We start from the raw sequence: 60,948 nt of genomic DNA, 5'->3' as shown, positions 1-60,948 counted from the left end.
GAGGTTTTATCCTAGAACAGTCCTAGGTGTTAGGACACAGTGATCATAGCCTGGACACACACAATTTTATATATATATATATACACACGCAATAATACAGAGATTATGTACTACTGCATTGAACGTTCCTTCTATAGCCTTTCAAATTGAATACATGTCATTATGATGGTACAGAAAGATGGTATCAAATCTGTCGGGCATGTCCCTGGCTTGGGTAGAACATTATGCTTTAGTTACATAACCAACGTATTTAAATTCTGTGCATTTTCTAAGTCCATATGTTTTGAAGCTTTTATGTGGGATGACCTGGTCTCAGGATACGACGACATGTTGTGCGCATCAGTCACATGTTTAATGTCGGAGCCTTAGATTACCAGCTTTCTAGAGGTCACGTTACAAAGACTACAGCCCTGAGGGGCTCTCTCAGCTGCCTGCTGTCTAGTTTAGTTATTTTTGTGTGTTTGCGTTTGTGTGTAATTGCACACATTCATTTGTGCATATAGTACATACTGTATGAATGTGTGTATGCTTGCATGTGCTGGAATACACACACCTCACCTAAAGGGTGACCTCAGAAGCACTTTGACATCTTTTGTTAAGTCTACCAGCTGGTCACATGTACCAGTTACTAGCTCTGGTCACCTGGTTCAGAACTCAAGTAGAGAGGGAGTCAGGTGGCTGAGCGGTTAGGGAAGCAGGCTAGTAATAAGAAGGTTGCCAGTTTGATTCCCGGCCGTGCAAAAATGACTGTGTCCTTGGGCAAGGCACTTCACCCTACTTGCCTCGGGGAGAATGTCCCTGTACTTACTGTAAGTCGCTCTGGATAAGAGCGTCTGCTAAATGACTAAATGTAAATGTAGAGACCCATCTTCAGAAGAAGCCCTTAGTTGAATGTCTTTAGGAGAGTCTTTGCGATAGTACAAGTCAATGGAAAATGTCTGACCCAATTTAGCGCTTTCCCCAGAGTGCTGGAGGAAAAGACCTGACCCCAAACAGTAGACATGGAAAGGAAGTGGGCTAAAGGGTGAGGAAGAGAAGAAAGAAGATTTTTAAAGATGTTGGGCTGAGGGGCTGTTTGTATGTTGCAAAGTAGCAGTGACAATTTATATCTACGGTTCCACGTCACACCTTCATCTGTGTCATAGATTTAGCAGTACTCATGTAATGTCCCCTACCTAGTATGCACCACTCGTGTACATGTATATGCATTTATGTATTTGCATGTCACTTTATATTGTCTGTCTGTATGGCCTTCAAGTATCAACTTGTCATGCCAGTAAAATGATTTTTGTGCTGAGCTTGTGAATCAGATCATAATTAAGTCACTGATTAAAATTGCATCATCATATCGTGATAAACGGTTAGGGCTTTAGCCTGGTTCTAATTGTGTTTTCTTATTTTTCTTTAGGTTCTCTGCTCAAGATCTGGTCTGGTGGAGTTTGATATCATCTACTGCAGTGTGTTGCTGTGTGGTCCAGGGTTTGTGTTTGGTGGGCTCCCCTCAGAGACACCTTCTGCCCCGCCCATGGCACCTGGCGCCCCCCTATGAACATCAGCCAAGCTGGACGCCCCAGTTCTACAACACCACACCTCGTCCTCTGCCTCCACCCCGCCCCTCAGAAAACGCTCCAACCACCAAGCTCGTCCCCCCAGACCCTCCTGTGGACCCTCCAATGAGGAGCAGTATGTGAGCGAAACCAGCACCCAGGACATCACCCTGGACGCCTTTCTCTATCGGGATGCCGGGACCATCACTGGTACGTTGAAACACCACAAACACCTAAGCAATGCAAACACCTACACAACACAGTCTCTCAGAGACAAGCCAGAGGTGGCAACAATCAAATGTTTTGTTATTTATTAAGAACTAGTCTGTGGTGCAGCCGGCAATTAAGATGTTGGTTACTGTAGTAGATTTGATGTTAACTGAATTGCACTGAGTTTGTGTGCACAGGTAAAACCTTTTTACAGTTCGGTTAGAGATATAACTGCAGAAATATAACTGTGCATCAACATGGATTATCAGTAAAGACATAATTCAGGGTTCTCTATAAAGTATCCACTTCATATCATCTTGCTGTTAGTTAGCTAATCAGAATTTCATCCATAAAGAAAAACCTTTAAAAGAAGCTGATTCAAACTATTGTGCCTCAATCAGCATTGCTCATCCGGCCATATCTGCACTGTTATAGCAATATAAAAGTTAGCTTCGAAGTGACAGTATATATAAATATAGTATATATTGCCAATTTGTCAATCCCAGTATAGGGCTACACCGTAGGCTATTAAACAAATGGTTGTTTGTGTACCTTCCTCCTTATTATACTGATTAAAACAGATCCATCCAAACAACATCACATGCGCCACTGCAAGTCCTTGGGTTCTGAGCAAGACCCTGAACAATTTTCTAATTTGTACAATATCCTCAAGATAATCAAGCCACAGACAGACCCACAGAGATTCCTGAAATGATTTAGGGATATTGGCATTAGGCAGTGTCACCCCTCCTCTGTCTTTTTCTCTCACAGTCCCCGTTTTCCTCTCCTTTACACACACACACACACATTCCATTTTACCATCTCTCTCTGACTCCCTTTCACTCATTCATGTTTTATTTCTCACCCCTGAGACAGACAGACAGATTGATCTGCATTGGAAGTTTCTCGGTCAGTCCGGTACTCTCAGCAGTACATTAGTCAGCCCAATAGACTGTAGCAGTCGGATCTACTGTCTAGTAATGCTTGCAAGGAAACTTCACTAGGTACTGTAAGCTTTAAGCAAGGAGACGGAGCTAGTGGGAAAAACTCACAATTCTGTCAATCTGTTCAAATAAATGAATGAATGTGTGTGTACTGTATGCATGTGCCTGTCTGGGCAGTGAAAATGTGACAGCACAGATCAGCAGGGACAGTTTGCTACCCAGCTGTCTCTTTGTCGAGTTATCAACGAGCCACACACAGCTGTCTGTCTGAAAGCTGCCCAGCCCAGCCTAGCCCAGGGCATTTCTACAGTCCCATTTGATCTGTACCTGTCAGTTCGCTCCTAATGGCCTGTGCTCCGCTGTTCCACTGTGTCCCAGCTCTGAAAGGCCGGTTGGAGGCTAGCTAAAAAAGCAGCAGGCAGCAACAGAGGGAGTGTGTTGTTCAAGGCAGGAGTTTGGAGTAGGCTGCAATGAGGCCACAAGCTGCAGGGGAGTAACGGCATCAGCGTGGATGTGGTGAGAAACTGGCCTCTGGGTAACCTGATGATGTCACATCCTGTCATGAGAACTCCCAGGAGGCCACAGGGCAGCGTAGATGTGGACACTTCCTCAAACCTCCGACTGAGGGGAGAGGCTCTTCTGAACATCCTCGTTTTGGCCAAATTCAGGGTGCTGGAGTGTTGATTGTAATCACTCCGTTTAGGTAGTCGATGGGAAGGATCAACACTTGTCTAGTTGAAGTGTAGTGTGTTGTGTAGGAGTGAGCTGAAGGGCACGGAAGACCTGCCATGTGTGTCCAGTGTGAACAGGCTGCTCTGGGTAGCTGTGGGTCAGTGCTGCCCCCTGCTGGCGACTGCTACCCGTCATAGAACAACCATAGACTGATAGTCTCTGAATGGGGGAGGTCATTTGCTTGATTACATTTAGTCATTTAGCAGACGCTCTTATCCAGAGCGATTATCTTGGGGATATGATTTTCTAGGTCTCTCAGTATTCTGCAGGTAGATTTTCTTCACTCTTCGCTTCCCATTGTCAGGCCTCCTACATAAGCTGGAGCCCTCCCCCCCTCCCTCACAGAGGAGGATTCACCCACAGTGTCACTCTGGGGCCAGGGTATGCCTCGCCCTCAGCCTTTGGAGGTCTCCTCTGATTGGCCGAGCCCAGAGCATGAATGAACACAAAGAACTGAATGGAGTTGCCAATGGGCCATGCACATGCTTTGCCGGTTGCCATGGGAGACTGTAATTCTCCATGGTTCCTGGTGGTGATGTAAACTGATGAGGTAGATGGAGGATGTTTGGTAACGAGAATATAAAGCTGCTTGTGATGTAACTCTAAACTGGCTGGAACTCTTATTTCCCCAAGGAGAAGTGTAGTTACAGTAATGATGTGACTCCATTTTATGGAGGTTTTGCTTTGTACATTTTAATTTGAGGGTAAGTATATATGACAAATTATGTTTAGTCACAGAACTGAGTCATTCAATGAAGACATGCTCATTGGTCAGCAGGGAAGGACAGTTGATACTGAGTAAACAAGATTGTATTTGGATTCCCTGTTGTGTTTAGTTGCTTTAAGGTACTCCACTACATTCCAGAGGGTATATATTTTTTAACACACCCAGAATAGATATCAGATTGGCCGTACATATACAAGGGATCTGGTTTGCACTGTGCTCTCAATGTATTCACACAGAATATACATCTGTTAGGAAAAAACAAAGGCAAGTACACAATAAAGTTAGAAGTTAAGCTAAAATAACAACCTACTAAAGACAAGTTTTTTTTAATCCATGTTCCGTGTGCAAGATTACACCATTATATTGTGAGATTCATAGAGCATATTAAAGTCACAAAGGTTTTGCATGTTTTTTTTTGCTCTCAGATGGGTGTTTTTGTGTATTCAGACCTCCCCTACTGGGACTAAATATTAACTTTTGGCATGTTCAATGAACTCAAAGTTCTTGTGAGGGGCTTCTTGTTGACAATCTGAATGGATAAGAGTTGTCTGGATGTGATTCTGTCTTCTTTAGACTCTCCTGGGTAAGACTTTTAACGGTTGTTTGTTCGAACAAGTTTTCTGAGTGTCGATACTCCTCTGCATGTTTTTGTTTGTGTTTACCTTGGCATGTTTGTGCGTGCGTTTGTGGCAGCCATTTGTTTCAAATGTTGAACAAACCCAGACAAGTCAGAGGGAGATCCAGATAGTGTTTGTGTGCACGACACACTCAGACCACATGATTCTGTCTACTCAGGATGGGCAGTTTTCCTAACCACACACATAAGCAATCCCACATACACGCAATCCCATATTTCCATGGAAACAGTCTGTTGGTGGATCAATACAGAAATAAGGAGTCTTGTTTGCACCTTAGTCCAGTAAGCTAAAGCATTCACTCTAGGACTGAGTGACTCACAGCACTGGCTAGCTGCAAGACTATCTTCCTTCTTAGTTAGGTTAAGAAACATAAAAATATCTGCCACTACCCACTCCTAAAACTAGACACAGCAGCAATGCTGATGTCCTATCAGTGTGAAACCTTCTGTAGTTTACTTTAAATTCTTTACTCTTTGTTTTTCATACAAATGTTTGTGTGTCCTACTGCTTTTGGCTGTCGTGTGTCCTGTAACAAGCAACACTAGATACCTGTCTTTTAAGTTTTCTTCTTTAGACCAGACTATCAGACCAACATACCAGCCCCCAGTTTGTAGGACCCTGTTGCCATGGTGCTGTGGGTGGGGCCAAGTGGGCGGCTGTCTAGGAGAGTGCCTGTATGACTGTGGACATGTGCCAGGCCTGGAACTCTTGCTGAAGACCTACAGCTCACCTTACCTTGTGATTGGCTAGTATACATCTGAATGCCCTCTAATAGGCCAAGTGCATTTGTGGCTCAACTGTACATTTTCCCAGTCTTCCCAGATATGCACAAGTGATTGTAGAGCAGATGCTGAGGGCTAGCACAGTCATTTGGCCTATTTTTCTCTACTAACAGGCTTGTCCTATCAATCTACAGAACCTATTGGTAGTCTCGCGGAAGGGCAAACGATCTGCCTCGCATTTCATCTCAACAGCTGTCGCTCTGTTTCTACATCCTACCATCGGCCGATGAGTCGAGGCGGAACGCAGCCTGAATCAGATTACGCGGCTGCCTGCCCCATCACTGTTGACGTGTGGAATAGCCATGTTTGCATATCTTTCGTGGCCGGTGGCCAACACACCATCCGGCATCTCCTTAGGCGTGATTCACACAGGCGGTTTCACACAAATCGTAACTTTGCTATACTGAGATAGACATGAAATAGATAGTTTAGAGACAAGCTACGCTGTTGCTCTGATGACATGGAACAGGCCTGTTGTGTATGAGGAATGGGTAGTGGATGGTTAAAAATGTTTGTTCCTCCTGTTTCACGTCAGCGCGTCTCTGACATTTGTCCTTTGTGGCAGCCTTAAGTGTCAGTGGTGGAAGCCAGAGTTAGCAGAATGCTACAAAGACGTGTTGGAAAATATCCACACACAAGTCCGGAATCATCTTTACAGGTGACAGCCTGGAGCAGTAGGGGGAAGCTGTGTGTACCATCTACAGCTAACATCCTGGTTGTGTTGTGGAACCTCCCCTCAGTCAATCCTCTCCTCTAGGTCAAAGTACAGTAGTGTACAGTAGTACTGTACCTGCCACAGATGCATTTCAGCAGGTATAGGGTCTGCTGCTTTCTACAGTAAGTGATTCAGTCCCTGAGCCTCCTGCCTGACTGTGTATGCAGGTCAGGAGGGTGCTGAGATGATGAGAAGGACAAAGCTAGGTTAGGTGAGGTTAGGTTAGGCTTGGTTGGTCCAGCAGAAATGTTCTCTCTGTGGGCCAGAAGGCCGCCAGGCTATGTTTAGACTCTGGCGGCAGGATAGAGGAACAGGGAGGGAGGGGCTACAGCCAAGGCTAGCACTGGCTACAGTATGTGTGTGTATGTGAGGGAGGGGGAGGGGGGGGGGGTTCTGGTGGCTTGGGGTGGTGCTTTTGGGACTGGAGAGGGTTGGGATGGGGGGGGGGGGGGGGGGTAGGAGAGATGAGGGAGGGGGGAGGGCAGAAGGGGGAAGGCGGAGGGGGCCCCACATGTGACTACCGTCACTGGCATGCCAACCATGACTGTCCAGAGTGGACAGTGTTGCTTTCACTCCAGTTCCTCTCTCTCTCTCTCTCTCTCTCTCTCTCTCTCTCTCTCTCTCTCTCTCTCTCTCTCTCTCTCTCTCTCTCTCTCTCTCTCTCTCTCTCACTCTCTCTCTCTCTCTCTCTCTCTCTCTCTCTCTCTCTCTCTCTCTCTCTCTCTCTCGTCTCTCTCATCTCTCTCTCTCTCTCTCTCTCTCTCTTCTCTCTCTCTCTCTCTCTCTCTCTCTCTCTCTCTCTCTCTCTCTCTCTCTCTCTCCTCTCTCTCTCTCTCTGTGTCTCTCTCTCCTTCACTTACTTTTCCGTACTTTTTCTCCCTCTCCCTGCTCCTCGAATCTCTCTTGATTCTTTTTCTCTCTCCTCTTTCTGCTCACTTTCCCTCCCACTCCCTCTGGCTCCTCTTGGCCCCTGCCCTTTCCTGGCGAAGTGGAGAATGTAAGCGAGGAGACGAGGGGCTGCAGCACCATGAGTGAGTACAGGACACCGGGACTTTGAGCCGGACACTAGGCCAGGACTTTTTTATCAAATGTTTTCTTCTCTATTTGGTACTGTCCTTGTTTCCAAAGCCTGGAAGGTTTTCACTAGGTTTTGACAGAGCCTGAAAGTTTGTTTCAAGTTTTCATTTCGGTTCCGTAGTTTGAACATCCGATGTTTGGCTCTGTGCCTTGTTTCTGGTTTATTGATATTTCACAATAAAAGTAAATGGGACATTCCGAGTGACACGGTTGTGAGGATGGCTAGTGACAGAATGTCCTTAGAGTTAGCGTGCTAGCGTCGTGTACTTTTTACTGAGGACAATAACAACAGAAGGTTTGAGGTCAACGGATATACATAAGCTTAGCAGATACATACAGCCTTATGCAAATAGCTTTTGTTCAGCAAATTAATTACTGATTCTGTTCTAGCTCATCTGGTGAAATGTCCCTTTAACACACATGGCTGAGCAGGTTAAGAAGCGATGTAGAGCCTGTCCTTGCCAGGCTGTTTGTCCAGGACTGACTAGTATAGTACGCTAGCAGGTCGACCACAGTGAGCTATGGGCTTGTTTGAACCTGCGGTAAAGTAGCCTGTGTTTGATCTGAAGGCCCGTTACCTGCGTGTTTATGTATGTCGTCTTTCTGTAGGCCAGTCCTTGTAAACTTCTACCGTTATACAAAGTGAATGTTTGTGTGTATTAAGTGCTAAGTGCTTTTAAGAAGGCTTTTTCAACTTCTTCAACTTTAGTCCCGGCTAGTAAACTATTCTTTGCACTGATGTCCTTCATTCCACTGTGTGGACGTTGCATTCGCAAACAGATACGTACACAAAACCTGTTACTAGCCAGTGTGTTAGATCGTCTGTCAGCTGGAAGACAAAGGTTCCTGTTTCACATCAAAGGTGGTAAAGCTGTCCCTCTGGTACTGATCTGTGGCCTGGGTAGCCTGATTCCCCCTGTGCTTCAGGAGGAGGGGGGGAATCTGATCCCTGGTCTATGGGTGTTGGTTGTGTGTATGTGTTTTTAGGAAGGGGGGGGGGGGGTGAGGTGGAGTAGAGGGGACAGGAAGGACAGTGGGGTAGGGGCTGTTCGGGGAGGGGGGGGGGGAGCATAGAGGTATTAAAGGGGCAGGAGAAGAGACTGGCTTCGCTAGCTTTATCATCACACAGCTGTCTCTCACAGGACTATAAATACGAAGCAGGAACGATTGTCAGCGCTCTGACCACCTGCAGCTGTACCTTCTCCAGGGGCCTTACTTGGTGTTTAAACAAGCCCCCCCTGTTCTGGTGACACTCTTGCCTTTACCGATTGTAAATGAGGAGATACAAACATTAGAAGTGTTGTTCCTTCCCTCCGCGTCTTGTTGTGGTGTGCGTGTAGTATTTGTTATTTTCGTAGTTACACGTTCTTTCTGATTGCTGAATCCTGGCGTGTGTGTGTGCGCGTGTGCTTGCATGTGTGTGTGCGTGTGGGTTTGTCAGTTTGCCAGTCTCAGCATAGCTAGTCATTCTGTCTGGATTAGGGGCTATCAGGGTCAGCATTGTTAGAAAGAGAGGGGAGGGGTGTCAGAGAGAGAGATAGAAAGAGAGTGAGAGAGAGATGTTGTTATTCCCTCAGACGGACAGACAGAATAAACCGAACGGGCACAAAGCAGCTTCACTGACTTCTTTATTCTCGAGGGCACAGCCCCTCTGGTGAGCTCACAGGAAGTGGAGAGAATCATTCCCATCGGCTGAGACTCATACAAGCTCCAGCCCAGTACACGCTGCAACATAGTGCTCCTACCCTCGCTGTCGGCATCTGGGTAGGAAAGCTGCCTGTGGGACTTGGGAACGTACAGCGCAGGCAGATGTTTTACTCCATGGGAATTTATCATGCAGACGTGTTTTTATATATTTATTTTTTCTTTTGTTTTTTGTTTGTCACTGTCGACATCTGGATTCCGAGTTGAAAGGATTAGTATATCTCATGGCGGAAAGTTGTGGTAAGATGCTTGACTATCCTGCTTACCTCAGGTAGTTAAAATAAATTAGTTTTTTACTGGTATTTTTTACAGTTCCAGGATGGTACTTTGGAAACAAATCATTTTACTCAGTGGGGAAAAAGTGACACACAGTGTAGTTCCTCAAAAATACAGTTGGTGTCCTCATACACTCACTGCCTTTTATGTTGTGACGTGTACAGAGGATTCAGAAACACTGCTTGGTTTACACACTCATTACAGAATATGACCATACAACAAAGGAAACTCTGTGACTGTATTTAAAATCGGTGTCATGTTTGTTTTAGTTGTATTATGAGTTGAAGAAGTTTACAAGGATATACGTTGAAAAAGTTGTGTGTGTGTGTGTGCAAGACTGCCATCCAATATATTCTTAGATGATAACATCTTTACATCTTCTGTCTTTCCCTTCTCCCTCCCTCCCTCCCTCCCTCCCTCCCTCCCTCCCTCCCTCCCTCCCTCCCTCCCTCCCTCCCTCCCTCCCTCCCTCCCTCCCTCCCTCCCTCCCTCCCTCCCTCCCTCCCTCCCTCCCTCCCTCCCTCCCTCCCTCCCTCCCTCCCTCCCTCCCTCCCTCCCTCCCTCCTCTAGATGTGTGTAACAGTGCTGATCTTCCAGAGGTTGAGATCATCAGTCTCCTGGAGGAGCAGCTGCCCCACTACCAGCTGAGAGCAGACTCCATCTATGGCTATGACCACGACGACTGGCTGCACACGCCCCTCCTCTCCCCTGACACCAACCTGGACCTCAGCGTGGAGCAGATCGAGGAGACCCTGAAGTACTTCCGTAAGTGACCAGCACACCTGTTTGGTTGTGTTTGTTTGTTCGCCTATTTGTTTGTTTGTTTTGGATCCCCCCCCCCCCATTGGCTGTTGGTTAAGCGGTAGATACCTTTCTTTGGAATCATGTTAAGATCTTTTTCTCTCTTCCCCCTGGTGGAACCACCGGTCTGACAATGCCAACGTCAGGTTGGTGTTGAGATTTTACACTTATCTGATCGTGTTAGGGATTGGGTGACTTCAAGAGAGGAGATGAAGAAAGGTTGAATTCCTGGAGAATTATAGAAGGGCCAAAAGTCTTCTGATTTGGCTCTTCAGTCTGCACTGAGCTGACGGCTCCTTCACTCCCTCTGGTGGCCTGTATCTGCAACCTGTATCTGGAACAACGTTTCATGAATTAGATTATGTACTTTGTCTGCTTTTCGGTAAAAAAAAAAAAAAAAAGATCAGTAACAGGAGGATTTGCCCTCCTGGAATGCCCAAAATTATTAACTATATGTGAGTATTGTGTGCCATGTAGGCTAATTAAATAGCATTATATTTGAGGTCAATCAGAATTCGAAGCTAAATGAATTCTTCTAATATATGTTATAGACTCCTACTATATTACTGTTCAAGGTCACAAATACAGCAGGTCAGTCGTGCAGTCTCTGAGAAAGTAACAATGAGAGAACCAGGAAGACAAATAGAGAAAGAGAGCGTGGGAGAGAGAGAATGGGAGAGAGACTGGGAGATGGTGGTAATGAGTGAGAGGGAAAGAGTGGGAGAGAAAGAGAGGGAGAGAGAGAGCTCTGTCTGATGGCCCTGAGCCCAAACAGGGTGTTACAGAGACAGCTGGGTCTGGTTGCCACAGCAAACATACCCACTGGGCCCTAGCGCCAGGCGACACTCTGCCAGTCTGCTGGTTGGTATAGAGACGACTGTTTCAACGTCTGTCTCACAATGTGTTTGTGTGTGTGTGCGAGTGTGTGTGTGTGTGTGTCTGTCAGACCAGCAGCTCGCTGGAAAGCCTGTTCTAATCACACACTAAGCTGCCCTTGTCTTTGACCTTAAATCTGTATTTGACTTGCCTTGATTACGTTACAGTCCGTCTGTGAAAAAAGAAACCGGATGTAAATATAAAATTATGATAAAAAATTAATTATAAACTTCCTGTTGGCTATTATATTTCCATTTGATGATCTAATAATAAGTTAGATCTACACTTCAATGAAGCAAATCTCTGCTCCTGAATTGGATAGAAATAGTCTCTTCAACAGACCCAGTAGGGTTGGCATTGGCATTGATCTCTTTTAAGTCTGTTATGTTGTTGTCATATTTGGGCTGAAATAATGTCAATCTGTTTTCCTATTTGGATATACAGACTCTATTTATATGGAATGCATACCTTACTCAAGGATTTTAAATGTAGTTGTATCAGATATTTGAGACTTATTGTGAGGTGTTAATATCATGAATGTATTGGGCTTTAGTCACAGATCTTTTGGTAATGTTACCCTTCTGTGTTTAGCATGATGTCATCAGAACTGGCCTGAACATGGCCAAGGGGTCACGTGATTGGTCAATTGATTCAGTGTTGCCATTTCTGACACTACTTCTCTGAATGATGCAACCTCCAAACACAAGGTCTGATAGGATGACATTTTGCAACCCATGATCGAATAGGATTAATGCGTTGAGTCTTAAGCACTAATCCCTGAGAGCTTGTTGATTAAGGCCAACAATGGCAAGTTGAGTTGATGAGCCTTAAACATCTCTAGTTAAACCATTTAAACCCACTGCTTTTTCATACTCTACTCCTGTAGAAAGACATCCTATAGAAGCTGACTCACTGAACTTTCACCAAACCCATAAATGACATCAGTCAATCCACCATGGAAATCAATAGCAGGGTATCTGAGGTGACAGAGCTCTCTGCTAGACATGAGGTGTGCTTTAGAGAGTCTGATAGTGACGGGGTATTTGGATGAGTCAGCTGTCTTTGGTCTGCGAGCGGATGTGACTGTGAAGCAAAGGTATGTCCTGCCTTATCCAGCAGTAATACATCCACGCAGGGAGATCTCCCCTAATAGGCTGGTTCGATTTATTAGGATATCGAAAGGGTGGAGCCTTCCAGCCTCGCCTGGAAGGACTGTGTATTGAAGGAGTCGAGGTTGTTTCGGCTAGCTGCGTCAAAGCAGTGAGTCACCTTGATGTTCATTTCTGTACATGGTGACTAATTAGCTTTGGTGTTACCAGCTATTAACCTATTTATACATTATATGTAGGTGTCTTAAATACACACAGGGTCTCATGCTGCATTGAACACATTGCCCTGTATGCCATTTTGTTGGCTCATGTTGGATTTGTATTGAGAGACCTTGCTTATTTCTGACCTCTAGCTGCTACCAAAGTCTTTTTAAGCATGATACCAGTGTTTAGATAGTGTCTGTAAATATAAACTCACTGCCCTTCCTGTAGCAACAGCGTTAGCGCTAGCATTAGCATCATCCACCAGCAGCACCAGCCTGTGTTCACATGCCGACAGAGTCAGAGCCAGGAGGCAGTCTCCATGGCAACCGCACAGAAGGACGTTCTGGGAAGGGAGGGCTGAGCTGACGACAGAACCCCACCACTCACATGGCGCAGCTCTGATTGGCTGTCTGCTGCGGATTGCTCCTCCCCCTGGGTGATCCAACCTGCAAGTCACCAGCAACCAGCTTGCTGCAAAACCCGTGACTGGGCTGCGCTCTCCTCCTCCTCTTCCCTCTCTCTCTCTCTCTCTCTCTCTCTCTCTCTCTCTCTCTCTCTCTCCCTTCACGCCGGGTACCAGGGGTAGGATGCTGTGTCCTGTGTTGCGTAGCGTCGGACAGCCAGCGAACTCTGGGATGGTTATGAACGGACGTGAAGCTGGGCTCATGACCTCGACCTCGGGACAGGAGGGGAAGCGCCTCTGGGCTGAAGGAGACTGAGGATGCAGAGACGCAAGCAGAGATTTGTGGAGGCTGACTACTATGAGCTGGACTGGTACTATGAGGAGTGCACTGACGGTGAGACGGTGGGGCTGAGCTCCGTTTGGGAGCCAGAAGCTGCTGCAGTAGCAGGTTCACGGTCATATTCCTGAGTAGGAAAGAGAGAGCTGCCTCTTCATTTATGTGAGAAGTAGTCAGGTATGTGTGCATGATGATGTGTGTGTGTGGGTGTGGGGGGGGAGATGGTTATGAGGCTGTGAGTGACTGTGTAGAAGGCTGTGTATCTCCCATCTTCTGTTCACTGTGTTGCATCAGTCCCATGCTGGGGGGCTAGGCACGGCGGTGATGGCTGGGTGTCATAACAGGTGTCACATACAAAGTTAGTCTCAGCTGAGGAAGGGCTGAGAGGAGACAGCGTCACACTTTCAGGGCAATAGATGGTGTTACTATGGCTACATACCTAGCATGTGTGTTGTTAAGTTGCTCTGGTGTTGATTGTCACCAAAGATGAATTATGGTACAACAAGAACATTGACGGTGCTGAAGGCTCATGCTAACAGTACAAGGACTAGATGATGACCCATGCAAGGACTGACGGGAACTAGTTTGTGTGTGCATGTTTTCAACTGTCTAATTCTCTGGTTTCTTCAGAGAAAACAGCTACCTATTGTTTGAAAGCGGATGTTCGAAACTCTTAAATGTGTCTATTATTGTCAAAAGGGTGAAAGAAAAAGAAAACCCCCTCTGTCATGGTCCCAGCATTCACACTAGCCTGGGTGTCAGTGACACAGGCATTGAGCAGTCATGTGACACTGTTCGGTTATATCACAATCTGGCCCTTTAACATGATTTACCAGCTCAGTCTGACAGTCTGCATCCTTCTGCGGCTCCTATAGAGCTGTTGAGTTAATCTATGACTGAACATCGAACGCGTTTCACCTACGCTCAGCCAGGGGTGATGTAGAATGTGTTCAATCCCTTTGATCGCATTCATAGGTTATATATCTGAAAAGGGATTGGCCTATTTCATCATGTGATCCGTTGTTGTGTAAGATTCGAGGAGGGTTTCCATCACCTGGTCCATCTCTCCTCATAGATTATGTAGCGAACAGGCCAATACAAGTATCTTTCCATTTTCATTCACTTATGTAACACATCATTACTGTGGATGTGCGTACTGGTGCAGTGTAGGAGCCGTGCGTGCGTGGATCAGTTCAATAGTAAGAGAGAAAAGGCTCGCCTTCTGTTCATTCTAAAATTAGACTGGAAGGAGGTTGCGTTATATCGAGGTCATTGATATTTGTCAGGTTGTCGAGGGAGATGGGACACCAGGGACACTTTGTAGACCAGAGTCTGGGAGAGACAGAGAGACAAGAAGAAACAGGAAGAGTCATGGAGAGACAGGAAGAGTCATGGAGAGACAGGAAGAGTCATGGAGAGACAGGAAGAGTCATGGAGAGACAGGAAGAGTCATGGAGAGACAGGAAAAGTCATGGAGAGACTGGGAGAGATGAGGAGAAACAAGGAGAGACGAGGAGGATTGAGGAGAGACAGGGAGAGATGAGGAGAGACAGGGAGAGATGAGGAGAAACAAGGATAGACAGTGAGATGAGGAAAGAGAGGGAGAGATGAGGAGAGACAGAGAGGGATGGAGAGAGACAGGAAGCCATTGGGAGAGACAGGGAGATATGGGGACAGGAGAACCTGGGTGACTGGAGTAGATATATAGAGGACAACTAAAGCCAAAGGACCTTTATCCAAGAACTTCCAACGACGGCAGCTGGCTTCGGGGAATGGCTGGGCATCAGTCCCAGTCCTCTGCTGGTCAGCCGGGCTGAGTGTCCATCAGAATACTGATCACCTTCCCAGAACAGACACCATTCATGAAGCTGGCACTGGACTCCCCCTCTCCCCCTAGAACAAAAGGCAACCTCCGAAAACCTCCACCCATCCCTCCGTTCTTCATAAATCACCACTGTGTGTGTGTGCGCGTGTGTGCGTGTGCGTGTGTGTATGAGGTGTGAGTGTGTAGGAGCAGACTTTTCTTTCAGCACTTGGGAACTTCAGAAGTCCTCACAAAGGAGTGGAAAGCAAAAGTGTGTGTGTGTGGAGGAGGGTAGGGGGTGTTTGGAGCTAAAGCCATTGTGCCTAGCTTGGGGGATGCTGTATTGTGTTTAGTTTAGTTTCCATAGGAATGTGACCTCATTCAGGATGCCCATACAAGCACTTGTATGTCCAGGGTTTACTGGAATGTATAGTACAGTGAATCCAATTACAGCAATCATATGCCCTGGGATGATTAGAGGGAGCAGTTCTGAATTCTAACTTTAAAGAGCCATGTGAAATATCTGAGGTAACATCGATTTGTGAGTTACAGTTGTTTCATTGTTCTTGTTTATCAGAATTGTTGTCACAGTTTTGTAGATGTCATTATATGGTTTTATCTGAGTTTAATTCGAGTAGGCTCTGCATGGTCAAACTTAGTCACCTGTAGGGTTCACTGTACTTACGCCCCACCCTGTAAACGGCACAGGTGGATTGTATTGTTGTGTGCTCCACCTTGTAATGTTTGTGAGAGTGGCTGCTGGAAGGTACCATTTCAGCCTGAGCAGGGGGGTAGGGGAAAGGGCAGCAGATGTATTATAAAACGATTGAGGCTTGAGGATTAAAGATTATGACATTATATGAAAACATTACTTGCTCTATCTCAGCTCAGGACTGCTATCGTATGATGTGAGGATGAAGTTATAAAATATTCTGAAATAATCAGGGAATTGCCCTGCACTCTGTGCTAGGATAGGCTGTGCCCTGACCAACCGCAGGCCAGAGAGATACAGAGGGAGTGGCCGGATCAGCTGTCTGTTGGGGATTGTGTCACAAGTAGATGCAGTCTGGATATTTCCCTCTCTCACATACACACACACACAGTCCCAGATACTCCCACACATACCTAGCTATGGCTTTGGACTTGCGAGAGCAGGCTCTTGCAGGGCGCTGCTAGCCCAGGCTAGGGATGGAACAACCCTTTGATAACTCCGAGGAGAGCCTGGAGTATGTCTGCTCACCTGGATCCTGTCACAGTGCGGAGGAGGGGGAGGAGGAGGAGGAGGATGAAGAGCAACTTATTTTGCGTGAAGGTAACTTTTTGGTAGTTCAGTGCTTGGATGCTTCACTGCTCCATGTTTAAAGCAGCTACCGTGACTGGTTCCAGTTTCATTGTTGTTCATGGACCTCTATGTAGCTCAATTAGTTTTACACGGAATACAGTTGTGCCATAGTACAAATTTAGTCTGAGTTTCCAATAAATGTTTCATCAAGGCTTTGGCAGTCTGCCAGGGAAGTATGCACGTTGCAATGGCTGATGTCTACGAGAACTGGAATGTTTCAGAACAGATTAAGAAGCGATATAACAGAATAGTTCCTTTTCAACCTTTGCTTGTGTTCTGTAAGACGCATTGTCCTGCGCGGCCACGGCAGGTGAACTGGTATATGAAGGTAGAGTGTGTGCGTTTATGTTGGTGTGTTGAGAGTAAACATGCAGTGCTAGAAGGCAGGACTCCTGTGTGCTAGTAGAAGCAGACAGGCAGGTATTCGATCCCACTGGAGACAGACAACACTCAAGGCTCATTGCCATCCTCACCTTCCTACTTCAATCGCCTTCTCTGTTCTCCATTAAAAATATATTTTATTGAAAGGTCTTGTTTATGGTGTCTGACGTAAGGCATTCAAAGTATTATTTATTTCTACGCTTGTGGTTGTTTTCTGCATTTGAACTCAACCAACCATTTAAGTTGACGGTAATTATGTATATCTGATGGACTCTCTTTGTCTTCCATGCGAGAGAGCCCTCGGAATGTGTGCTGGTCTTTCCAGTGGGTTGTAATCTTTTGCTTATCTTTAATGACTACCTTTATGCGAAAACAGGACAGGGCATCAAGTTGCCTCTGTGGTGCAGTCTCAACCCTGCCGCTCTGTAGTCTGAAATGGATCAGCGGTGGGAAAGTTAAGATCCGTACAACCCAACACTCCTCTCTACTTTACCTGGGGTTAGGTGTCACCACACGGAATCCAAAGCAACGTGTGTGTGTGTGTGTGTGTGTGTGTGGTATCTAGGTACTCCCCTGGGAGCAGGGAACAGCGAACTACCCACTGACACCCTGGTTGACTGGCTCCAATGTCTACTGTGCCGTACCACTGTATCAGCTCACACATATACGTGGAAATGTGATGTGTGTCATCTCTTGTGTGTAGTCCACCTCTATCTGCTGGCGACGCACCCCTGGAGAGCAGGTCTACACCCTTGTTGTGATATGGTTACCTGGAGGGGTTATGAATAGCTGTGTAAGAAGACTTTCCTCCCACTGCTATCTACTGTCGGTGGAGTCATGTTGACAACGGTTATGGCTTCATATCAAAGTACATGCCAGAGCTGTTTGCCCATGTGTAGATCGAATGTGTACCATGCAAACTCTCTTCTTGTGTTCGGTGCTCATGTAAATAGCAACTTTGCATCACCAGTCTCCTCCATTTACATGGTTTCCAATGGGGCTGGAGCAGGGACCAGGACCTCAGAAGAGAGGAACAACAAGGAAACAAATACCCCCTCATTGCAGAGAGAAGGGAGAAAGAAATAAAGAGAATAAAGAGCCGGCCGTCTGGTGACGGCCGGCTCTTTATTCTCTTTATTCCTTTATTCAAGGACTGTATGTCAAGATTGGATTTGAGTTGCTTTATGGGTTACCTGGTCTGGTGTGTCATTTGGTGTATGTGTGTGTGTGTGTTGAGGCCTTGGCAACCCAATCCCATTATCACCGCCTCATTTAAGAGATAAGAAACTCTGGATGGAAAGATAAAGAGGTGGAGAGAGTTCACTCTTTGCTCTTTTGGTATTACTGGTTATGAAATAAACAGAACAGCTCCATGTGGTTTCTCCTATTAAGGAATGCAAGAAGTGTAGGAAATATTTATCAAGTTAGTCAAGGCAATTGCCTCACTCCTCCATATTGAACAGAAAAACAGTAGTGGATAAGGTTCAGTATACAACTGTCAGCTCTTTTACTGGATGTGTCCTCATGTCACTATGGTCCAAGTCACATCAACCATCATAGAAGATCTAGACTGCTCTCAGCTTTACTGATTGAGGGGTCTTTGTGGAGTTCAGCATCACTGTGGAATAGCTGGCCATGATTTGAGGAGAAGTGTTAACATACTGATGGCGGTCATTCATGATGGCAGTCAAGCTATGTTCGCCTATTTAGGTGACATCTCTGTCGCTCGCACTCTCTCTCTCTCTCTCTCTTGCATCTTTGCATAAGTGACATCAGTAAACACATTATTGACGTAAAAGCCCTATTCATAACAGTCTAATTGTGTACCACTGATTAACCTCAGGTTGTGGACTGTACATCATGCACTGTACACATTCCTTATACATTTCTTCCCCTCCCTCCCTCCCTCACCTGCAGTTCTATGTGCAGAAAGAGTGGGCCAGATGACGAAGACATACAATGACATAGATGCCGTCACTCGTTTGCTGGAAGAGGTAAGAGACTACGCCACAGCGCCAACAGCACTCTTAAAGGTGCAAGGTCCGAGGTGAGGTGAATACCAGAGGATCCGTGTTGTTTGTCGTGCTGTGTATCTGTCTCGCTATGAAACGCCGGCGCTTGTCGTCATGTCTTGGAGCGCTGTCATTCGCGGAGATCTTTGCACAGGACCGGTTGATATTCAAATCGCGCTTTGAAGATTACTGATGAAATTCTTTGCCACTTTGCATGGGAAAGACATATGACTCAAAGTTGATGGCAGCTTAGGGAGCATTAAAGAACATAATAAACAGATAATAAATAGCTCCACCCCTCAGAAACCTTCTCTTTTAGTGTGGTTTCTAGAAGATGGATTTGCATGGTGCCCAAACTGTGACTTCTGCCCATGTCACTTAATGCCGGTTGTTAGTATAGGCTTGTCTCAATTTTCCATTTTCCAAGCCAATGGCTTTATTGAGGGATCAACCTGGGTTTTTACCATCCCTTAAACCATCCAATAACCTCCCCTTTGGATTTGCCTCTAACCAATCACGTGCCTCTTGGACCTCTTCCAACCAATAGTCTTTGTCTGTGTCCTATGGCAGAAAGAGCGTGATCTGGAGCTAGCGGCCCGCATCGGCCAATCACTTCTCAAGAAAAACAAAACGCTCACTGAGAGAAATGAGTTACTGGAGGAGCAAGTGGAGCACATTCGGGAGGAGGTGGGTGTGCATCAATGTGTTTGGGTGTGAATGTCAGTATGTCTTTATCTGACTTAAAGAAACCAAATATGAACCTCTCTGTCCGTCTCTATGTATTTCTCTATGTCTGTCTCTCACTCGGTCTCTCTCTCTCTCTGTCTCTCTCTCTCTCTGTCTCTCTATTTCTGTCTCTCTATTTCTCTTTCTCTCTCTGTCTCTCAATTTCTTTCTCTCTCTTTCTTTCTCTCTGTCTGTTTGCAGGTGTCTCAACTTCGCCATGACTTGTCTATGAAGGATGAGCTGCTTCAGTTCTACACCAGCGCAGCAGAGGAGAGCGAGGGAGAATCATCCACCTCTACTCCGTGAGTCCGGCTCTCTTACTGCGTGCTCATGGGATATGTAGTTAATTTGTTTCAGAATCAGCCACCTTCACCCCTGTTAGTCCTGCTTGCCTACAATGTTCTCTTGGGATCTGTAGTTCTCGGGAGCAGAAATGGACATCTCCACACAAGGCCTCACGAGTTCTCTTCTCTCACTGTGTGCTCATGGGAGGTGTAGTTCAATGGGTCTGTGGGAAGACTTTGTCACGCCTCTAGACACAGGAGGTTCTGTTACACCGGTGGAGAAACATTGATCCTCTCCGTCATCCATCCAAGTCACATGAATAATAGATATGCATGCTGTACACCCCAGCTGTGCCTTTACGGACCACACACACATACACACACACACACACATGCACTCCCACACTGATGTGCTGTGTGTCTCGTGTGTCTGACATGCTTCCTGTGTCTACTTGACAGCATTCGCCACCATGATGCCACCTTGTCTGTGCCAAACTTCTTCCCCTTGGACTCGCTGCAGAAGAAACTCAAAGACCTTGAGGAGGAGAACATCGTGCTACGTACTGAGGTACAGACAAACAGGCAGGCAGACAGGTAGAAAGACAGAAAGACAGACAGACAGACAGGCAGGCAGGCAGAGGAGAACAGTGTGTTGTGGACAGAGGTACGGTCCAGAGTCCTACAGTACGGTCCTACAGTACAGTATCAGTATCAGGAGATACATTTAATTCTGTCCATTTGGTATTGCAAAGTTTAATTGTCTCGAACCCTGCATCATCACGGCCTGTGTTTTCTGTCCCTCCACCATCAGGCAAACCACCTGGAGACAGAGACCATCTCGTACGAGGAGAAAGAGCAACAGCTGGTCAACGACTGTGTCAAAGAGCTGAGTGAGTTAGTTACACACACACACATACACACACACACATACTGTACACACACACACCTACCATGGTTGTCGAGGTAATTTTTGTACTAGTCCCAGTACACAATGTATGTGTGTGTATTAACAAAAACTACACACAAAAAATACAAAGGCTTTCCACAGGGGTTTACGTAGAGGGATAAATCTTGTACGTAAAGAAAAGCAATATCCTCTTTGAGAGAAACCCTGACTTTTGCCCACGCCGGTCTGTTTGCTCGCCCACCAGAGGACGCCAACCTGCAGATCTCGTCGATCGCGGAGGAGCTGGCCAAGAAGACGGACGACGCATCTCGCCAGCAGGAGGAGATCACGCACCTGCTCTCCCAGATCGTAGACCTACAGAAGAAGGCCAAATCGGTGAGTACTGGACCCAGATTGTCCATTTGAGAGGTGGATGGTGGGTTGGGGGTGGGTAACAGTAATGGGCAACACTTTTATCATCCCCCAAGTTAGACTTTTGTCGGATGTTGGGTCCCTGAATGTTTTTAGGAGGGTCTGGTACTCCCCCAGCACTCTCTTAGTTTGAATGCTGGCTGAGTGGACCAGTGTCATGGAGGATGGAGTATGCCTACCATGTCCAGCAGATGCTTTGATCCTGGGGGACTTTTAATGGTGTTTGTGCATTGACTGCAGAATGTGGTCCCAGTGGGAATTAAACCCAGAACCTTGGTTCCTAGAATGCCTTTGAAGTCAGTGAGGTGAAGTATTCTGGTGTGTGAATCTCCCTTTTGACTGTCTGTGTGTGTGTGTGTGTGTGTGTGTGTGTGCAGTATGCAGTGGAGAATGAAGAACTCACACAGCACCTAGGAGCTGCCAAGGATGCCCAACGTCAGCTCACTGCAGAGGTAGGCACACACACACACAAACACACACACACACACACACTGCCTTCCCCATTAATCACCCACAGGACAATAAGCGTTATTTAATGAGAACCCCTCTCACAATCAGCACCTCAGGGATGACTTCACGTTGCACTACAGGAGGCCAACCGCATCATTCACTTCACCACTGATGCTAATGGTGTGAAATAAGTCTGTAGCCTCACCTAAACACTTCTGTCTAACTGTACCCACAAACACAGTACAAGACTTGGGACTATTTGGCTGCATCTCATGTCATTAGAACTAAATTAAGCCGAACTAAACTCTGAAATAAATATCTGTGTGTGCTTTGGGGAACTTCCCTCTCGGTCACTTCGTGGGTCAGCTGCGAGAGCTGGAGGACAAGTATGCCGAGTGCATGGAGATGCTCCACGAGGCCCAGGAGGAGCTGAAGAACCTGCGGAACAAGACGCTGCCCCTCAGCACGCCGCGACGCTTCCACTCCCTCGGGCTGTTCCCCATGGTGAGAGGGGCTGGGGGGGGGGTGTAAGAGGGGAATGAGACCCTTCCTGAAAATGCACCAGGCCACTTCCAGTGTCTAGGGCTATACCACATGTGGTGGGAAAGAAGAGTTGAGGGGGGGGGGAGGGGGGAGGGGAGCTGTTTAGAGTGAAAGGGAGAGTATCAGGTCCATTGTAGGTATGTGTAGCACCGGGTGTATCTGTAACACGAATACAGCACAGCAGTGACGAGGACCTTCTCCATGTCTAGGTGCATCATGCTCTCTAGATCTGATACCAATAGTTAATAATCAAATGTGACACATCGACGTACAGAATTGAGATGGGGTGCAAGAATAGGGAGTCAGGTGGCTGAGCGGTGAGGGAATCGGGCTAGTAATCCGAAGGTTGCCAGTTCGATTCCCGGTCATGCCAACTGACGTTGTGTCCTTGGGCAAGGCACTTCACCCTACTTGCCTTGGGGGAATGTCCCTGTACTTACTGTAAGTCGCTCTGGATAAGAGCGTCTGCTAAATGACTAAATGTAAATGTAAATGTACTTACTGTAAGTCGCTCTGGATAAGCTGCTAAATGACTAAATGTAAGAAGGTAACCGTTCAGTAGATGAGACACAGAAAGAAAGGAAGAATCCAAAGGTCCAAGGTGTTTGGAGGACAAGCATGGCGTCTCTAGGGCAACTCAAGCCTCCAGTTTGTTTGTGTTTGGTCTGTGAAGGATAAATAAAGTTGTGTTAGAGTCCCAAGGATTTCTGGACAAATAGACTTGAAGAGCTGGGTTCAATTCATTCACAGAGTGCACTCTCCTTGTCTCCGCCTGACCCTCTGCTTTGCCATCGCAGTCTGTCTCACGCACACCATCGCTCCCCACACATTTACCTGTTTGTCTGCCTACCTGTCTCTCTCTCCCAGGACTCTCTGGCAGCTGAGATCGAGGGGACTATGAGGAAGGAGCTACAGATGGATGACCCGGAAGTAGAGGAGCAAAAGTAGGTTCAGTAGCCTTCCACTTCCTGTTTGTGACTCTTGTTTGTTGCAACAATGTGCAGATGACCTTGTCATGTTTGAGTATACACTGCTGGTTTTTCCAGTGTCACAGAGCATTATTTATTTATAATTTGTGTGTGTGTGTGCATAAACATTTGCATTCGTCATTCGTCACATGTCTAGGCTCCAACCCAAGCGTGTGTTCGAGACGGTGAAAAACATCAACCAGATACGCCAGCGTTCCCAGGGCCCGTCCCCCATGAACATCCCGGGATCCAATCAGACGTCGGGCCTGCCGTCGGGTCGCTCCAGCAGCGTGGGCACGCCGCGCTCCAGCGTGTACGGAGGAGAGGGCGGAGGTGGCGTCATCATCGACAACCGCACCAACAGCATCATACTGGAGTCACCCGACAACGGGTAGGATGGGTGGATGATTTCTTGCTGGTTGGCTGGCTGATTGGCTGGTTGGCTGATTTTATATGTCATATAAATGCCTGCCATCCTTCCCATGTCTCCATCTCTTCCATGTCACATCCTTTCATTTCTGACAGTTTTAGACTCTTTTCTGGTTTCCTGCATCCGTCATGCCACGCTTTGGGGGGTCGTTCCAGTGTCTCCGTCTCTGATGCCTGACAAAGCCTGCCAGTCGGCAAACACAACCTAGCTTAGCAACATATAACATGCCTGCGGTCTTTGTATTGTGTGAACAGAGCCGGGGTTGCTAAGCACAGAGAAACACTGCTATCAGTAGCCACCCTCGAGGTAGTTTACTGTTACTATTGAGTTCCCACTAGCAACCTGGAAATGTTTGACAAGGGAAACATTAAACCCACTTATTGAAGTCATTGTGCTATTCAAGAGATAATGTTGCCCTGATGATGCTGTAAAAGCAAGGAATGTGACAGGGGTTCTCTGAATAATGGAAGCCAAGTTATGTTGTGTTCAATAATGATGTTGGAGACCAGCTGTGATACTCATGTTGTGTTTTTAATTTTTTATTGTGTCTCTTTCCTGTGTGTGTGTGTGTGTGTGTATGTCTGTCTGTGTGTGTGTGTGTCTGTGTGTGTGTGTGTGTCCCAGGTCCGAGGACTCCAACAAGAAGCCAGGCACCCCGGGGACCCCTGGCAGCCAGGACCTGGAAGCGGCCTTGCGGCGCCTGTCTCTGCGCAGGGACAACTACATAAGCGAGCGTCGCTTCTTCGAGGAGGAGCGAGAGAGGAAGCTGGCGGAGCTGGCGGGCAAGGGCGAGCTGTTCAGCGGCTCCATGACCCCCACGGAGAGCATCATGTCGCTGGGCTCGCACCCCTCCCTGGGCAGCGGCTGGTCGGGCTACTCCTTCGGCGCCCGCTCCTACTTGCCCGAGAAGCTCCAGATCGTCAAGCCCCTGGAAGGTGACCTGCTCATCCTGAGCCCCGGCCCCGCCCACGGCCACTCACGCCCCCCCAGGCCCCTCCCCTTGCTGGTGGTGGACTCCCTGTGGGGGTTGCTGAATCAGGAGGAGGGCAGCCTCTCCTGCCAGCACTCGTTCTACTTTAGACACACACAACCGCGCTGCTGGTTCGAGATCTAGTCTGGAGCTCCCTAGGAACACCACAGCACACACACACACACACACCAGCATACTGCTCAGAGAGTACACAACTGTCTGGAGGGTTTTCATCTTGACCCTCATGGAATATTCATTTTCCTATGCCTAAATGCTAAAAATATTTATTTTCATACATAGTTTTTATTTATTTATGCTGTTCGGTTTTCAACTAGAGTGTGTTGGAGTCATGACAGATATAGTACAAGCACTTTTGTTCTGTACTTCAAGCTTACTGGATGACTCAGTAAACCAAGTCTATCTTTAGCCCTCTATTGCCCCTTGGTGGCCATAGTTATTCTGCTCACCATTAACAGTTCAGCTGTGGGTCAACAGCATATGGACACAGTTTCCCAAACTTGGATTAAGCCTAGTCCTAGACTACATTTTTTTTCAATCGAGAATGTTTCTCTTACTTTAGGACTAGGCTTAATCCAGGTCTGGGGAAATGGGACAACGTTAAGGTAAAGCCGAATTAGCAGTATGTTTTATTTCAAGTCTAATGGTTGGTTCAGTGTGGTATTTACAAAACCATTATGTTTCCTTGATTTAGTTTCTTCCTTTGGCTATCATGTTGCTTGTCAAGACATCCATATTTTGCATGTTTTTCCCCAGTCTGGTTTTGTTTCTGCTCGAACAGTATTTAAGGTCTTTTAACCCTGTCTCTTGAGTTCCTACTTCATTTTCGTTTTTTCCTATTTCTGTTCCCTCCTCCTTTGCTTTTTGTCAGTTTTATATTCAATAGCTCTTCAATAAAATATACTAATTTTCATACCTTCTTCTTTTCTCCTTTGTATTGTGCCTGTTCTTAACCTCCTCTATCAGGCCAAGTTAGTCTTTGACCTGCTAATAAGTAACCATTTGACTTGAAACAAAACAAATCTTTATTTCAATTAAGCAGAAAATATAAAGTTACTACACACAGTGCTCGACAGCAGAATTGAATATTTATCCTGCACAGTAACTCTTTCATATCAAGCCTAAATTAAACATTTCACTCAAACCCATGTCGCATATCTGGATGTTGATGTCATATTCATCAATGCCTGGTGCCATACAAAGGCTGCCCTGTGTGTGTGTGCGCGTGTGCATGTGTGTGTGTGTGCAAAAGTAGGCCACGCCATCAGGGGGCATACTGGTGGGAATGTTTTTGATATCTTTGACCTGCTGAATTTATTGCTGTGTAGACATGAGTATGTGAGCGCCTGTATAAACAGCCTATATATTTGGCCATGGCACAGCTTCAAGCTGCTCAACAAGTGGAGGTGGAGAGGTAACGGCCATCTCTCTATACATTGCTGTCTCCCGTCCATTCATGATGCACAACCATGTTTGGATATCACAGAGAGCAAGTTAAATTTAGGCCATGGCCATGAGTATTGTATAATCATTGAGTTTGTATAGTATGCACAGCTTTCAGGATGACGTTTTAGTGACGCATATAGCCGTTCTAAAATGTGTCTCTTTTCTTCCCTCTCCTCCTCCGTCTAACTCTTCCTCGTTTTTTTGTTCTTCCCTGGCTGTCCCTCTCCCACCCCTCCCTTACGTCCCTCCTTCCTTCCTTCCTTCTTCCTCTCTTCCTTCCTCCCTTTCTTCCCCCTCCTCTTCTCCTCCCCTCTTCCTCCCTTCCTCCTTCCCCCCCCTCCAGGCTCTGTCACCCTCCACCAGTGGCAGCAGCTGGCTCAGCCCCACCTGGGAGGCCTCCTGGACCCCCGGCCGGGCGTGGTGACCAAGGGGTTCCGGCAGCTGGAGGCAGACCAGGAGGAGGTGTACCAGTTCACCGACCTGGAGGAGGACGAAGGCTCAGCCGACCTCCCCCGCCAGCAACCGGGCGACCTATCTACCTCAGCAGGGGGCATGTTCAGCCGCCTGGGCCACGCCCGCTCCCTCAGCTCCTCCTCCTCCTCGTCCTTCTGCGTCATCAACAACAACAGCAGCAGCAGCGGGGACGACACTGCCCCCCAGGCTGAAGCCGATGTCATCGGAAGATTCAGGGATAGAGCGAGCCCAGGCAGCCCCCCTCCCTCACCCTCCATGTCACCCCCCCTTCCTGGGGCCAGCGAGCATGGGGACCCCCAGTCGGACCCTCAGGACCAGGCCGGCGCCGCAGACGGGGTGTCTGGTGAGGGAGTGCCTTAAATGGGTCATACAGCCTCGTTATGCCCCCACCACCCCCACCACCACCACCTCCTCTCTCAGGATGCTGGGTATTCATTGGCCACCCCCATCCACCCCCATCACCGGCCACGCCCATCCAAGCACGCGTGCACACACCCGCACATCCACCCATCCAGACCTGCGCAGGCCACCATGCCCCCTGAGTATATATGTATATATATATTATCTACTTTGTTTACCTTGGTTTCACCTCCAATCCATCTTTCTGTCATCAATTTATCCTTTCTTCATACTCCAATGCTGGGAAATGAAAATAGCCATCAAATGTTTATCACATGATATATTTGCTCTCTTAAGGCCTTTTTGTTATTTCCTGCACATCTTCCACATCATATCCTGCTTTACTATCAATGATTCATTTCAACAATTCAGAATCGTTGTGTCATCGCCTTCCTCTTTCCACTCTGTCCATTGGTTATCTGTCTCCAAAAAGGGTGTCAGATTACATTCTTCCTCTTGCACTGCATCCTGGGAAAAACCATGGCAGTATCCTGAATCTCTCGTCATGAATCTAAACTCAAATCCCCAAATCATTCAACTTCATAGTAATTGTAGAATAGCTTTAGGTGTCTGTGTTTTTTGTTTGTCGGCTTAGAGCTTGCGTAACTAGTGCTATAGGTCAGGTGTTGGCTTACACAGACACACACACACGTGGACACAGCCACATAGAAATACACTTTCTCACAAAGACAGACACACAGAGTAGCTGTTGGTGGCGTAGGTCCAGTGTGAGGGTCAGTGAGGTTTTGGTGTCTGTCTCTCAGATGACAGGGTTCTATTTAAAACACAGTATCTCAGCTGTCCTGCTCACATGACAGACCAGGCTAAGATAAGGCTACGACAGCTCAATGTCAAAGTCAAGGACAGGGCTACCAAGGCTAACATTAATGTCAGTCAATGAGAAGGCTTCATACCAGAGAGATACAGAATCTTGTTAAATCATTGTCCATACTCCTTTTTCTGTGTGTACTGTACTATATATCCTGTCTGACAGCCAACTGGATTCTTTGTGTGTGTGAGTTTGTGTGTGCGCGTGCACGCATGTGTCTGTGTCCCTGGACGTGTATTGAGTTGGAGTGTGGTAGTACCTCTTGGCCCTGTACTAACCTCAACCCTCTCCCCCCCCGGTCTCCTCCAGTGCACTTCCCTGGTAAATGCATGTCCCACACCAGCTCCACCTACACCTACACCACCTGCCGGATCCTCCACCCGTCTGACGAGCTCACCAGAGTCACCCCGAGGTAAGAACACCGCCACACACACACACACAGAAACATGGGTTGTATGTTGCTGAAAGCCTCCATCCAGGTTGTATAGCTCCAACTATACAGTAGGCTGTGGTGTGTCCGGCTGACTGAGAGCACCATGTTAGTCCCTCTGAATGACACTGTAAAGCCCTCTTTCTCAATCCTGGTCCTCAGGACTCCATGCCCCGCTTCCGACAGACGGGATTCAATTGAATGGGTCTTTATCAGGCTTCTTCTGAGCTTGATAAGAAACCCATTCAGTTGAATCAGGTGTGTTGTAACAGGGAAACAACTAAAACATGCAGGGCAGGGGGTCCCGAGGACCAGGGTTGAGAAAGGTTGCTGTAAAGGAACGAGGTGCATAGGTGTTTGTTTGTCCCTTGTGATATGTACCACATTTCTGCTGGTCTATCCTCTTCTGGGATTTTGAGATTTTGAAAGAGGTTAATAACAATCTGGGCTTGAGGTCATCTTGAGGGGTGGTCTCCAAGACCACGCCTACCTTTACCCACTGTCTGATCCGATTGGCCCTCCGCAGGTCATGTGATGAGGAAGAGGAGGCGGGGCTGTATCATGTGGTTCTGAGGGCTGATGTAGAGCAGGCTCACTGAGCTTGCTCCGCTCAGGGGTGAGCTAGCGGCATCTCTACGGAGGTCGCGACCTCAAAAGGTCGTGGGTCACCGGTGTTTGTCGGGGCCAATAATAGCCAGCTATCTGGGTCTAACTGTATCTGTGTTTGGTTCTAACACCTGTCAATCACACTTGGGCCCGCCTGCTAGACTGAACTAACAGTAATCCGCGATTGAGGCCACAAGTTAGGGGCTAATAATGTGTTTGCTTGCATGCTCAATAATACTGATAAGACGTTGGTTTGAAGCTGGTTTGTATACACTTGAAGCTCGCTGTACTGTTTCATAACTGTTATCCTGACACTGGTTGATTTAAATTCTGAAGCAATTTGAGGAAAATTTTCGATTTACTAATGGAAAGGTTTGTCGACTTGAATGGGATTCCTGGAGACTAACAGCATGTGTTTGTGTTCTGACCTCTGACTCTTCATCCTTCCCTCTTTTTTCTCCCCCGTTCTGCACACCCTCCCTCCCTCTCTCTGCCTCTATTGATCTATTTGTTCATCCCACCGTTCCTCCCTCTATGCCTTTCCCCCGTCTTCCATTTTCTCTCTTCCCCTCTTCATCCTTCCTCCCTCTCCTTCTCCCCTCTCTACCCTTCTTCCCTTTCTCCTCTCCCTCTCTCTCTTTCTCTTCCTCTGCCTCTCTATCCTTTCTCCCTCTCTATCCTTCCTCCCTCTCTTCCTCTCTCTCCTTCCTCCCTCTCTCTCTCCATCCAGTCTGCTGTCGGGTCATGGGTCTTCCTGCGTAGTGAGCAGCAGCAGCATCCGCTCCACCCCCGCCTCCACCCCCTGCACCCCCCGACGACTCAGCCTGGCCCAGTCCTTCACCAACCAGAGAGACTCCACCACGACCACCAGCACCTCCCTGGGCCTGGTGCATCAGCTGCAGGAGCGTGGGATCTCCGCAGCCATGTACGACCCCCTGAGCTGGGACCGAGCCACTGGTGGCGCCCCCACCCCCACCGGGGTGCCCCCCGCCCCCCACCCGCCACTGCCCCACCGCCCGGACACCCTCCCCTCTACCCCGCCCAACTCCCCCACCCACTCCAAACCGGGCTCACCGCTGTCGCCCTTCCAGTTCAGCCCGCCGGAGCCCCTGTACGACAACTTCCTGGCGTCCAAGCCGGCCAGCTCCATCCTAAGGGAGGTGCGGGGGGCAGAGGTGCAGGACAAGGAGGATGCGGCGGAGGGCAGCGTGCAGAACCTGCGTCTGGTGGACAAGCTGAAGCGTTTCAGGACCGTGTCCCCCGGGGGCCCAGGGGGGGTGCTGGGGGGGCTGCACCGGACCGGACCGCCCTTCAGACCAGGGGGGGTCACCAGCCCCATAGGAGGCCTGCCCGTCCTGAACGCTGGCATGCGAAGGATCCGTAGCTATCCTGCCGTGGTGGGGGCCAGCATGGCTATGAAGGGGCCAGGGCCCCCCAGCCCTGAAATACTGATTGCCTCTGCCCACCAACTCCACAAACAAACCAGTCTCAACGATGACTGATACCTTTTTCCCCACCCAGAACACTCTAATCGACAAAGTACACTAACTAATGGATGACTTATTTAACCCAGACAGCCAGGCTAGTCTAATCAATGGCAAATCCAAAACTTGGGAACCGATTTAGAACTAGTCTCAGTGATGAGTGAATGTTGCCTTTTCTCCCCTCTCTGATTCAAGTTGTACATAACTGTTACTATCCCTGTGACAAATCTACTTTGTGCCTGAGGGAAGATGGCCCTTTCTAACTGTGGGTTTTGTATCGGTGCTTGACCTTTTTTCCTCTGTGTGTGTCTCCATTTCTTTGTGAATGGTACCATAATGTATTCTTTTCTGCCCTGTAGTAGACTGAAGGAATTGTATGTAGCACATGGTATACGTTGTCCAGTGAGAGGACTGTGAGGAACCTAGCCCAGGTAAATGCCTATAAAAGCACTTTTGATTCCCAAGCCTAAACTTGTGGATACGAATCTACTCCTCTAACATGGAAATGGTGCAGCTCCTCAGGCCTTCTCCTATTGGCCCCACAGCACTGTGTCCTCTCCCCTTAACCAATGAGGGGCAAGCATAAAACATTTGGTCCAGTTAGAACCAAAAAGTGATATTATATTAGCAGTTGGGGTGTGACACGTGCTGAAGTCACTTCCTCTTTGACCTGTCACTCAACCCAAGCTCTTTCCAAATAAGGAGAGGGGAGGGGTCGCACTGAAGCTGGGAGGGTCGCATGAATGTTTGCAGTGTAAGTTTCTAATATGGTTTGAACTTGAAGACAGCAAAACTTCTAGTTTTATTTAATTGTAACCGACCAACCTAGCTGACATGCATATTAGTGTGCAGTGCGAGTATGCAAACGTGTGATAAAAGTTTGTTCAGGTTTGCCCGCTAAATACTAAAAAAGACTTGAATTACGGATAATCAAAGGTAAACATGTGAGAGAACATTTAAAAGTTTAGTTCAAAGGTCAACTGTTTTGTTGACCAAAGCCTGTCTGACATGAGGTGCACTCTAAGAAGACAGTGTCAAACATTTCTAATTTGCATGCCGTAGGATTACAGTATGAGTTTCATATTAAAATTTCTCTTGAACTATCGACTGAACTGTTAGCTTTAAAAACTGTACTGTACTTTCGTGAGGTGGAGAGATTAAGGCAGAAGTGTCCTAGTGCCTAATGACATCTTCCCCCGGTCTCAACCTCGTCTGACTGACTGACTTGTCTACCATGTTCCCCATCTCTGACTGTGTCCAGTTGGATGTTTCAAACAAAAACAAAGTTAGCCAGCCAAATAAATATGAGAAATGAATTCTTGATGGCATAGTTATCCAGAATGACAAGCTGTTGGTGGCTGGGTCTTGAAGTCTATTTTCTTGGAGAGTTGTTTGGCTGGCTAAGTGGGTGATCCAATGATTTGGCACCACCCCTCACCACCTTAAATGTGGTGTTAGCAGTTAAACAAGTATATTTTGTTGATGGGGGGGGGGGGGGGGGGGGGTCCTTCAATGGGGTTTTTAACTTTTAACTTTCAGTTTAACAAGCAGAGAGATATTCTATTTTAGGATTCTATTTTGCAAGAAGCACATAAACTCAAGTGTGTCTGTTTGAATGAGAGACTAGCTTATTTATCTATTACTTTGAGTCTTGATGCAAGTAGAGAGAGGAGTATTCACTGACATTGTGTGTGAACTTATTGTGTGTAACTTGAATATCTTTTGAATGTATTGTTCGATTACAGGTATATCTCCATATTATGTGTATATTGTAAATGGTAAGTCTGCAACGCATTTAAAGTCATGTTAACTTTTATAAAAGGGTGGAAAGTAAAAGGAACAAAAATGTTCAATCAATGAATCAGTCAGGACACTGGGGAGAAGAGCTGTGCTTTGTGTTCGTTGAGCTTCAAGAGTTCCTCTTTGCAGAAAAGCGATTAAAAACATAAATCAATAAAGTTATTGTCATAGCTTTTCTGTTTTGGGATTTTTGTGCTTGTTGGTTATTGTTTTATTAGTCCTGGCTCGTGTTGAAGTAGCTTCTCTTGACCACAGGGGGGCAGTCTGCCCAAGAATATACTGTATGATCATCATCTTGGATTTGGAAGATCAGATAGTAAGCTATTATAAACATCAGATGCATGAGGAAAAGTATTGAAATGCACATACTTCCCAAAGTAATATTAGGGCATTGTGTATGTACAGTGGCTAAGCTGGCACACCAGACTAACCATGCTGATTTTAACCTGGCAGCCGATGATGAGAGCCTCATCCCGGCTTCAGTGTCATCAAAGCCTTCACAGAGCTGGAGGATGAAGCATTGTTATGGTAGAGCAGTTAGCTGTAGTGTTGAGGGTCCATCACGATCTCTAACTGAAAGAAGTGGAGTGGGTTAGGGACCGTCCTCTTGTGTTGTTGTGTCCTTGTTGTTGTCTATGAGTGCCCACTTACAGCACGTCCCTACTTGCGGAGAAACAGAAACCTCTTCACATACAGATACATGCTACGCCTCACCTGGAGAGAACGAGCGCTTCACTTAATGACATAAAGAACGTGTTCAATTTGTCTCATGTTTATGCAATCAGACTGTTAGTTGAAACCAAGGCAAGCCTACATCTGAGGAGTTCCTGCTAATGCTGTGGTCATGGGAAGCTAACAGTGATGGACGGTCAACACTTTCCTCATTGTGACTCCATGTTTGTAGTTTTCTCCAAGACTCAATGTAGTCAGTCTAATTAACTAACTAGTGTTATTTTTTTGCTGAAATTTAGCTGCTAGGATTTATCTCATCAAATGGAGAAACAGGACTGGAGTTCTCAACCAGCCTGTGAGGTTAGCTCTAGTATGGGCATTGGTGGGAGGTTGACAAAGGAAAACACTAGGACTTTGGAGACACGTGAATCTGCTGTTTCATCTTTTATTTGAAGTATACCTGTTGTAAACCAACTGAGCAAATGTTTATCTGTGAGATTGTTGTCAAATGCATGAATGTTGCACATGTAGGACAGCCTGCCAATATGCAAATAGAGAAGGATGTTGCTTCCGCCAGCTGTGCCAACTTACACCACACCCTCCCTTCCTCCTATTCAGTAAATCCTGTGTCAGTACGAGAGACCCTGAAAGAGCGAGAGATACAGTAATCTCAGAGGAAGGAGAACTGGAGGGAAAATCAAAGGATTCAGTACATTCCTGGCATGTCTTTGAAGGTTTTCTCCTCAACGTCTGTCAGTCCTCTCGGGACTTGGCCAGGCTGACTCATTAGCTCCTCTCATCTCCTTTCCATTCCTCTCCTTTCCTCAACTTTCTTCTCCTGTCCTGGCCTCTCCTCTCTTTATCCTGGAGGTTTAATAAAACAGCAGTCACCGAGGTGAGGCGAGAAGGGAAGGCAAGGAAAAGCCACCACACAGATGGTCACTCCCTTGGCGACGAGGACTCGACACTCACGGCAAGGTCATGGCAGCGTCGCCAGTCACTCAATCGCTCTTTTCCCTTCTCTCGCCTCTCTCCCCTCGCTTCTCAGTCGAAGCTCCAGTTGCTTCCTCAGCCTCCTTCATCCACCCCAACTCACCCGACTCCGTGTCCCACCTACCTGCTCCTCGAGGGCCAGGTAGGTGGGACGTCAGATGCGCTGCTGCATCCCAGAGGGCTTTGTGGAACGGTGACAGTGGGGTGGTTTGAAGCATCTCCATCCAGTCCAGCTAACCTCTTAGAATAGAGGAGAGCCTTCAATAGCCAGCCTGGCTTTCCTTTACAGCTTGAAAGGTACTTGAAATGTATATTGTTAGGTGCAGCTCCAAGTGCCTTAGGCTGTGAAATAAATCTTCCACAGCCCATGAGTGGAGAATCCTCACTGTGAATTATGCTTTTTGCATTTACCTGGCCGAAAACAAGTGATTTTTTTTGTAATTTAACCTTTATTTAACCAGGCAGAATCATTAAGAACAAATTCTTATTTTCAGTGATGGCCTGGCAAAAAGCAGAAGCTTTTTGAGGGAGAGGGGGCTATGAAATAAAAATCTGCGATAAAAAAAAAAATCTGTTTTAAAAAATCTGTTTAAAAAAAACAGCACACAACCACAGCAGTACAACATACAGAAAAGAAAGAAAAGCAACAACAAAAAACAAGAATGTTAAAAAGAGCAGGGTACATAGTACATAAGGAATCAGAGGGGATAACAATTTTAAAAGCACAAATAACACAATGCAAGACAGAGACTATTTACACCAAACAACAACCACAATCAAGACATAGACTGACACTGGCAGGAATAAACAAAGGATACAGGCAGGTGAGAAAACTGAGCAGGCAACATTGGTGCAACAGTGGGACAAAACTAGGCAGTTGGCGACAGACAATAATGACAAATCATGGGAATGAATAGGAACACAAATACTGAGGGGAAGAGTTAAAAGGTGAGAGAGCATATACATAAATCAGTGAGGATGAGTGAAGTGGCTTCTTTGAAGGCAGGGATAGAAATGAATTTGTCCAGTTTGAGGTGTTTTTGCAGAGCATTCCAGTCAGGGGCAGCTGCAGGCTGAAATGATGCAAGACCAACGGTGGATTTGTGTTTGGGAATTTTTAATTGGATATGGAGAGAAAACCGGATGTTGTGAGTGACAGGAAGAGGATGCAGCAGGTGAGACAGGTAGGGTGGGGGTGTCCGGTGAAGCAGGGTCTTGTAGATGAGAATAAGCCAGTGAATATTACAATGGGTGTGATGTGAGGGCCAGTTTACCAGGGAGTAAAGAGTACAGTGGTGCGTGTGGAAAGGGGCGTTTGTGGCAAAGCGGATAGCAGTGATAGAGAGTGTCGAGTTTGGAGACTGTGCCCTTACATGCAGATCTGTATATTGTGTCACCGAAATCAAGTGTGGGGAGAATGGTCATTTTGATGAGGGTGAGTTTAGCGGAAGAGGTGAAGGAGAGACATTTCTGTAGAGGAACCCCAGTTTGGCCTAGATCTTGAGCTGTAGTTTAGTCATGTGGAGAGAGAAGGATAGTGTAGAGTCTAACCAGATGGACAAGTTTTCGTAGGTGGAAACGTGCTCCAGGATAGCTCCCTCACAGGTGGTGATGTTTAATGGTGGAAGGGAGGGAGCGCCCTTCCGATAGAACCACATGGCCTTTGTCTTGGATGTATTTAGAGTAGTGGTGGGCATTTGGATTAATCTCACTGTAATCTTGGCGTTAATCTAGATTAATCTAGATCAAAATGGCTAATTTGAATTCCGCCGAAGGCATTCAGAGTATGTGTGCTACCCAAATAATGACTAAAAGTAAGTCTTTGAGAACGGGTTTCTCAAGCCAGGTGGCATTAGACCAGGGGCTCATCTCCTGTTTCCAAAATCCATCACAAACTGCTTGAGGAAGCTGTTCTACGATGATAATTGGTGATGAAAATAAATTATGTTCAATAAGATGTACTTGTGTTTATTAACTGTTTATTAGATTAGTTAGCTTGGCTCAGGCCCGTAACGGAAACACATGAGGCCCCCCCGCAGAATAAGCCTGAGAGGCCCCCCCACCACATACTTAACGGATAATGTAATGCAAATACTGACGGGACGAACAGGACCCCGACGCGATCAACTGAACTTTTTGGAACATTCTGAAGAGCCGTGTAATAAATGCAAGATATCAAAACTCAAGCTTGTCTTGTGAGGGAAATGTATTCAATACACATGTGCGCGTCTTTTAGCAAATCTGTGTGCAAAGTCTTTTACCACACTCTTTACATCTAAACTGCGCGCACATTCATTTTCTATGCTAAGGATGGCCAGACCTGACAGCCTCTCTTGTGACATGGAGCTTCTGAGATATGTTTTGATCAGTTTCAGCTTGGAAAATGACCTTTCAGCGCTTGCGACAGTCACGGGTATTGTCAGAAATCATTTGATGGCCGTGGCTACATCAGGCACACTTGATAGGTGTGAGTTGTGTTTTATTATTATCGTGTTCATCATAAATGGAGCCATTTTTTGTCGTGTGAATCTTGTAGAAAGCAACTGTGCGTTTTACACGATCATAATATGTATATAACTGAAATACAATGACTTATTGTAACTTTGATTATGTTTTTTGTATGTTTAAATAGTCAAACGCAATCGCTGCAACTGCACGATACTACTGTCGCATAGCGTTACGTTATCATGTTTGCTAATAATGTCAGTTATGTAATATATTTTATAATTAAGCACTTTTTCTACTTTCTCTTTTTTTTTGTAGTTTCACTCCATTTCAATGTTGTCAGCTTGATAGGAAGTCAATAAAGGAGCAAGGCTAATTTCCTAGCTCTTGGAAAGGAGGCTCTGTTAACGCTAGGAAGCACAACACAGACAGAGCAGTACAGCTGTCAAAGTATAGGCTAACGTTAGCTACGTGGTACAGTAATGTTAGCTATAGCAAACAGTACAATACCTGTCTCTTCTGGCAGATGAGTGCATCCTTCACCGGCTGGTCGAAAAAGAAATGTGTAATTTTGGGAAGTTTGGCATTTAATTCATAAATTTTCTGTTTTGAATGCCACTTTTGGGCACCGCTTTTAAATGTGCGTTTCATTTTTCCTACGCTATGTTACAGTTATAGCTACCTATTTGCAGCGGGCTCGCCGGTCTGTGTGACCATCTGACCTACTTCGTCATGTCACTTACACAACAAAGAAAGCACAATTAAATATACTTTCCTTTATTTTTATATAAACTCTGGAAACACAGACAAGACAATAAGACATCCCATGTAATTCAAATTGGATAAAAAAAAAAAAAAAACGGGGGGCCTGCCTCGCGAGGCCCCCCATCCCTGCGAGGCCCCCCCGCGGTGCGGGGGCTGCGGGGGTAATCTTTACGGGCCTGGCTTGGCTGATAGAGCTGTGCTGACGGGCTTGCCTCGGTTGCACTCAAACATCGTAGTTTGACGACGACTCTTCCCCTGCGCTACATCAGTGCTTGGCCTGGCATCTTCTGCATTAGCTAAGGGATGCTTTGCGTTTAGGTGGTATTTGAGACTGCAAGAACTCCTACAGTAAACTAATTCTGCATAGCACAAGGTGCAAACAACCCTAGTCTTGTCGAGGGAAGCTTCTTAAAAATAAATTTTTCCTGAAGCAAGCCAGGCGGCTTCATAGCTGCATCCATGTTAGCACGTCACGTTTGATGTGATAATTTCATACACAAGGCATACACACAGGTGCGAAGACTCGTTCTCGCCCCCTACAGTGCAATTCGGCTAGGTATACATCCGCGCTAAAATATCAAGGTGAAAGTCATCATAGCTTGCGTAGTATAGACCCAGCTCCCAACCCAATTTAGAGAATAGATTAACGGCGATATTTCTTTTACCGCCCAATAAGAGTCTCGCGTTTACGCAGCGCGTTAACGCCGATAACGACCCACCACTAATTTAGAGACAGTTTCAATTGAGAGAAGGCATGTTGTACCTGAAGGAAGCTATCCTGGAGTGTGGATTGAAGAGTGGCAAGGTAAGGCCGTATTTATAATACATATCCCCCCCAATATTCAAATCTAGTCAAAATGTCCCCCCCAATATATTGTTATAAAAATATAAATGTGCTACGCTACGACAGGCAACCACGCATGCTGTCCGAAATTATCATAACAAATTTAATTCGTCCCCCCCCAATGTTGTGTGGCCTTATTTCGGAGCTGCCGGAATCGGAGGTAGTCCAATGAAGACTTAGAAAGGCCAGCTTTCCACCAGGCAAATCCTTTTTGTTTGAGAAGAGATGTGAGCTCATGGGTGAACCAGGGACTGTGTCAAAAAAATTTTGGTTGCTTCTTTGAGGGGGCATGCTTATCAATTACAGCACTCAAATGGTCTCTGAACAAGGACCATGCATCGTTCACAGTGAGAACCAGGCTGACTCTGTGCCAGTTAATGTTAGCCAGGTCATGTAGGAACGCTTGGATATTAAAGTGTTTTAAAGGTCCCATGACATTAAATGTTCACTTTAGGAGGTTATTTAACATTAAGAGTTTAGAGATTAGAGTTCCCCTAGCCTGCCTCTGGTCCCCCAGTGGCTAGAAATGTCGATAGGCGTAAACCAAGGCCTGGGTATTCTTCTCCGCCTTTGAGAAAATTAAAGCTGAAACGCTCGGTTTTGAAAATGCTGGTTTTATGACGTCATAAAACCAAAAGTTACCTCCCCTTTCTCTGCTTTGCCGGCACAGAGAATTTGGCCCACCAATGAGAAACTGAGCTACAACCGTGCGAGCGCGATATTGGTTTTCCTCGAGACATCATGCCTTGCAAACGACAGAAGCATGGCAGTTAGCCCCGCCTCTTTCTTCCTCATATCATTTAAAGCATTTACAGACACAGAAACAGCATGCCCTGAGGAAAGCTCATTGTGGGACTGCTCGTAGTGGCTGTAATTCTGCACAAAGGCTGAATTTCTGGAAAGAAACTTCAGATACAGTATTAGGGGACCGCTAAGGCCTATATAAAAGCATCCAAAAACAACATGTCATGGGATCTTTAATGAGCGCTTAGTTCTGTTAGTAATGGACTGTTTGGCAGAGATATTTTTGCGGATGCATGCAATGAAACATTGGTCGCTGAGATCATTGCAGAACACACCAGATTGATACATGTGAGGGGAGTTGGTGAGAATCACGTCAAACAGAGTGGCTTTATCATGAGAGTTGGAGTTGAGCCTTGTCCTATAGCTTATCCACATCCATGAGGTGGTGTGTTTGATCTTCTGTTCTGTTCTGACAGACTCTTTAAAGATACAGGCCTCTGTTTTTGAAGGTATCTCAACGCCAACTGTCATTTTAAAAGCTACTTAATACACATTGTCTACAACCTAAAGGTCAGCACAGAGGACATTGAAAACACGTTTTTATTTAATATGAAAGAAATGATGAGACTTTGCCAAACTATTCATGAAGAATTCACTTACCAGCTACATTGTGGAAATGAAACTTTGAGTAATGATAATATACACACACTTGCTATTTTCTATTAAAAAGTGTTTGTTCTGTTTAAAGCCATTTTAAAGAACCAGGTGTTGAATGTTGACAATGTCACACACACAATATCATTAAAATGCCCAGATGGTTCTTTCAGCTACATGTGTATCTCTCAAAGATAATAACCTAAAACCAGTGTATGCTAAAGTGGTCAAAAAAGGAATTCCACCATCTCAAGAGGGTATTAAAAGTCTTGAGTTTAATCTAAAACAACCTACTCTCCCACAGGCTACAGTGGCTATGTGGGTTGAACATTGGACACCTGCTGGATACATTCTTCTTCATCTAATGACAAATATGAGTAACTCGTACACAAGGGAATATCTGGCTCTCCATTTACAAAATCCACGAGTTTATTTTTTTCCTCAGGTTATTCACCTGGAAGTGTGGGTGTATCCACAGATTGCTAATTTATATCAGTGCACTGATGGTACACAGATAATTATCTATTTAATGTTGTTGAAAGGGTCTATCCTGCCTCAGTGTTTTAGATTTGGCCGACACCTGTATTTTTTGGCGTGATTGTGTCAATGCAGACAGCTGGACCATAAGGGCATATCATCAGTCGAAGAGAAGAGGCCCTGCGAACACTGTGAAACGACCAATCAGAGGAGCCAATCAAACCAAAGCGCTAGCTTGAAACATTATGTTCCACCAGCAGGGCTTTGCTACTGAACCCTAGGAGAAGTAAAAAGCTCTGTGATTGGACAAAACACTTCCTATGTTTGTCAGAGGCTGTGTGTGTAATGGAGCACTTTGTCCTAATGGCCCAGGGTCCTGGCTCTCTTTGGAGTGTGTGTGTTCTACCCCGGGGCCCTCAAGACCCTATAAAAGCCGCCATGCCTGCTTGTAATGACTTCCTTTTCTTTTACTAATGGCGGTCGTTCTGTCTAATTGCCTGGATTGTAAATGACAGTAAGAGCGTCTGGGTAGTGGTGAGAAAAGAGGGAGTACCTTCATCTTAATGAGACTCTGAATGGGACTTGATCAATGAAGGTTGTGATGATGGGGTGGGTCAGGGTGATGTTCTCTGACCCCATAATGCACCTCTCCGGACAGAAGAGCCCCAGGGGTTTGATGAAGAAAATCAAAGTACTAAGTTCTTGGGTTAATTTCTCTAAGTTTGAAACAGCACAGAAACTTCCAGTTTGATGCAAAGTGTTTTAATCAGAATCCAATACAAACAGGGTGATTCCTTTCAAACGTGAGCCAGATTCTGCAGAATCAGACTGAGAAATCTTCTCAGGACATACTCTTTTATATCAAAACCTTATCAGTTCTGTAAATTTGCTATTGGTACAATATTGTTTATCACCAATGCATAATTCATTTTACACTATTGGTCTCTCTCTCTAAAGGCAATAGATTACAGGTGCATAGAGAAATCATCTATTTTTGTAGACCCTCTCTGACCTTGACGGCCAGTCACACTGAGCTCCGGGCAGTGGATTGTAAAATCGCCTCATTACTGCTGGGTTTTGTAGTTTTTCTATGGTAGAAACCTGATCACACAGCCTTCTCTCACACCCAGCCCCAATCATCCAGATTAACATTTTTGGGCTTAATTTTCCTTCTATATCTTAGGGGAAATACTAAACAGTCAATGGCTTTGCATCCGGCTTTTTCAGTAGTGTAACATATAAAGGTATAAAAATGATTAAAAGGCATATTTCAATCATATAATCCATACTCATTCTTCATCTTTCATAATTACAACTGTGTGATATTATTCCACTTCAGGTTGACATCAGACCTGCTTCCTCCTCTCCCACATCAACCCCACCCCCCCGTTGTCTTGTTTTCTCCTTTTGGTGATCCTGCATGGGGAACTATCGTCTCAGCACGATCCCTCCCCTCACAGTCCCACACTAACACACACACAAACTCACAACACACTAGTTATCTCCTCTCCTACCTCTCCAAATGTAAAAAGTAGACACCCTCCTTCCCCACTTGGTCCGCTCCATGTCTCTGAGGAACTGCATTTCAAACCAGACAAGAAGATAAGGAACCATACGCAGAGACATGTTGGACATTCTGAGCTCTTCAACGCTTAGTTCCTTGATTAAAATGTGACAATGACTCATTTTTCTCCAGGGCCTCAAGAAAACAAGAGTCCCTCTTCAAAGCCCCCGCCCCACCTCACCCCCCCAAAGAAGCTCAGGCCCACATTAGTGGGTCCTGCTGTAACATAAAGCTCTGTGGGAGCTCTTTAACTGTCAGCCCCTACTCTGCTAGATGGACCAGACATGTCAAGGGGAGTAGTTTGAAGGAAGTATCTATCTCCCTCTCTTCCATCTTTCTCCCCTCAGATCATTTTCCCTTCCAGAGTTTTCTCTGCAAAGCATATTGGAAAGAAAATATGACATCCAATGTCCAGACAATGTTTTTAATTTTCTATCACTCACTTGACCTCTGGTTCAAGAGAAATCCATGTGATATTTTCCTGTTGTAGCTGTCCGGCTCTGAAATTTTAATCAGTTTTCTTTGGGATGGAGTCTTTTTAATCGTACACGTCCTTCCACCTGGAGATTGAAACTTGTATGCCCTCACTCCTCGACGGGTTAAGCTGTAGTTAGCTGTAAAACCCTGGTTTTGTGGTTGGCTTTCATCATCCGGGAAAATAGATCAAAAGAAAGTAATCATTATAAAACCAAAAGTTAAAGTTTTGACACAACTATTGTCCTATATCTTATCCACATCCATGAGACTACTTGAGCATAATCTCCTTAGAAGTTTTTCCAGATTACTTCCAATGCTTGTTGGGAACATTGGATCAATGCCACATTGTTGCGTTCGCCACCCCGGAGGGTGGGGTCCGACAGCCCGCTGCTCAGCACCAACCAGTGGACAGTGAAAAGGGCATAGAGTTGTGGGTGCGAGCAAGGACACAGAGGTGAGGTGTTCAGTGAAAGAAAAGGGTTTTATTTACCCGGTCAGTGCTGGACGGAACCAAATTAAAGAACATAAAAGAAGACGCTCCTGACCGCCTACCCACCCTAAGCTGGCACACGTTCAAGGCGCCCTGGCCAAAACACAGAGGGTGGTCCGCCCAGACCTCGCCTAACGCGTCAAACAGAGTTTGTCCTATGGGAGGTAAAAAGAGAAAACAGTTAGTGACAGGACAAGTACAGGACTGTCCTGATATGTTCGACCCACCAAAACAGAGAGAGCCTCGAACTGAACATTGGCGGCTTTTTATACATTCCGAAACCAGCCTCAGCTGGTAGCGCGCTGATGAGAGGGTGGAGCCTGACGAGCCTCAGACCGGAGACACAGGCTGGAAAGGCGGCGTCCTCTCCGACCCGAATGGTTCCTGCCTGGTGACGTGGGTGGAACACAAAACATAAAACAATGACAAGCCCTCAGTAAACTTGGGGGACTTAACACACATACACAGGTCTCTGATAACACAAAAAGGAAGTGTCACGAAAACATGGTTGGAAATGGGGGTAGGCTAGATTTTGAACTGGACACTCCACAGCTATGCTCATAGCTCATCTCTCTTTTTCTCTCTATGTGTACTTGAAGAATCTTGAAGAACGTCAGAATTGTATTTTGAATCTTCATGGACATGGATGAGGTACTATAAAGTAGTAGTACAGATCCAGTATTTTACTGTTAGTTCACATATAAGGTAGTGCCATCAGGCATTCACTGTCCACTGTCCAGGACGGAAATGAAAATGAGGCCCTTGATGATGAGAGAGAAAGGATGCCAAGACTGTCACATATCTCTCTATGCTTACTCTCCCTCCACCTGCACCTCCCTCCCCATCTTCCAGTATGTCCAGTTAATCCCTACTCACAAATGACAGCTCTTGAAGTGCGGAACAGGAGAGGAACCACGCATGTGAATTTGTGATGTTTGTTAGCGTGATCCTTTTCTTACATCTGGCATGAAACTACACTCACAAGTAGTCAATGTTGTACTGTGTGTTGTTGTTTCTGTTGCTCTGTACTACGAACTGCACTGTACTAGGCACTGCCCTGTACTAGGCACTGCCCTGTACTAGGCACTGCCCTGTACTAGGCACTGCACTGTACTAGGCACTGCCCTGTACTAGGCACTGCCCTGTACTAGGCACTGCACTGTACTAGGCACTGCCCTGTACTAGGCACTGCACTGTACTAGGCACTGCCCTGTACTAGGCACTGCTGTAATTGAGACGTTGATGTAAGTTGTAGTTGGGGTGCATAGAAGTACTATTATTTCTGTTCACCAGACATTAGTAAGCCAGCTACTATAATCAAGATGTTATTGGTGCTACATACTTCAACAGTTGAGATTTTATTGTTGCACTGTTGTTGCACAGCAATATTGTTGTAGTATTATTGTTGTATTGTTGTACACAATAGTATTTCTTCACTGTGTCTGTTAGCTGATAGGTTACTTTGCAATGAGGCCAGTTAACACAAACTGTTCCTTGACTCTGACCACCAAAACACTGTTGAACTAAACACTTCTGATCCTAGATGTTCTATTGTACTTGGTATATGCGCTATTTGTACTTCACTTTGGACAAAAGAATAATATGTCAAATGTTATGTGAATACTCTTGTTTCCTCAGTCTGGGAATGCATTTGAAGATTGTATCCAGCTAAGAGAGAGAACCCGTGTTGGTGTGATCGCTTTCCTTACTAATGTTGGGTGTATGTGTTTTGACAACCAACAAATCTGCCGTGCCGTGCCGAATGACGTTGTGTCCTTGGGCAAGGCACGTCACCCTACTTGTCTCGGGGAGAATGTCCCTGTACTTACTGTAAGTCGCTCTGGATAAGAGCTTCTGCTAAATAACTAAATGTAATGTAAATGTTAAGACCAACACATGATAGGTATGTTTGATGAGATCAGTGAAATCAGTTTTAGTTAACTTTAAAAGTGGAATTATACTACACTGCCCTCACCACAATTTTCATATGTTCATCATTTCGCTCAGTCCCAGTCCATGAACAGTCGGGACTGTGTTACGCTCATGCCTGTGTTATGACATTTTCCATCACACATTCATGTAACTGGCTTGAGTAAAGACTCAGATTATGGGGAAGATAAACAGTAGTAATTTTTTTACAACGTAGAAAATTACAAAATTAACCATTATTTTTGTCACATTTTTGGGGGATTTTCTGTATGATTACTGAGAGGGTATAGATTCTCCAAAACATACAAAGTCTGATAGCATATTTGGCATGCTAAAAAACATGTAATAGCGTCACTATTGTATTTTTAAAAGACGGGGCCCCGAAGATTTGAAGTGAGATGACATTTTACATAAATATGTGAAATCAATGACATTTCTGAGACGTGGCCCAGCCTCATGCTTTCAGCTCTATTTGGATTCATCCGCTGTACGTCACTGGAGGTTGGGGATCGGGATGACACGACATAGAGACACGGGCTGAAGTTACGCGTCTCTCTCCGACTAAGTCAGTGTCACCGCCAGCTCCTTGTCCTGTTCTGTCCGTGGATGGGAAAACCAAAACCTGGAGTGACACGCGCATGAGAGTGCTGAGAGAGGACTGGCGGCACAAGGAATGTAGGACACCCGCACACCATGGGCACACATCGACAACAAAGTGTCGATGTGACAAAGCCAGCAGTGCACACCAGGCCATGCAGGACAGAGTTTTCAATGATTCGTTAGAACCCGCCCAAGGAAGATCGGTTCACTCATGCACAGTCTGTTTACCTGTTTGTGATTAGGAACAGGTAAACAGCACCCCATCCAACTCGCCTACCCCCCACAACCAATTCCGGAACCAGAAACAGAGCCAGATACAGGAGGCCTGGGACTCATCAAGAAACAACAACAACAATTAACGGCAGTCTGGACTGAGAGATGAAGGTGTCATTTTAATTGTCTAGGCTAGGTCTCTTCATCATGCTGCATGAATTGAATGGCGACCCCCTCCCCCCTCCCCTTTCTCTCTCTTTCTCTACTAATAGCACGTGCTGTAGCTGTTGGGCACAGATCTAAATGTCATTGAGCGCTGAGATAGTGGTTCCTCTTGTCGATGCCCGGCACTTGTTAATTGTATCCCGGAGTCAAGGTTGTGATGCGTGATGAGTATTGGCACAATTATGAACGATAGGATTTTGGGTGAACTGTAATTTGAAAGGGGCACGCGCGTAGAGACTTGAATTGGAACAATTATGAGACAAATGTTACGCTAGTGATGACGAGGAGGATGAAGTCAAGCGGCTCTCCAGCAGTCTTTGAGGTCAAGTGCTTTAATGAGATCTGTAACATCAACGACTGTTTGCACACACAAGCAAGCGCGCTCACAGACATGCCTCAGTTCTTTTGACTCTTATTTCATTGCCATTGCACACTAGCTTTTTCGGCTCTAGAAGTGATGAACACGTGCTGACGTCAAATAAAACTAGCTTTAAACCCCCTGCAAATAATTTAAATTGTATAAAAAAACTGTAACTAAGCCAGTAGACTACTCTCGCTTAAGAATGTGGACAAAACACATGTTGTGCAGACAAAGAATGCTGTAGGCTGAATAGAAGCTCCAAATTGTAGGCCTACGTTTGTGTGAAAAACTTTTTAGAGAATCAGGTGCAACTGAAGGCAGACCGTTTCCACTATGTACAAATGTCAAAGTGTCAACCACAATAACATCTTAATGTTTAGCATGCCTGAGGTTTCATAAAGCGAGTTTACCGAATAAGCCAGGCTTATGTCAGTGAGTCTGACTCCATTCTAGTTCATTCGGTTCCAGCTCAACATAGTTAGAACTCATTTACTATGGTAACTTATGCTTCGAAACTAGCCTGGTCCGGGGAAGGCTAACTGTCAGGCTTAGCCTGTGTTTTTGCTTAAGCAGACGTTCCTGTAACACTGACCCAACGGGAAAACGATGATTTACCACGGACATTCTCATTTTCCATGGACTTTCCGCAAAGACTGCGGCCTGTGATTTTGTATTTATATTGGGAAACCACAAAGACTGAGGCCGAATCCCAATACTCTGTCTTACCCCTTACCCCTAGCCCTTAGTTTTGCGCGTTCCCGTGAGAGTAAGTGGTGTCCCAATACTCTTTTTGATCGAGGGGTAGGGCTAAGACGAAGTAAGCTTACTTGACACCTAGGGGTATGTGAATACTGCGCTACCTGCAACAATGGCGGACAGATCATCCAGAGAGTCCCATAAATGTAATATTTTCGTCTTAAATAATGGATAAAAAAATTATGACAGTCTTGTTTTGTGCTCTACACAGTCCTGTACATATGTATTTGCAATCATGTTCTTAATTGAAACGTTTTTCAAAATCGCTAACGTTACATTGCTGATTTGCACAACAGTCACGCATTTCTCTGATTAGCCTTGAATGGACTCCATGCATGTCTACAGTTTTAATTAAACTCCATTAGCAGCGAATTTCAATTTTTTTGTTGTTGATATCAGTGCATAACACTACTTGCTTTGGAGACATCGATATACGTAACCGTAACCAAGTGGTGTCTCATTTCATAGGGCTATGTAGCCCTTACCGCTCAGTTTCGAGACACAAGGGCTAGGGGTAAACTAAGGGCTAGGGGTAAGGGGTAGGGGTAAGACAGAGTATTGGGATTCGGCCTAGCCTGGCTCTGCCCTCCTACGTACTTCCGCTCAATTTTCATTTTGCTTCTGTACTGCGTCTGGGCTTGAGGTATATTGGTCAGATGTCTCCGGTAAACTTTTTACCGGTCCAATCAGTGAACAGAGGGAGTGGCTGAGAACGATGACATTGATGTTGTGCGTTAGTTTGAGTTGTAGTTCCGTAATGGCAGCGGAGAAAGATGCGAGCGAAGCCATTCGATCCGTTGTGGCAACGCTGCCGAATATCCAGAAGTTAAAGCCGGAGCAAGAACACTCTTTGATCCCCACGGGGTTCGTTTGATTTTCCAGCTAGCTCGCGATTGGTAATGGCAGATCCAGAGTGGCTCTGGGCAGACCCAATAGTTTTCAACTTCAACAGAGTACCCGCCTTCAAGGAAGTGAACGCTTGTCAATGGAGTGAGCCCAGACTCTCTATACAAATGAAATGTCTGGTTAGGACCAGGCTACCAAAGACTGTGACTCGAGATAAAGCAAAGACTGTCTCGAGATACCGCAAAGACTGCGGCTTGTGTGTTTTGGATTCCCGCAAAGACTGCTGCTTGTATTTTGTTGAGTTACATTTATTTACTTTTATTATTACTTTTATCACTTGTATTATTGTTTTTATTGATTTTATGTAAAGCACCTTGAGCTGCAATTCTTGTGTGAAATGTGCTATATAAATAAAGTCTTATTATTATTTTATTTTTGTCATTTTCCCTCAATACAATATGAAGGCTACATTTATCAACTTAAATACATAGGCTACAACATTTAGCCTAATGCATTAAACAATTATGAACAGTGATTTCAGATGCAAACCTTCATTGCCTACGTTAAACGTAGCCTATATGGCTATGGTAGTTTGTGATTTCAAATATTTAGGCATCAGGCATAGGCCTATATCTCAATCTAAATTATCCCATTATAATTATCATAGCTAGATAATTGTTAACAGTAGCCAATTGCAAAAGGAACCTAAATCCGTAGACTACATCTATCCTTAATTTTCCCGCCACAAAAACCATGTTAAAAAGTTAGGCTACTGGATAATGTATTGATTAGTAGGCTATTTATAAAACAATGTCAAAAAAGTCAATTTAATTTAATGTGTTTAGAGGGTGTCTGTTTTTTTTATCAATTAAGTAAAGGTCTATAAAAAAGGACCTCGACCTATGTCGTTCACGTAAATCATGGCGTGTCATTTTATTTTGATGAAGTGGTGGATGAGGGAGCTGCTTAAAGGGAACGTTCTTTCTGGAAGAAGTCACCTGGCCGTGTGCATTGCTTTTTGCCGTGGTGGATCGATATAATCCATGTTCTACCTGTCGGGCTGCTTAAGAATAGGGTGGACGTGCAATTATCTTGACTACTTACATCTGACTTGAATTAGTAGGATTGCGTGAGCTGAAATGAGCCTTTATGGAACCGCTTAAGCCCGCTTGACTTGTTAAATTAATTCAAGTCAGGTTTGGGATTTTAAGTCTTTTTGAGCGGCCTTCATGGAACAGGCCTCGGGTGGGTGTGCTCCTGCGCCATATGCCACACAACAACCAAAATGTGTTGACTCGCACAACACACGTACATAGAGGGAAAAACTGACCATTAAGAGATATGTTAAGTTATACATTCAACATTAGCGGAAATATGTTTTATAATGTTGACCCTGTGGACTCCCCCATAGATATCGGTCGCTACCTTGAACGCCGTTCAACATAGTACAGGAAGTCATTAAGGTTATACTAACGAGTAGGCAAACTCAAATGGACCCTTGTCCTACAATCAATACCACATGGCTCAATCATCAGAACTATGGTAATACCTATTAATCATTTTGACAATTGATAAGAACGCCAATGCGAGGAAAGCGATACAGAATACGCATATTTGCTTAATTTATTAGACTCACACTATTGGTTTATGGCAATAAAAACAAATAGTCGTTAATTGTTTGTACTAGATATCGTTAACTTATTAGGCAGCCATGCACACAGGGTCTTTGGGTCTACTGCTGTTTGATCATGTGTGGGCGGTGGGGATCAAATTCACAGTCTCAAGGTCAGCAAGCTAAGCAGTGACGGTACAATTGGTGCCAGACTCTGCTTCTTTGGCGAACAATAGATACCCAAAGCAGTCGACTTCACACAGGTGCAATGGCAGTGTGTCAAACAACAAACCCTGCCATGGTGCATTGCATCACAGTCAGTTAACTAGTATCTACTGGTTTTGATATTTGATTATGCAAGTGTCTAAGGAAAAACAAAGAAAAAGGCTATATTTTGTTTGTATTGCCAAGACCGGCAATATCAGCTCATCTGCCACACAACTTCACCCTGGATTCTTCTGAAATCCTTATGCCAACACACACACTCACACACTCACACACACACACACACACACACACACACACACACACACACACACACACACACACACACACAGAGAGGTGTGGGGGGGGAGAGCGAGAGAGATTTAAAGTGCTTTATATGAATCCACCAGGTATTGTACATGAATTCACAGTTCTCAGAATTTTCACAAATGTTTCTCTTAAGGATGAAGATAGCATTGGCTACTCCACACTGCCAAACTGACAACCAAAACAGCAAAATACAGCCAGCTGCCTGCAGCAGCTACTCTCTAGGAAATGCCTCCAATCTGCAGACCGCTCACAGACAGTTTAGGGGAAAGTGCGAGTCGGACAAAATCAGGGACAGAGTCTGTACCATAGGTAACCATTGCATTCAGTTTATGGCATGACCTTTAGCAATTTAGCTGAAAATGCCTGGTCTGTGTACAATCAATATGGGCAATCTATTTTTAGAACATGCACATGTTCTTCAACCTTTGTCCTCAAAAACAATTTCAGGTTTAGTTGGGACATTCAAAAACACATCATGTTTGTTTTATTATCAAACCCCTCCACTGTCACATGTGAGTGCCTGTATATTGTGGTGTCTGTGGGCAACACTTAACAAGGGTAGTCACATAGTCAAGTTCAGAACACATTGTTCCTGGACGTGTGCAAGCCTTTGTTGGTGTCACATTCAAAATGTGCACAGTAAAATATAGTTAAATAAATTGTGATTAATCTGCAAACCTGAAGTCAACTTTGAAAAGAATATCTTCACTTAAAGCAGCATTTTGGTTCAGGGAAATATGACAGTCTTTGATCAGCTAGTTTTCTTGCTAATTTTTGACAAAAAATGTGATGGAGTGGATGGAATCAATTGGCTTGGCCTATGCACCAATCATGTTGAATAAACTGATAGAGTGCCAGCCTGTGAGACATTTTTCTCTCTAACTGGCCCAGGGATAGACAGACTGTGAGAAATTGCCAAATGATTAGCATTTGACTTGATGTTGGATATTCAGTCTATGCTTTCGCACAATAATATCTCTGCTTGTACGGGGGCGGTCATATTTCTTTCAGCACACTGGTATCATTCTTGCAATTTCATTTTGGTCTCACATTTCTCATTAACATTTGACTAATGACTAAATGACAATGACTAAATGTAAATGTAAACATTTCAAACTACAATACTGGGTATGTGATATGTTTCGGTCAAGCCATTGTTTTGGATGTTACATAAAGCCTTTACTACAGTGAGAAAGTGCTTTTTCGTGAGATGTTATGACTTATTTTCATTATTGTTATTGTTTCCATCTTTGTCTACTAGAGTTAACATTTGACTAACAGTGTCGCACAGCACGGGCGTAATGTTGGTCTTGTTAGAGACAGACAGAAGGCAGGAAGTGAAAACCGAGATACATCTCTTGATGGGAGTAGGTCATGTGCTTGTTGATGAGCTGCCTTACTTCCTGTGGGACATCTCAGGGCTCAAGGCTTGTCTACAGAAGTTCAAAATGTGTCTTCTGAAGTATCACTTCTGCTGTTGTAGTCCGCACTATGAAACAAGACAGCTCGTCAATCCCTCCTCTAATCCCAGCTGGTGTCATGGTATCCTCCTTGTCAACAACATGTGCATTTATTGTCTGTGGAAGATTTGGGAAACGTCTGTTCACAGAATCGCAAACAGACTCTTCTTGTCGCCCAAGAGTCTTGAGAGGTGTTTTTAATATCAACTCCTTCAGTCACACGAAAGGTCAAGAGTTGACGAAGCTTGCACCGTTCCATCATAAACAAGACCCATTGAAAGTCCACGGGCAAAACATATCAAACAAGTTTAATCTGTATACTTTAACAATGGTGCAATTGTGTGTCAGTGAGTCCACAGGGTTTCCAGAGAGAAGCCAGACTGTTGTTTTGGAACTCGTCAGCTCTCTTTCATTTGGACAAAACATACAATTGAACAACAGCTGACATACTGTAGCAGAATTGCAATCAACATTAATGTTGAATCTCTTTAATCTTCAAGTGAAGACTAACAAAGGACAAAACAAGGACTGAGAAAAACGAAAGAAAGAGATTTTGCCAATTAAAGATGTTATGTTTTGCGGTCAGGCTTGTTTTTGTTGCTCAGGGATTAGGCATTGGAGACCCAGCCCTGACTTCACCAATCAAAGCTCAGCATCACCAGAGCGTGACCGAAATATGAAAAACCACCTCTAACAAATGGCCTGACCAAGGCCAAATTGATCAATTTGCTGTCAAATATGTTAATCCTGCCTTGGCCTTTGCCAAAGGCAAAGATAAAATTAGATAACTGCCAGTCACGGTAGTTGCCAGGCAAAGTCAGTTGTATGAAACAGATTGGGCTATGCTAGCTAGCTATGTTGAACCAGCTAAAAGGAGATTGTGTTGAGGTACGTTATCCCGTGTACAAAGGAGTCTCCCATTGTCCCCCGGCTGCCCTGTCCAGCCCCACAGTCCAGTGTTTGTCGGATGATTCAGCTCACATTCAGCCTCCTCAGGACTGAGGGATGATCTAACCTGAGTCAACAAGCTCTATTGTGGGTATGGATCATATATAAATCAATCTAATGGGTCTTTGAAGAGTCAGTCGTGGTATTGACCATGGTATCCATCACATCCCTAGTCTCCCCTGTCAGCGGGTGCTGTCTGAAGCCAGAATGAGATGTTACATAAATCTCAACCTGTCTATTCCATTGAGAAATGCTCTCTTCACAAACATGTCACAGAGACGTGCGTGAACAAAGATGTACACGCACATGCTGTCATGAAGTAGCAGAGAGCAGGTGGACACTGAGGGTGTTTATTTACTGTGGGAGGAAAACAGGGTTTTTATTGTCAAGAGCCTCTTTCACTTCTGGTGGGGCTTGCTCAAACACAAGCTCCTCAGTAGTGTTGGAAGGGTGGATCCATATTGCCGAATTGGGAACCCTCAGGAAAGTGCAAATATTCCTCCTCTTCACTGTGTGTGGGCACGTTCAAGCACAGGGTCAAGCACATTTCTTGCACCTTGTCTCCGTGTGGGAGGCCTCCCCAGAACTTTCTATGCTGTCCTGATGAGGAGCCTTATTCGGTTGTGGTCCCTCATTAGTGACAGCCAGTCATGGCCGGTTAGGACGCCCAGAGCAGTAGCTGTCCAGGGTGCTGATCAGCTAGCGCTGTCCAGCGCTGAACCACTGGTGCAGTGTCAATACACTAGCTGACTTCACAACACACTCACACACACACAAACACAGTTGTTCTTAATTACTTGCCTGGTTAAATAAAGGAAAAAACACACACACACACACGTACATTCTAAAAACAAGACATTTCTCCTTTCATCCCAAAGCCATTAACTAAAGGACACAGTCTATAATACCTTCCTTTAAGTCCTCTGGGCTTCCCTGAGTCAGATCCACACCACCACACACATCTCTTCATCTACCCATCCCCAACATTTCCATCTAGTCCATATTTGGCCACACACACATACACACCTCTTCCTCATACATCCTTCCACAAACAAACACACACACACAGACACACACACAAACACACACACACCTCTTTGATGCTCCTCCGGTGATTGACTCTCCATACCATCACCTTTTTATTGGTGTTGGCCAGCCTAAGGCCCAGAGGAGCTGCAGAGGATGAACAATGTGGCAGAGGAGGAGGCCCTATTACAGTGTTACGGTTCTCTCATTACCCAGACTATGATGGATCACCACCACGGTCCCTTCACCACTACAGGGGCTTATTGTGATTGGTCGGGAGGATGTCTCCACGAATGTCTCACCGCTGTCTGAGGTCTCCACGCGGTGAATGACAAAAACATTTGTGTGAGAGTTTTCTGTTCAGGGTTGAGTCGATTGGAACTCTTTCATCAGGGCACGCAGTGTGCTTAGTCAGGCACTAAGCACTGACAGTTCACTCTGGTGGAGTGGTTTGTGGTTTTGGTGGGCAGAGGGATGCAGCTTAGCGGTGAAAGGGTCTCTTTATCAACTGTTCGCTCAATAGATATGAATCACGGGAATGAATCACAAACATTCAGCAGTTGCTAATTAGGCTCTCCTTGCTGACGTACTAGTCGAAAACAACACACCTGGCCACTGTTCTATCTCCATGCCATAAGACCTGGCTGGGTGGCTGAATGAGGGACTTCACCGGAATTGTGTGTTTGCATCGTTGAAGGCCATTCTAGAACGTGTATTCTCCCTGAAGAGCTGCACGACTCTGCCCTTTCACTGTCCAACAATCCTTTCAGGATATTGTTTACAGATAAATATTTGACATAGTCTCACTGAGCAATCAACAGCCAGGCCGCTCTGGTTGGCCATAACTGAAAACATTTGGATATCCTAAGTTATCGTAAGGGTTTCTGTAATGAGTTGTACCTTTTATCTTGGCACAACACCCGCCAGGGGAAAGAAACTAAATCCCAAACTTTTCCTACTGCTGTGGCAGTAGTGGTCTTTCGATAGACAAGTTAATACATCCCCAACCAGAAACTCAATCCTCCTGCATGGTAATGCAGTCTCTCTCTGCCCTGGACTGAGGGAGAATGTGGGTTGGACATTCTGGTCCTCTGACCAGCCCAGCTGCCCCTTCTTCTAGCGTCCTACTGCTTCTGGGTAATGAGGACAGTGAGCCACTGATTGGTCAATGCATCATTTGTTGGGGCGTGTCCACACATGACCTTAGAGTGATCAAATCTGTCAAATCGCCCACCAGACACACCCCTCTCTCTTTCTCTCTCTCTCGCGCTTGATGTCGGTTTTGGCCGGATCCAAACCATACCATTCATAACACACACCCCGGGCTAGGATGTTAAGCAGTTGGTGGTCCGTCGCGTCTCCGGTCATGAAGTCACTCATGTGGAACATCTCTCTTATCACTCTGCGGAGGTGTGAGGCTGGTCCTCAGGCAGGGTAAGGCAGAGTAGGCTGCAACCGAGGATCCATATGTAGACGTACACCCACACACCTACACTGAGGCATGCACACAGTAATACGTCGCTTTGGTTGAAAACATTCATTTAAAACATAAAATTACAGTCATACATAAAGCACATACATGCACGTTATTATTTTCTTTCTTTATCCAATTCCATTATTTTTATACAAACGTTTCATTTCTCAGGGATTCACAGACATTCAAATATAACGGAAGCATTATTTCCTCCATGTTACTAAGTTGACAGCTGAAATCTTTGACATTCCTGCAGATTACACAGCCATCTTGCGTACATTCCCCAGAAAAAAGTATCAGCACATTGGTGCCTCAAAACATGTACCTCTAAGGCTAAGACTGTAAGGCAGGGCCTGAGTTTAACTCTGGCCTGGGTCATTTCCTGTATGTCTTCCCCCCTCTCTCTCTCTCTCTCTCTCTCTCTGCTTTTCTTTCTCTTTATAAAAATGCCCCAAAAATATGTTAAAAAAACAAGTATCAGCACCAGCAGCTTGCACCTGTACTTCACAGTGGGTCAGAGTCAGCGATGTATCCAGTTAATAACTGGAACTCAAGCCATTTAGCTGTGAACTACTGGTCTCATGAGTTGTACTGTGTGGGCAACCTACTTTCAAAGGGCACCTCTCTTAAATCTTTGGAAATGACAGTTGAGAATGAAAACAATTACAGTAGTGTAGGACATTAATGAAGGCCAGGACACAATTGAATTGGGCAAACAGCTACCCCTAAATTTCAGACCTGGGTTCTCTGTGATACTAACCATGTGTGATTCAAACTATGCCAATCTGTGCTGTTCATGTGCATTTCATGTATGACAATGCCCATCCAACTAGAAGGTGATCTGAGAGGTGGCATAGAGGCGTCTTCTCCAGCCAAGCAGCAGCAGGCTTCCTAACCTGCTCCTAGCAGTGACAAGAAGCCCTTTGGCCAAAGTAATAAATGTGTCATGTCTTGCCTGAAGGGATTGCTGCCTTATTGCTTCCTGTAAGCTCTGACAGTCTGTTCAGCCTCTGAGAGGCTGTGGTCATATGTCTCAACTTAGCCCTGCTGCTTGACCAAAGGGCTTTTTTTAAACTGATGAATCACTGTAAGTCTTTTTGGTGGTTCTCTTCTGCTCCAAGATTTGTTTCCTCTTTGATTCAGACAACTGTGGTCTCAGGTGTTACGTAGGGAAGCATTCATACAAGTGGTTTGGATTGAAGTTTTTGGAATATGCTAAGCTTTTCATATAGAGATCAGTCGACAGAATAAGAACAGTAACTGATATTGAGCTCACTGAATAAAGCCCCGTCAAATCTCTAAATCACTTAGACTCAATCACTCCTATTCTGCACAACTGCACAATGAAACCACTCTTTTATTTCCCTAGTGAATATACAATAGCAGGTCTACTCCATGTTGGGGTATGACTTTAAATAGCTTACAGTCTCATAAAAAAATATCCTTCCTTTCTTTTTCTTTTTGTGGGATGCAATCTCCCTGCTTCTTTGAAGAAGAGATAACACAGAAGTGAGTTTCTGTTGTAAGTCAGGGTAAATCATTGGAATAAGTGGAAAATTCCTGTACGGGATGGCACCTTGTCTCATCAGTGGCGGTGGTGATACTATATAAAAATAGTGTCACTATAAAGAGGACATTGATGTAACTTAGGGCTTGTTAATTTCGGGAAGCGAAGGGGATGTGTTGTGATGACTGAGGGTAGACCGCTGGTGGGCAGAAGTGGTCAATGTGTAGCCGAGGAGAGCAGAAACACAAACAGATACATGAAATGCAAAGTAGTATCAACGTTATCTCTTAAAAAATCATGCTCCCTTAACCTTGCTGTCAAATTAATGGAACCAGGTGCATACACCCATCTTTAACAGATTGAGCTCAGATTCATTAGACCGAGATAACGGTGGTACCCCAACCACATTTAAACCATATTTATAAAATCATTCGGGGGCCGTACAGAATTATCAACTTAAAAATGTGCCTGCTATATTTGGTCAAACATTTAATTAACTCACACCTAATGTGATGGCTGGAACTGCTTCTCTTTGGTGAGGTTTGTGATGTTCGCTGGCACGGATGCAGCCTGCTTTGACAAGGGGTGCATCGAACTTTTCTTGGGGGGTATCATGATTACGGAAAGGGATCGTATTATTTTTTATATTGCTAAAATTTTTTGGACTGTTTATCGATCTGAGTGTTAATCAGGCGCGGAGCCATACGTTGTAAACGTATGGGACCTAAAACAACTGTGACTTCATTTCCTTGTAGAGGACAGAACACCCAACAGTTTTGGGTTTGCACTTGTATGCATGGGTTACAGTAAACCAACTGTTAGTGAACAATGCATTTTCAATGTTTCTCTTAATTAACACACTTTACAATTGCCTCTGCGTTTCCTTGTTCTACTACAGGGAAAAGCTTGCTAATTGGCTGACGTTATTACAGCATTTTTCTTTGGCTGCTAAGAAGCAATAGGAGAGTCAACATCCATACTGTAATCCATTCAGTATAATACATCTAGCTGTTTCAAAGTCTGGGCCATCTAATTTCCCCTGAGAATTCAGGGTTTAAATGCAATATTAATGGAGGGTTGGTGGGTCGTTATGGGTGTCTTCATAGAGTGGGGGGGAGATCATTTTGAAAATAGTCTGTGGGTTGAATGGGGGGTCTTGTTGTTAACGAGCCACTGGTGAGAGGGCAGAGGATATCAGGGCACTTAACCTCTACTGACTTTCACACTACCTCCCTCCCTAGACTCCTCTTCTCTCTTCCTCCTCTCATCTCAGTCCTCGAAATGTCCCCGTCTTCAGGCACTCTTCCATCTTCTTCTCTCCTCTTCCTATCACTCTGATTCCCCCCCCCCCTCTCTCTTTCTCTCTCTGTTGCTGTCGAGAATCCAACAGTCTGATTGCTCTCTTGCTCTCTTAAAAAGCCGGAGGGTAATTTATATGATGGGGACCCCCTCCACATCATATAAATTACCCTCCGGCTTTTTATCTAAATCTTTAAATCTAGCCGTGATGTCTCCCAAATATGTTCTACTGAGTCAGACACTTGAGGTAATTGCAACATTCATGTTCCAGCAATTTGAACCCACTTGAATAGATGGACCCCGGCATCACTGTTCTAATGCTGTTCTTTCCCCCAGATGAAGAATGTTTAATGTTTTTCAGAGGTCTTGTTTTTGCAGTGACTGTGTTATTGTTTTGCTATATGTGTGTGTGTAGGTTGGGGTGTGTGTGTGGGGGGGTTGGCATTGGCCTGCACTACGGTATCCCAGAGGGCTTTGTGTAACCGTGGCGAAGGGGGAGGTTTTAATAGCTGTCGGGATGAGAGGAGGCCTGTCAGTCGGCCCTTGCTTGATATTTGAATTGTGAAAGAACAAAATGAAAAAATAGCAGTAATTATAGGTGTGAAGTTTTACAATATTACAATGGAGAAAAGAGCAAGAGGAGAATAGGCAACAAACAACAAAAAATTACATTTTCGCTGAGCCCGCTCTGTAAATCTTTTTTTTAATTAATTGTTCAATGTTAAAGGGGTACTTTACTCAAAATCCTACAAACATGTTTTAATTTTTTCCAGGGTTTGCCGGCCCTCCGTTGCACGTCGGGCCTAACAACACCCTTGAACACGTACTTTATTGGCGATAAAGTACTGCCTTTCGTACCTTATTGCTTAATTAAAACGTTATATAGTTGTGTAGCTGATTCTGAAACTTATGAGGATTTATAGTATGCTCCTACAGCATGTGCATGTATTTTATTCACGTCACACCTTTTTTGAGGAGTAATAATAATATTTTGGTGAACTGATGAAAAGCTATGTTCATTTTATATAAGTGAAGTCTCCCTCAGCAGCCAGTTTATCCCACTTTATAAAATATCCAGTACCTTCAGTTGTAAGTTATGGATTAAGACAAACCTTTTCACTCACCTATCAGTGTGCAGATAATCTTCAATCAAGGTCTAAAGGGATGCTGTCCCTCCCTCCCCTGGTGTGCTTATCTCCCGGAGGGTTTAGCTGAGAGACAGGGTTTCTGAAAGTAGACCCCCTGCTAGTCAGATTCAGCACCTGTACCTCTTCAAATCTATGAATAAGTCGGACCAGTTTTCCCACTGATATTAAAGTTAGGACTTCGCAATGCTAAGATTGGCCAATATCTACCCCTAGGGATATTTACCCCTCTTGAATCACTCGGGCATTTTCTAAAACCTTGGGAGGACAGCCATGCTGGACAGACTATTAACAACCAACTGGCGAATTACTGGCCTAAACTACTCTACTCGTGATGCATGATGCAGATTCTTTCAGGTGATGTGGAGCAGCCCCTGCAGTATGAGTGCAGTAATTTCAACAATCTGGCCCTGCAACACTTTTATAGTTTAAGTAGGATATGAGTAAAATGTAAAACAACAAGCAAAAACAACAATATCAAGGCATCACTGTAAAATGTTATGTTCACACCATTTCATACCAATGAAGGAGAAGTGTCATCGAGGCAGCTGGTTCAGTCTGAAAGGGATATCAGTCCAGCGTTCCACCACCTGCAGGATCTGAAGAGCAGTGTAGCGAGCGGCTTGTGTGAGCTGATCTATAATGCAAAGGAGGATAACTATACACAGGGGACTTTTTAGAGACTACTCCCAACTGACTGCTCCCTGAGGTGCACCAATTAGCTGTGTCATCTCCATGACACAGCTAATTGGTGCAGTTTAAGTTAATCTCCCGTCGTAAAAGTCTGGTGTCCGATAGTTTTTCCAAAATTGACGTTGCTGTGAGTTATCGTAAGATCATTGTCTACATTTAAAAAGCTGGAAATCAAAGCTGATGCATTTGGAGAAGAGGCAGGAAGCAGACTATTTCAGCATTTTCAATAGAATGTTCTTATTATTACCCCTGGAACTATAGACACAGACACCGTTCTAGCTCAAGAAAGGTGCAGAGGAAGAAGAATCCTAGGCTCAAAGAATGAAGAAAATAATCTGGTTGACGTTGTGGAGGCCTCCCGACCTTCAGCAAAACCACTTGAACAACTACTTTGAGGAGAGTCGTGTCTGGTATTTCATTGATGGGCACAGAGACAAGCACAGCCTTCAATACTAAACAGCCATGGAGGCTCTTTTCTCAGGAAACTGGGATTAAGTCCTCAACCGGCTAAGAAAGCCACATCGAGGTGAGTGGGTGGGAGGTTGCTGGGGTCGAGGACCAAAGGATTTCTGTAGGTGTGTTTGTGGGAGTGTTTGTGGGTGTTTGTGTGAATGTAAGTGAGGGGAGGCGGGGTTACATTGCTTTAGAAGTGGTTGCTGTGACCTATGCCCTCTCCTTGTTGTCATTCCCTGGTTGAGAGACGGTGCATGTGTGTCCGCTTGTGCATTAGTGCCGTGTCTCAGTGTGTGTCTCAGTGTGTGTGTGTTTGTGTGTGTGTGTGAGTGTGTGTGTGTGTGGGGGGGGGGGGTCCAGGGTGGGTCTTACTGAGGCAGCAGCTAGCGTGCGTCTGTCCCTCTACTGCGTCAGCGATGCGCAAACAGATGACAGGATGCGCCAGCCCTCTGCTCCAGGGACGTGGGCCAGCCCCTCCCTCTCGGCTATATAAGGACCTCTCCTCCACCTCCAGGAGAACTTCCCTCAGTCAGCCTGTTCTACCGCTGTACCTCTCAACCTCTCCTGTTCTCTTCATTCACCGTGGGGCTGTCTGAAAAGTGAAGGTAAGAGGGCATGCTGGCTTCTTCCTACTCGCATTTTGTTGGTGTCGTTATCGAAAAAATTTAGTTTACTGGTCACTTCGAATCAGTACTTTTCTCACAGAATGAGAGATGTTCTTGTTGTTTGTTGCTTGTTTTATTTATCTGAAGGGTTCTCCTGGTTTAGTTTTTGACTAATTGTGATGGAAAAAAGCGACATTTTGCAATTGAGAGTATGATTCAGATAAACATTAGGATATCACATGAGCTTCCTAGTTTCCAGTTTCAAAATTGAATCCATCCATCGCCACTGGCTGCTTATTGGTAATCTAGCTTATGTTTTAAAATGTTTAGAGCTGCATTTTTACAACTGATACTTCTGTTTATTCCATGTGTAAACCAGTTTGTGTCTTATTTAAACGGTGGCCCCAAAATGTTCAACATGTGGTACCCTTTTAAACAATGTATTATTAAGAGGGTCCACTGAGGATGGGTGATAGTTGACTAAGGTGTATCTGTGAGGATCTTTGGACTGACTAGGGACTGGAGGGTGGAGGCATTAACATGGATTGTTAGCTGATTATCCAGCCATTTCCTCAGGTTATAGGATGACAGAGAGAACCATTCATTAGTCAGGGTGGATGAATTGGTAAAATTCAAGGAGAAGAATCTAGATTTCTCTCTTCCTATTATCTGATAAATGAACATTTTCTTTGTGCTGAAGCGATGTCTGTCCTAACATGTGTTTCTATTTCTGTCAGCAATGAACACTGGGATCTGTGTGTGTGTTCTCCTCGCCGCCCTTGCCAGCAGCAGCCTAGGACGGCCCTCTCACTCACCAAACCCGGACCTGGGCGGAGCAGAGCCCCCCAAACTGGACAGCGCTCTGTCCACACACACACGCCAAGCCCGCTCGGCAGTGCCAGCAGAACAGCTCACCCCCTACTCCAAACCCAATGAGGAGGAGGACTCTCGCACCAGTCTCAGCCAGATACTGGCCAGATTGATATCCAGGAAAGGTGAGTGGTGGCCAATTAGGAACTCCATTACACAGGCTTTAATATTTAAAAAGGTTGCATGTGGGTTAGGGTGGGATGTGAATGTGGGGAAAACAGGGATTTGGGATTGCCCTGCCTGTCAGTAATGAGTGTGCTTTACAAAGATTGCAGTTATACTGCTTAGTTAAACCACAGCACCACAACTACATGGACTGCAGTTAATCAACTGCCTCTGTAAAAGATCCAAAAATACAAACATTGTCTCAATCCTCTCCTCTGGGGCCCTTTACTTCTGGTATAGACTGCTGTTCCTTCGTAGTGTAAAGGAGAGGAGAGGAGAAAGGGAGGAGAAAGAGAGGGGTGGATG

The 60,948-nt window shown here is 45.4% G+C and overlaps 2 protein-coding genes across 5 annotated transcripts in view; both read left to right on the top strand.

Moving 5' to 3' along the window:
- Window positions 1-1,555: 1,555 nt before the first annotated feature.
- trak1a (trafficking protein, kinesin binding 1a) lies at window positions 1,556-31,954 on the top strand. 4 transcript variants are annotated; one of them, XM_067238685.1, is made up of 17 exons: window positions 7,151-7,326; window positions 9,923-10,117; window positions 18,527-18,603; window positions 19,192-19,308; window positions 19,549-19,649; window positions 20,091-20,199; window positions 20,443-20,521; window positions 20,783-20,913; window positions 21,327-21,401; window positions 21,766-21,903; window positions 22,810-22,886; window positions 23,068-23,301; window positions 23,965-24,275; window positions 26,118-26,591; window positions 27,786-27,888; window positions 28,433-28,522; window positions 29,243-29,302. In XM_067238685.1, exons 1-16 carry the CDS (start codon window positions 7,323-7,325, stop codon window positions 28,503-28,505), a joined length of 2,298 nt encoding a protein of 765 aa, XP_067094786.1. In that variant the 5' UTR covers window positions 7,151-7,322; the 3' UTR covers window positions 28,506-28,522; window positions 29,243-29,302. The 4 variants fall into 4 exon arrangements, with proteins under 4 accessions (XP_067094785.1, XP_067094786.1, XP_067094784.1 ...); XM_067238684.1 differs by lacking the exons at window positions 7,151-7,326; window positions 28,433-28,522 and adding an exon at window positions 1,556-1,757 and having other exon boundaries at window positions 29,243-31,954; XM_067238683.1 differs by lacking the exon at window positions 28,433-28,522 and having other exon boundaries at window positions 29,243-31,954.
- A 27,580-nt stretch (window positions 31,955-59,534) lies between these two features.
- Window positions 59,535-60,948, top strand: part of ccka (cholecystokinin a) — a 2,864-nt gene continuing 1,450 nt past the window's right edge. The window contains exons 1-2 of the mRNA XM_067238315.1: window positions 59,535-59,607; window positions 60,345-60,602. Coding sequence (XP_067094416.1) covers window positions 60,347-60,602 — 256 coding nt within the window. The 5' untranslated portion in view covers window positions 59,535-59,607; window positions 60,345-60,346. The remainder of the gene's footprint in view (window positions 59,608-60,344; window positions 60,603-60,948) is intronic.

The sequence above is a fragment of the Osmerus mordax genome, chromosome 6 (genome assembly GCF_038355195.1).
Source record: "Osmerus mordax isolate fOsmMor3 chromosome 6, fOsmMor3.pri, whole genome shotgun sequence".
Lineage (NCBI taxonomy): Eukaryota > Metazoa > Chordata > Actinopteri > Osmeriformes > Osmeridae > Osmerus > Osmerus mordax.
Note: the sequence above shows the minus strand (reverse complement) of the source record. Positions and strands in the feature narration are given on the sequence as shown.

What these genes read in the sequence shown, in the direction of transcription:
- trak1a (XM_067238683.1), top strand. An exon ending in TGGAGCACATTCGGGAGGAG is followed by an intron (nt 19,309 to 19,548) that starts GTGGGTGTGCAT and finishes GTCTGTTTGCAG; the next exon opens with GTGTCTCAACTTCGCCATGA. An exon ending in CTCACCAGAGTCACCCCGAG is followed by an intron (nt 27,889 to 29,242) that starts GTAAGAACACCG and finishes CTCTCCATCCAG; the next exon opens with TCTGCTGTCGGGTCATGGGT.